General features: G+C 34.3%; 1 protein-coding gene across 4 annotated transcripts; it reads right to left on the bottom strand.

Moving 5' to 3' along the window:
• Positions 1–1651: 1651 nt before the first annotated feature.
• IL6ST (interleukin 6 cytokine family signal transducer) lies at positions 1652–47835 on the bottom strand. Of its 4 annotated transcripts, none has more exons than XM_051990863.1 (16): positions 47591–47835; positions 37458–37537; positions 33522–33827; positions 31997–32117; positions 30248–30411; positions 29653–29804; positions 28595–28754; positions 18460–18542; positions 16885–17095; positions 15403–15582; positions 13158–13259; positions 12857–13003; positions 12417–12557; positions 10313–10409; positions 9634–9715; positions 1652–8686 (listed from the first exon to the last, which is right to left on the bottom strand). In XM_051990863.1, exons 2-16 carry the CDS (start codon positions 37522–37524, stop codon positions 7940–7942), a joined length of 2760 nt encoding a protein of 919 aa, XP_051846823.1. In that variant the 5' UTR covers positions 37525–37537; positions 47591–47835; the 3' UTR covers positions 1652–7939. The 4 variants fall into 4 exon arrangements, with proteins under 4 accessions (XP_051846823.1, XP_051846815.1, XP_051846810.1 ...); XM_051990855.1 differs by having other exon boundaries at positions 15403–15585; positions 47647–47834; XM_051990850.1 differs by having other exon boundaries at positions 15403–15585; positions 47591–47834.
• Positions 47836–72089: the final 24254 nt, after the last annotated feature.

Here is a 72089-nt window from a genome sequence, read left to right on the forward strand (position 1 = left end):
GAACGTACTGCTGTATTTTGTGGGAAAGTCACTGTGAACATGTGATTAGAGATAGCTATGGCAATGGCAGAATTAGTAAAGGAAAAACATGTTTATTAAGGAATAGGTCAATTCTCCGAGAGCCTCCACAGCTGAGGATCATAGCATCTGAAGGAGTTGCAAGGCAGCCTTTGCTGACACAGGTGCTGCAGACTGGGAATGAGATAAATTGGAGGCAGAGGAAAGAGGAAAGAGGTCAGACAATAGCCTCTTAGTCAGAGAGGTCAGAGAACAGCAATTGCCTCTCAGTCAAAATCTATTCTGCAGGTCTAGGCTGGGGCTCCAGCAGCCACTATCAGATGGCTCCCATATATTCCAACAGCTACCGTGTATCACAATACATATTGGGTATAGTTTATAACAACTCTTGAGAGTTAGGATATAAAATAAAAGGAGGCAGAGAGAGTTTTAGATCAAAAACATAGTGCTAATCAATAGCATCAAGCACTTGGAAATCACACATTGATAATTAACATAGAATTTTGGATATTTGATTAATTTTTAAAAATTTGATTAGCTTTTTAAAAAGAATCTGTCTTTATACCTTAGGATTCTTAAGTGCAGTTTTTTGGCAATAATGTAACATTTGAGGCAGTTTTTATACATATTCTCTAGGTCTTAGCAAAGCTCAGTGAATTTAGCAATGGATTTGAAGTCTAGGACCTAGGTTGAAATCCTTTCTCAGCTACTTATTACTTCTGTGTGACCTTCTGCAAAATAAGGGGGTTGCACTCGATGACTGGAGATTGTATTCAACAGTTATCTCATTCATATGAGGGAAGGGGAGTAGACACACAGTGCCTCCATGATCTGGAAATTCTCATCAAATTTTTTGGCCCTCTCTTAATACCAAAAAAAAAAAAAGAAAAAAGAAAAAAAAAGGCAGAATTATGATATCAAAAGATGAAATACTGATATTACAAAATACCATACCTATTATGAGTTTGAGTTTCTAAACTTTTTCTGTGTTGTCTGTTACTCTTTGCACATCTGCAGCTTCCACAAAATTCCTCCTAAATTCCCACTTAATTTCTTATGCTAATTTGTAATATATTGAAACCGTAATGGGGAAAGTTGCAATGTGGAAGGAATAACTATATAAATCTATGTTCTTATGAGACATATACAAAGTATATGAGGGCTTCATTAAATAGCCTTTATTATAATTTTCATCACATTACTTCAAGTTATATTAGAGCAAGCCACACGGTATATTCTTGGCAATGGGATTGTTTTTGGATTTCCCATAATTAAAAATAGTATTGTAGGGAAAAGCTCTTATTATTCTAGGATTTAATGAATTATTATAGAGGGTTTATGCTTTTCCTTTCCTTTTCATTGAACTAAAATCAAGAATATAATCCAACTCTTTGTAACATTGACTTTTATATAATCATTTTAAAGTCATCTTCTGTACTTCTGTGCATGCTAGCTCATGTGTATATGCTTACATTTCAATTAATGCTTTGTTTTCCTAAACTGTCATAAAGTTTGTTTCAATAGCTAAGGACTCCCTTATGTAAGTTCTTGACCTGCTGTCTGCCTCACTGCTCCCCATTCATTTGAATACTTTTGTAGAGCATATTAATGATTTTCAAACACTTGGCCCATCCCAATGGAATAAAATACTTTATTGAAATGGGAAGCAATTAAGGCAACTTTAAAAACAAAACATGGAGAGTTTTAAAACCTGCTACTTACAGGATACATCATTGAGAAAGCACAGCAATACAGAGAAAGTAAAATTATATAACATGAAATGGTATAGAGTAGGACTCCTTCTTGACTTAATTATATCAAATGGTCAACTGGTTCAAGTTTTGGAAGTTCTACAATATGACCATTCTCTTTCTACAGTTGTGATTTTGGTTGGTTTGTGTGTATGCATGTGTAAGTGAAGTAGTGAAGGGAAAAGTTATAAGTATTTGTACTCCACTCAATTTAATCCAAATATTCAAAACTTTTTTTTTTCAGATCTTCACATTTTAATAGTACAAATGAAGAGATATAGAATGTGGATTTGCACGCCGAGTTGGTGTGGGAAGGCATGCTAGTAGTGTTTAGTTATCATTCCAGTTTTAGTGTATGTACTAAGAAAGCAAACAAGGCCCAAACTATATGAGATTCTACCTAATATGATTAATGAAAGCTTGTTATACTTTTATATACATGTCTTAATATCATAATTTTATCTTTTCTGTAGGAAGCAAGTTTTTTTTCACATCAGTTCTATAATATCTTTAATAAAGTCCTAGCAAATAATATGAAAACTATATACAAATGCACAATTAATGATTTTGCTAATTTTCATGTCATATTAACTCCCAATTCTCTATCATATACACAATTCAGCTTATTTGGCATAAATGTTGGGCATCTTCCAGCACCTAGATTAATAATTTTAAAAAGACAAAAACATTTTTTTTTACATTTTAACGAGAACTAAAAAAAAAAACTTTTATTTTTAAAATGACAATATTTAGTTAGCATGGTCTCTTTTTCCCACTAATACAGCTAGACCTTGGACACTAGTAATAACTTACTAGTAATAACTAGTAATAGTTAAAACATAATATTCCTAAAATAATGAACTAGTTTTAATTTACAATTTAAAAAAAAACTATAGATGGGCAAACATACCTCAAACTACTGAATTCACCTTCCTCCATGAAGGGGTTGTTTTCCAGATAGTGTCATTATTTTAACTTAGAATAAAGTGACCCCAAATATTTAAAGACAATAATACACGTAGCTGTTTAGAAATATAATCATTTTTCTGTAAACAAATCAGATTTGTCAAATTTAACTTACATATTCAAATTAAGTGCAAAGATAAGTATCTTTTTAAAATATCTCCCAGGATAGTAATTTAACATTAAAAAACAAGATTGTGGTATTTCTCCTCTTTGGAAAAAAAATCCAAGTGAAATATTAATACCCAAATGCATTTTTATCTTTTGGATGTCCATAATTTTATAAGTTCTTGGGAAATTTGGTAAGGAAAATGAATCTGCACAAAAAGCCAAGTTTCTATCTAAATTCTAGCATGTCTTAAAGAGTTTGGTTAATTGGATACATTCTAATATATTAAATATGTATATATGTGGCTGTGTGTGTATACATATATATAACGTGTATGTGTGTGCACGCTTGTGTGCCTCATAGTACATCTTGCTCACAAGATGCTCTCTTGAATCCACTACATCTCTAAGAACTACAAAGAAGGAAAGGGAAGGAGGAAGGAAAAAAAGGATGGACAGACATACTATTTCAGGTCAAAGGCTTCATACTATGGCTGTGCCTACAATGTCATCTAAATTGAGTAATCTCAATTAGGATAACTAACGATTAATACTTTAAAAGTATTTTTACTATTTTGGTACCATGAAGACAAAGATCATATGCTAAGTAGACATGACAAATTTCCATGCAAGCCTTAATGCTCAATGCCTCATGTTAAATGTCTTTATATGCTGTGATACATAAAATAGTCACACTATCTATTTCAATTTGAATATTCTGCTTAGAAAGATAAGAACCAGACTGTCAGTTCAAAATACAGAATTACAAAAAAAAAAAAAATTAAAAAAAATTTAAAACTACATCAGCCATGTTAAGTATTACTTTTGAAGATTTTTCCCTGAGATTTTTGAAGATTAGATAAAGAGCACCCCAAATTTATTATACACCAAAGTTTAGTCATCCAAGTCATCCCCCTTTCCATGAGACAGCTTAAACCAAATGTTAGGTACCTGTTCGCACTTTAAAATTATGCTTCCCAACTGCGTTGTTAGATGTGAAAGCAAGAATGCTTTATTTAAATGAAATTAACTATTAGAATGGGAAACTAATTAAAAGTTTTCATACCTTTTCCATCCACCAAAATTCATAGCTAAGGGTTTTTTTTGGGGGGAGGGGAGAAGAAAAAAGGGGGAAGAAACAGTAGGGAGAAAGGTTAGGGTAAGAAATTATACTTTATATAACTTTAAAGCAAATGGTGGAGGAAAATTCTGTCAGTTCTAAATAATGTAATTTTGGGCTAAGAATATTGAAACTGGTTTGCTTTACAAAGAATAATCAAATTAAGTGGATAATTCCCTATCCATTATCATAAGCATAAGAAGGAAATATAAGTTGTAAGAAAACCACTTTGGTCTGCTGCTTAAAAGAGTAGTGGTGACAGTTATAGTAGTGCAAGTCTATGGCATCTACGTAAATCTATTTCCTTTCAGTCTATCTACAAAGTCTCAGAAAATAAATGTCAGGCCATTGATATATGCTGGCTATATTCCCTTTTTTTCCCCTCCCTCTTTTTCCTCTTTTGTGCAATGCTGTGCTCTGCTAGTTCCTTTCAAGGGAAATCCTATACTTCTTTCAAAATCCAGTTCAAGATATAACTACTTCGTGAACACACCCTACTGAAAACTTTTTCCTTACTGTGAAATTCCATGGCAGCATCATCTTTATCACAATACCCTACATTTCTTTATATTCTGAATTTACATTAATTTTTTTCTAGTGTTTTTTGTCTCCTCTAGATTGATTCTATTCTGATATATATATATCAAGAGTTCACTTGATCAGTATACTTGTATTTCAGATGAATTATACAAGTAAGGCTCCATTTATGAAGTCATTATTTTACACTACCATCTAGTTAGAAGAAACATTTTATGGTTTTAATAAAACTTTGCGTTTCACCTGTTTAAAAGAAATTTTGCAAAAAAAAAAAAAGCTCAAACATTAAGACTATGGAATAGAAATTAAGTGAAATTCAAAAGTAAAGGAAATAATCAGCATCCATTCTTTTACTCTGGGATTGTTAAGAAACTAAACCAAATAAGGGAAAAAACCCCCAAACACTAAAAAAATACTTTCTCTCCAAATGAATTGTCTGTGTTTTACCAAAAGGAAATCACTAACAGAAACTCCATAACTACTCCATAAACCTGATAAAAAGTATGATTTGAGAAAAAAATGTTATGATTAAAAATAAAACATTATTACTCAATTCAATAACTATCTATTAGGCACCTACTTGTTAAAAGGCACTGTGCTATATACAAAGGACATAAGAGAATGACAATAGTTTTTGCCTACTCTCAAAGATCTTAGAATCTGATGAAAGGCACCTAACATATACTCCAATACATACAAATGGTAGAATGTGATAAAGGCCAGAGGAGCATTTTGAGGCACTCTAAAGACAATGGTGTTTTATTCAAAAAGAAACTGGAGCCATTAAACTGTATACAAGGATTCCAATGAACTGCATATTGACTTAGTTTTATAATATCGATTTTTATTGTATTTTTATTTATTTTGTTAAATATTTGCCAATTACATTTTAATTTGGTTCAGGCCACTGTTGGGAATTTTATGATACGTCTGTTGTAAGAGATAAAGGGAGATATCATTTTAAAAGAAAATAAAATTTAGATAAGTGGTATTTGTCGTAACTTGGTACTCTATAGGGTCTATATTTAAATTCCACTTTAAAAAGCAGTGACGCCACTGAAATTTTTAAATCTGAGACAAGTCATTGTTACTTGAGTCTCAGATTGTATAGTATTACAGAATTTTTGAGATCTGGTTTGAGCCTGTACCCAAAATGAGAGTACTGGAGGCTGGCATAGATCTAGGGTTTCTACCTTAGAGTTTGTGAACTTGTTTTTTAAAAGTATTTTAATATAACTGATTTTATTTTGTGCATTTAAAAACATTATTTTGAGAAAGGGTCCTATAGGTTTCACTAAACAACTATAAGGGACCATGATACCACAAAGTGAAAATCAGTGGCCTAGTTGATTCTATTTATGTGAAATGAACTCTCTTCCAGGTCTTTAATTTTATGTTTTAATAATCTTTTGTCAAGGGAAAGAAAATGGATGTCTTATTACACAGAAAGTTAGGATTGTCTATTAAATGAGACCATAAATGTAAAAATATTTTGAAAAGGAACTTTTTAGAGAATTGGGCCTATGAGTTCATTGCTGTATGAAGTTCCCCAGGGAGGAAAATCCTCCACTAAAGCAGTCCATAAGCACCTCTTCTAAATCTTGGCCTCTCAGTGCCCAAGGAAACTCTTGAAGAGATTGTAAGTGACTGACCCAGGGTCTCACAGTCAGAATATATTATACAGGAGATTTGAATCCAGGTGTTTCTGATTCTGAGGCCAGTTTCACATTCACTAGGCCATATGGCTTCTTTGATAAGTATAAAGAATTAAAATGTAAAGAAAACATACTCACAAAGCAGAACATCTAGTGTGAACAATTAAGATAATGAGAATAGAATTTTATTTCATCTTGAAATAAACACTAGTCATAATAAAGACTAGTAACCTCTAGGCAGAGCCATATCTGAAAGTCTGTCTGATTTCTGCAACTCAAATCTGATGAAAAAACAACTGCTTATCCCTTCCTTGGATAGCAAGAGTCTTACTTTGTCACTAGTGAGCTTTTTCTCATTTCAAGCTCTAACACATATTTATCTGATCTGTTTGGCCTAATACCTTGTTAAAATATGGCTGGTAGAAAATGGACTTTTAGAGGGTGATACAAATGAACATGTAAACCATAAGGTTAAGCCAGCAATATGAACCTAGGCCCCTGAAAGATAGCATATTAAAAAGGCTTCAAAACAAGTCCTTAACCATAAGACAGAATGAATGAGGCTGGGTATGCTTACTTCCCATTCTACCACTGGACTAATCTGCAGTATCTTGTTAAAAACACTCTCTTCAGTAAATAAGTAAATATAATTCTGATGACAACAATGGTTGCAATTCTAGGAAAATCAGTATTTAGAGGTTTTTTGTTTTTCACGTGGTGAATAGCAATAACTAGCATCAAATGAGTCAAGTGCTAAGAAAATAACAGTAATTTTTCAATGCTGCCACATTTAACTAAAAAGAAAAAACACAAAATATATTAAATGACAAAAATTTTAAAGTAAAATAAAAGTTTAGATAAAGTGCTCTAACATCATTTTCTAAAGCCTAATAGTCTATAATTTCAAAATATACCAACAAAGAAATGTTATAGATTTAAACATCTGCAAACTACAAATGATAGATAAAAAAATACCTAAAGCAGTTTGCAGCATTTGATCTTTCCAATGAACACTTGACATAAATGAATTTGCCTAAATGAAGCTCGTGACTGTAGTAGTAGTGGAATGCTCAGTCACTGTATGAAGTGAAGATTATATTTGGTATACAAAATGGCAAATATCTTAGCTTTTTAATTTTCTAAGACGGAGGATCAACAGTTTGAGTTCCGTGGAAACAATCAGTGGCATCATCATAATTGAAAACAAATCAATTTAGGCCTTACACTACATGATAATGAGACTGACCATTTTTGTGGCATGTAGAAATCATTCTTGTTATTTATAGTACCTTGTTCATTATTTTACAAACAAAAACATGAAAACCAAACAGGATTCTTCACTTTAAAAAAAAATCTTCCTAAGCTCAAATATCTTACTTTTACCACTCTTAGAATAACTGACCATCTTAAAAAAGCCAGTAATTTCTGAGTCAGTACAGCTATGCTGACTGCTTAAATGCCCTCTGTCTTTTCAAAAACAAAACAGAAATGAAGTTTCCTTAAAGAATTATAGATAAGTTTTTTCTTTTTAAAATGCAAACATCCTGAAGCAGCACAAATTTAACTATTCAGACAGGATGCAAAACAGTTCATGTAGTGCTTGAAGTAGAATCCCAGTTATTCTGGAAGAGAAATAACCCATTTAAGTAAAAGTATATAGTCCAGGAGGGCAAATAACCATCTTCTCTAAGTGATGTTTTTGTCTGAAATCACAGATAAAAGTATATTTAGCTTTATTTTGCACAAAAATAGTCACTGTTTAAGAGTCTTAAGAGAAAAGTTTCCCCTCACTGAGGCACATAGCCCCCTTGTCTTACAGTCTGAGGCAAATAGCTTTTAGACATTCCTTCCTCAGTTGCTGCCTCTAATCCAATTGGTTCAAACCTTTGAATTTGTGCCTCGGTACTTGCACCAAAACGATCTGCTACAGAAACGACTTCAAAATCTTTCACTTGTTCAGATGCAAAGGACTGTGATTTCTGATCTGACATCTGTTGCTGTTTAAGCCTAACAAAATCTTCCTCATTCACTGAAGAAACTTGCTTTGATCTTTCAAAATGTGATAAATCTGGACCAATTTCATCTTGATTACAGTTTTGTTTGAAATACTGCTGCCTGGGTGACGCGCCCTCACCACTTCCTCCATTCTCTACTATCTGGAGGTCTTCTGGTCGCTCCTCCGAGTCCAGTAAAGGCTGGGTAGACTCAGATCTTGAGAAGACCTGAACTGATGGAAGCTGGTGCCTATAGCCACTATGTACCACAGTAGAATACTGCACGGTGCTTGAAGTGTTTTGTCCAGATTCGCTTTCATCATTACTAGAAATGCTTGGCCTAGAAGATGACATACATGAAGAACCTCCGATACCACTGCTGTGTCCCTCTGTAGTGATTTTCTCCTTTTTGAAGAGATCCAATGACTTCAGGTCTTCTGGAAGAGGCTTTTTTTCATTTGCTTCTATTTCCACAACACTGACATCAGTGTCAGTGAAATTGCCTTCTGGGTACATTTGATCTTTGGGATGTAAATTATGCTGAGAAAGAGAGAAAACAGTCTATTTTTCAATGGTGTACATTCACGCTATTTTCTCAGGAGCAAATAATAAAACGTGTATCCTTTAAAAATTTGTGAAAGTAGGTTCAATTCTCAAATTCATGAGTTTCTCTGAAAAATTTCCAGCTTTTATCAGGTAGATAGAAATTTCACTAAATGCACAGTAATCTAGATTAGTCTATAGATAGTGAATTCACTCTGGTTCAAGAGAATGAATCAGTATAAGCTCCCTGAAGATAGGGACTATTCTGTTAATGTGTCCATATCTCTAGAACCTAACATAGTACCTTAAAAATAGTGAGGGCTTAATAAATGTATATGGAGTTGGATAAGATCATAAAAGTTGTCCAAGTCTTTTTTTTTGCTATCACTTGCAGTTGTACTGCATGAACCAAAAACCCTACAAATCAGATTCTATAAATATTAGAAAATGATTGCAAGATTTTATCTAGATAGAAACAAAGAAATCTGTATATAACAATTTGTTTGGATGGAAATCTTTGGGTACATACCGTGGAACATGTACAAATGGAGATACATATATGCATATATACATAAATATGTTTTAATCTCTTAAAGGCTAACAGGGTAATTAGGAATGACTAGAAAACTTATTCAAGAAAAGTTTATTACAAAAATAATTTAGTTATTAATACAATGGAGATTTGCTACTAAAAAAAAATAACCCCCCAATAAGCCCTTCAAATTGTTTTAACTATTAGAAAATAGTATTTCTCTTGCTTAGCAAAATGATAATAAAATATGCTATGATGGTAATATCAACCTGAAGTTTGTGAGAATTTTTTCAATTTTTACCAAACTTTTTGCTTTTGTTTAGTCAAGTTTCTCTTAAACTCAACTGAGTTTCTTTGAGGTTTAGTCTTTGTGAATGTGTGCTATTCCTATAAAACCCAGTTTGTGTCTTACCCTATTTGGTGTATGAGGTGACCACTGAGCAATGTGACTCTTTGAAGGATCTGGAACATTAGGCCAAATGTGTTTTTTAATCCTAGAAAAGGGAGGAAAACAACATATTTAAAGAAACACGTATTAATTTTTAAAACATTTAATATTTCCAAAGCAGGAATATTTAACAAGAAGTAAACAAAAATCCCCAATTCTTCTGCAACAAGTATGGAAATATTATTAAAAAAAAAACTTAAAAGACTTAGTTTACCCATAAGAAGACAACTGATGGCACAAGTAGGCATAAAAACTATGTCACTCCTAAGCATTAAAATTCCTTCTACTAGGCAATTAACAATTTAAAAAAGCTTCACAATCCACAAAATGGTAATGGATTTAAAAAATAGTTTTTTTTTTATCTTTTCATAAAACATACTAGCAGTATGAAACAATTTTTTTTAAATCATGGCTTACTTATCAAGGATTTTCAGACTTCTGTTTTTGAAATTTTAAATACTATTCTTTTGAAGCAAAAAGATAAAGAACTACACTTTAAAAAACAAGTTTTGTTATCCTGCTAAATGTACCTAGTTTAGAGAAGACTTTTACAGATTAAGAAAACTATTTCTGTATTGATTAATTTTGAACAAGTTAACAACTTTTAAGCATTAAGAACAAAAAGAACAACAAATATACTTACAAATCTAGTTTGTTAAAACAGAGCAATACTCCCAGAAGGGTGGTCAACAAGAACGCTAAGCAAACTGGCACAACTATGGCTTCAATTTCTCCTTGAGCTAAGAAAAAAAAAGTTCAGAGAAATGTAATACTGGAAAGGAGAAAGTAGGTGTGTGGGTGTGTTTGCATACCTAGATATGTGTCTCTTAAACAAACGTCCTTGAATGGTGCTCAGGCCCCATGGAGAAGCAAAATAGGGCAGAAAATAGGCTCTGACCCCAAGGAGGCTCCCAGGTTAATAGAACAACACTGCCAGGCAGTTTGTTGTAGAAGAAAAGAAAATGCAGGAATCTCACAAAGACCCTGACAGTGAAAAATATGTTGGTGAAAGTAGCTTTGGAGTCAGAAGAAAAGCTAAATCAGGTCTCGCCTCCTGTCAAGTCACTTTGCCTAGATTTCAATTTCCTCTGAAAAAATGCAGACAAGATCTGTAATCTACTTAAAGGATCGACCTAATGATCAAATGTGGGATTTATGAGTTGAAATTATTTTGTTCATTGTACTTGTTACTACAGCATAACAGAATACTGACACATGGTTATATATTCAATAAATATTTGGTTGATAGTGAGATTCTCTTCTCATTGGAAGTGTTTAAGTAAACACTAAAGCCTTAAGTAAAGCCTGGAGGATATGTGGTAAAGAGGATTCTTTTTTAGGCATAAATTGAACTAGATGCATTCTGAAATTCCTTCAAACACTGAAATTCTGTAGTTAGGTTTAAAAGCAAAAAAAAAAAAAAAAAAATCTTTAGTCCAATTAGAAAATGGTATAACAAAAACACTGTTTTCTACTTTAATTGAATAGAGTCATTGGAATAATCTGGAAGTCTGTGTTGTAAAAAAAAAAAAAAAAAAAAGTTACAAATGCCAGCTATGACCCATGCAACTCTCTTATACTATATATTCCACAGTGTAATGTTAATGCGCATTTCTATAACACTGCTAGTTAACAAAGTGCTTTCCATTTTATTTAATCCTTCTAATAAATCCATCACTTATTGTTTTACAGACAGGGAAACGGGCTCAGAGATTTTAAGTGAGTTGCTAACCATCAGTAGGAACTAGGACAAGAATCAATCTAATCCATTCCTATTTTTAGGAATTAATTTTCCCATCTGATAATGGATGTTCATCTTTCTTTATCAAAAGTTTTGGAAAATGCAAAATAAATTTATTGTTTAAGTGCTTATCTTATGTATCATTTTATATATTTTATATATACTGTGTTATTTTATATATACTCTTTTCAAGTAACAAATATCTGTGTATTCATTATTTGTAGTGAAGCAAATCTAGAAAAGTCTTCTCCAAAAATATTACTGCAATAAATAATACTCCAATATGTTATTAGAGGCTCCATACCAGAACCCTTATCTCTCCATTGACACAATCTAAAATTTTTCCACACCCAGGCAGATCAACAATTATGGAACAAATAAAAAGCAGCTAGAAGCCAACCTGCTGAGGCTGTACCTCTCCTAAATGAGCTAGGTTGCTCTCTGGGTAATATATAATGATCAACACAAGTTTTAGTGCTCCATTGGCACAGTCCTCAAGAACCTAGAATCCTTCACCATAAGGAATCACAGAAGGGCCTGAGTGGAGGCTAATGTAAAAATTACACATTGGCTATGATTTTGCTTGTGAAAAGAAACAAATTCAAAAATATTTATATACATTCTAGTACAGAGGTATAGGATGATACAATTTTGTAATTACCTCTTGCAGGATACTGGATAGATTTGATTGGCTAAAAAGAAATTGTAACTTATTTAAATTTTTTCCCTTACAATTAAATACATATATAACTATGAGCATCTAATTTTTATATATCTAGACACTTTCAGCAATAAGCAGGAAATCTCTTTTTTTTTGGGGGGGGGGGAAGGCAATCATGGTAATGATTTTCTCAAGGTCACACAGCTAATAAGTGTCAAGTATATGAACCACATTGAACCTATTGACTCCAGGGCCAGTACTCTATTTACTGCAATACCTAGCTGTCCCCAGGGAGTCCATTTTTATCTTTTTTTTTTTTCAAAGTACCAATTCATTATCTCTTACCAAATTTTGGAGTAGTAAAATTGACTTCTGGACCATCCCTGCCCCCTTCATCTGTATATGCTGCCATTCGCACCACGTACAATGTGTCACTAATCAAGGGAGAAAGTGTATATTCTGTGTGGGATGAGTTCAGATGCACAGCTGGAAGAAATAAATAAAGATACTTAGCCACAAAACCTATTTTCCTCACCTAATCTAATACCAAATCAAAAGATTTTTATCATAAGAATAATTTTCATAATCTTATTCTTTCTATTGCTGAAAAGTGTTTGTTTTCCTTACTAGGACCATGAAAATGATCACAAAGCACATTTTATATGAGACGATCAGTTACTCTGCTTCCATACTAAATGTCCATTATTAAATAGATGATATCTAGATTAACATCTTAAAAAGTTAGACAATTCTATCTTTACAGTTGATGCTTTTAGTTTCTTTACCTGTTACATTTCCATTGCTAGTTTTGTAAAATATGGTATAGTTTCTGATGAATCCATTCTGGTTATCAATAGGAAGGTGATCCCACACTAAGACAGCTTCATTTTTCCCCACTTTCTTTATTCGAACCACAGGTCCTGTAGAAGGTGCTGTCACAGAAAATATTCCTTTGCTTAATTGAAAAGTTATTAGTATCTGGCAAATACCCTTTCTATAAGAAAGGGTGAAATGTCATCATTTATAAGTGAAAAATTTTACAAAATCATTCTTTAAAACATTCAGATAAAGTGACTTTGAACTTACGAGCTTGTTTAAGATATGCCTTTACAGACTGGGGGCTTCCTGGGCCATTATTATACACTGGGATAACCGTTATCAAATAACATTTGCTCTCCGTTAAATTTCCTAAAATAAGAATGACAAATTAAACACTATTTTCTACAATGAAAGAATTCAATTAATTCTAATACTGGGTTATGAAGTATTTTATAAGTTATGAATCATGTACTTTATGATCATTTGTCAGCCTTTAAAAAAAGTATTCTATCACTTTTTTCACAATTCACAATGAATTGAAAGCCTATCAAAATTGGCTATGAATCTGAAAGTTTATTTCTGCCTGCCAATTTAATGAAATACAAAACTTAAACTAATTTAATGTTATTTTTGATTTTAACTAAAAGTTTGTATTTACCAAACTATAATAAAAAATATCTTTGGCCCCAAATTATTCTGAGTCTTAGTCTGATGGTTTCATGCTACCTTAGCATGTAACCAAATGAGGTTCCTAAAAAGTAAGGTGGCAGAGAGAAGGCATTCCTATCCTCTGTTATTACCTTAGGGAACAGATTAAGACACTTTATTCTCTTACATAGTTGGCCCTCTGGGAAAAAAAATTAGATATCAGTGTAATTTTTTTCCGGAGCCAATTGGGGTTAAAATGACTTACCCGGAGTCACACAGATAGTAAGTTTTAAATGTCTGAGGTTGGATTTGAACTTAGATCCTTCTGACTCCAAGGTTGGTGGTGCTCTATCCACTGCACCATCTAACTGCCTAGGGCAATTTTTTGGGAAACATTAAAATCTTGAAATAAAGATTGTCTAAAAAACCATTTAATTTTAAAAAATCTCATGTTTAATGTAATTATTGGTCTATGTAGAAGAAATGACTGGCAACAGCAAATTGTTTTACAGAAATTTAATGGTCATTTTAGCATAAAATATAAAATTTTTTAATTTGACAATTACATCTACTACTTTTTCTCATCTGTAAAATGGGGGGAGTTAGGCAACATGATTGCTGAGATCTCTTCTAGCTCTAAATCTATTACCTTATGTATTAAAATAAGAAAACACAAGTTTTCAATGCCATTCTAAAAAGGTCAAACAGTTTTCTACCAAGAGATAGTTTTTTACTTTCTTCTGGGTTCATGGATGTGTTCTGGAGGTATTGTTGTACTTAATTAAAAAGTCAATTTAAGTGGGATAATTTTTGTTTTCTTTTTAGAAGTTTTATCATTCTGAAAATAGCTACTAAGAATCATCAAATGTACATACATTTGAAGTTCTGTGTTATCTTATTTTTACATATTGTCTTTAATCTTTTCAAGATGCTTTTCCATTTGTTGGATGTTTTAAGAAAGTTACATTTAACTCTGGCTCTGTCATTAACTAGTTGTGTTATGCTGGGAAAATCACTTCCTTTCTCTGGACCTCAGTTTGATCAGTTCTCTGCAGATTGAATACATTATACATAGATTACTCTTTTTAAAAAAGTATAAAGATATTTTGATGTACAGAATTAAAATTCATTTAAAATATTAATTTTAAAGTACCTTGTTATGTATTTTCTCAATTAACAAATATTGATAGCATAATTACTAGACTTTTTTTGACATTTAAAAGGAGTCTTAAAATTAGATAATTATATAAAATTCCTCCTGGCTTCAAAAAATTATTTAATTCCAAGAAATGGCAGGTGATATCATGATATTACAAATGAGAATGCTTAGGCACAGTGATTTGCTTGAAGTCTATAGCCAATGGGTGGGGAATGTCAGACTAAAATTAGTTTCCCAACTCCTTATCCTGGGTTAATTTCTAGACTAGGTGTATCAAAGTTTTTCTAATAATGAGATATTCCTCTCACTTCCTCCACGTATACTGATGCACACATCCATACCTTTTCCTCCATCTTCCTACCTTGTGTCTGAATGAATTTAATTAATTATATTAAACCTCAATTACTAATTGATCAATCCAACCCTGCAAGCACATAACACCTGATGACAATTAGTAATACAATGGTGATGAAAGGCACTACCTAACCAATTAGATTTGTTCTTGAGAATTATCTGATTCAGTTATTTTCTTCCCTTCAACCATCTCAAGAAGGCCAAATCCTCAAAAAACTGAACAGTAAAACATCTGGCTGCTACTTTGCTTATGAAATACACAAGGTTATGTAACAGAACAATCTGGCCTCAGCATATGAAAAAGGATTTAACGTTAAAACAAAAATAATACATTTTCTTAGCCTGGGTTACCTTGTAAGTAGGTTAGTTTCACACTACTGTCCTCTTGCTGCCAATCGGGAGTACACGGCAAACTGTCAGAAAATACACACCACTCCAGTATATATTTATTTACAGATTCATTTGGAGGTGTCCATGCTACCCAAAGTTTCTTATCTTTAGGAAACGCTTTAAGATTTGTTACGGGGTGAGCTGCTAAAGAAAGGAACACATTTTAAGAATTTGATTTTTTAGATTTTTAGAAGATTTCACAAAACTAAGCCATTCATTCTTTTTCCAATTTTCATTTTTATATCACTACAGTAAATGTTTCCATCAGTAATGTGGAAATCTATTTTATGCATGAGGAAACTTTATTTCTTGTTATGACCAAAAACTTGTAATTTTGCTTTATTTTATTTATACTAACAACAAATTATCCTTACTTGCAGTCATACAAAATTATTCATTTCTCTCCGAAATAAAACTTATAAAAATCTCCAAGAAAGAAGAACAGTATTAAAAAATGGTCTAAGAGCATAAGTAGCAAAGTGAAGGATTTATATGACCTATTTTATTATTTAAAGCAGTTCTGAAACAGGCTATTATCTTAATAATGGATATTTTTAAAAAATATGTCCAGAAAACTGAAGAGTTATCTGTGTGATTAGGTACAGTATCTTAAGACCTTTAGGGTGGTTATCCCATATTATTACAGGGAAGAAGCAGCAAGCTACCTCTGACACTGTAAAGATGGCTTTAGAGTTATTACTGGAAACTGGGGAAAAGGTCTAATTCTGACTAGCATATAGACTAGATATGTAAGAATCTCCGAGTACAATGTATTGGCTTAGTGGGAATTTGATACAAAATTTATTTTGATGAACAAGTACCACCCCATAAGTAAACTTTGGTATGCAGCAATGTTTCAAAAAGCCATGTTGCCCAAATTTTTGTGTATTACTATCACTGAAATCAACAAGTACATAAGTCAAGAGGAGAGGGATTTTAAAATGTCCTTTAACATACACCTTTTTGTTGTTCAGTTGTTTCAGGTGTGTTTTACTCTTTCTGATCCCATGTGGAGTTTACTTGGAAAAGAGATTGGAATGATTTGCCACTTCCATTTCCAGCTCATTTTACAAATTAGGAAACTGAAGCAAAATCTAGTTAAGTGTCGTGCCCAAGGTCACACTGTTAGTCGGTGCCTGAGGGCAGATTTGAACTCAGGTCTTCCTGATCCAGGCCAAACATGTTACCTACTGCACTAACTAATTGCTTAACACAAATCATAAGAAAGAAATGCTTTGGCATTAATTTGATTTTGAGATATGCTTAACTATTAAAATACTTTCATCAGATACCTGAAAAGAAAAGTTTTAGTTTTTATAAAACTGGGGCTGAATTATTTAGTCATTAATGATCCATACATGTTAGCATCTAAAAAAAGTAAAGCAATCTTTAAAAATGATATGCTCATCAACACAGTGTCTAAGCTCTTACAGAGATACAAACCTTTAAAGTCACGGCCAGGAATAGTTAAAGTAGTTGATTCAGAGCTTCCGACTTTATTACGAGCTTTCAGACTTATGGAATAAGAATCATTTGTGACATTCAGAGTCAATTTTGTATCATTAACATATCTTGATAAATATGTTGTTTTCCCTCTCATTAGAGTGACTTCATAATCTAAGATTTTTCCATTGGCTTCAAATGGAGGCAAAGTCTGTAAAGAAAGTACCTGCAATTTATTTCATGAAGTGTAGACAGAATTAAAATTTTTCTTCACTTGTACTGTTTCTACTATTCACTTATTCTACAATTATAAGTCTTTAGATGCTTTACTGTTATATCTTCCCTTAGTACACACAGGGTGGGATACATAGAGTGATATCACACACATTGTCTCATCTGATCTTAATATCTAATTTGTTAGTTAAATAAAGCAGGTATAACAGTCCTCATTTTGTAGATGAGGAAGCTGAGACTCAGAGTGGTCAAGTAATTTCCTAACAGTCACAATCTTAGCAAATGAAAGAGACAGAACTTAAAATCTATTTCTTCTGGTATCTAAAACAATCTTTGCTTCATTATGTCACATTACCCAGCATAAGATACTTGGGCAGAATTATAAAGACCTAGCATGCAAGCAAAGGACAGAAGCAAAGCTAAGCTAAAATGGTGGGCACTGTGGCAGGGAAATAAAATATACTTTAAACACTAAGTCTTTCAAGCACTGATCATAACTGTTTTAAAACAAAGACAACTATTTATTTTCATGGTGCTCTAGGATTTGCAAAGCACTTTACATATATTTTGTCATCTGGTCTTTATGGCACCCTTGTAAAGTTGGTATTTTTATTCCCAATTTCATAGATGATAAAACTGGAGCTGAGAGAAGTAAAATCACTAACCCAGTGTCACACAGGTAATAATATGAGGCAGGGTTTGAATTTATGTTTTCCTGATTTCAAGTTTAGCATTCTATCCACTATACTAAAATAAACATGTTTATATTACATACATACATACACACAACAGGACAAAAGGAAACAGAAAGCTCTCTAGCACTATTAACTCTGACAAGGCCAAGAAGACAAACTCTCTCTGTCTATAATCCAATAACACTGAGAACTGAGAGTATTTGACCTCAGGAGGAAAAGACTTAATAAAGTTCTTTACTCCTATATCTTTGAATGGATATCATATAAAAGAGGGATTATACTTTGTTCATTTGGCCTGAGAGTGCAGAAGTTGTATACATACGTTAAAGAAGCAGGTTTTGATCAAATATCAGGAAAAATCTCCTTCAAAAAGAGCTGTTTAAGACTGGATTGGGTTGCTTGGGTGGATTTTACATTGCTGGAGGTCTTGAAGAAGCTGGATGATTATTTGTCAGAACTGTTACAAATTCTAAGCAGCACAATATAGTGGATAGAATGTAGAACTTGGATTCAAACCCTACTTCAGACACTTGAAAGTAATTCATGGTCAACCAAAAGGCTAAAAAGGTTTTTAAATTACCAAGCTTCTAAAATGTCCAATATAAACATTATACATGAAACAAAATAATCAAAGAGGATCTTTTACCTTCCATTTTAGGTGTACTTGTCTATATCCATGATCTTGAGAAGGATCAATCGTATACCACAAACTTGGTGCATTTGATGGTTCTAAAAGAGGGGGGGGAGAAGTCTTTTTTAAAGGATAGGAAAAAAGAATAATAATCTAGAATCCTTTTTGCTCTATTCTATCACTACAGTTGTGCCTATTTCAATCCATATAATGGTAACACTCTCCAATCCCAAATCTTCTCCCTGAGCAAAAAGACATAAAGAGACACCTCAATGTTTTTAGATGAAAAGAGATCTGCGATCTTGAGTAAAAATGCGGGGCTAGAAACAAATCCAAAAGCACAACTTTATGCGTTGTTATATCACTGCTCAATAAATCACAACTTCTCCACATCTTGATATGTAAAAAATTGTAAAGCTGCTAAAGTTAAAAAAGTCAACAAATTCTTTGTTAAATTCATCCCTTGCCCTATTTATTTTTATGTCACCTTTAAATGTAATGATAAAACTAAAAATTAAACAAATAAAAATTATGGTAAAGCATAATTATAGAAGAATAAGAAAAATAAATGAATCAAAGTAAAATTGTTTCTTGTTTTAAAAAATGACATCATTACATGTACAAGTCCTCCTAAATCCCACAGAATTGAGATTTTAAAACTACCAAACTTATAAAATAACAATCTATAATTGCAACTGCCACTTTATTACCCATTGAACTCTTTAATCCCAGATCATCTGACCAAATATAATGCTGTGGGGAAACAAAAAATAAGACAAAATCTCTTCCCTGGTGAAGAACCTGGATCCAGCTGGGGACACTGCTAGGCACTAAATATGTAAAGATATATAGATATAGATATACGAGTATATCTATATCTATAAATATAGTTATATCTATCTCTGTCTCTGAACAGATCTTATTCTCATAGTGCTTACAATCTAAAGAGAGATGAAGGAGACAAGCACAGAAATAATTATGTTCTGAGTGAGATGACACAATGAGAAACTTGAGGAAGAAAAGATCATTTTCATCAGGGGAGCTCAGGGAAGGCTTAAATGGAGGCACCTGAGTTGTTTCTTGAACAGGATGGCATGAAATAAACCTTCAAGATATCTATTATAGGTAGAAGGGGGTTCATTACACTGGGGACAGAAATAATAAAGTGTGTATACAATTACTATAATACAGTTAGAATATAAAAGCACAATAAAAGATCTCTTTCAGTTTAAGTAGTTAGCTGAACAGCCAAATTAAAAAGGACATCAAATAGCATTATCAAAAGTAGCAGTAGAAGATGGATATTTTAAGAGAAATCAGTAGTGTTTGTTCTGAAGAAGCAGTTTTCATATGACACAAAAGGAAAAATCAGTAGCTATAGGAAGCACATATTACTTTAAATATATGTACTAAAAGAGTGGGTTAGCATAACTGAGTAGGAAACAAATACAATAAAATGGCAAGTTAAACAATATTTGTATGGGGACATTTTAGGGGCATGAAGAAGAGTCTATTTCTTCAAATCCAGAATGAATGCCTAGTCAAAGAAACATAGGTGAGGGCCAGATAATGATTATACCAGAATTGCTACTTTGGTTGCTGAGATGATAATGATGATGGGAACAAGTATTGTGGAGAAGACCAAAAAGCACATGATGATTTTCAATCACATTTGTGCTTAGCTATTCCCTAACCAAGAAGCATTTATTTTATTTTCAATTCTTCCCTACTACAAAAAGTATAGTTACAAATATTTTTGTGTATTTAGGGCCTTTTTCATCACTGCTTTCCTTAGAGTTATGGTCGTAACCACTTTTTTTTTTTTTTTTTTTTTTCTTTCTAGAATGACTGGACCAATTGATAGCTCTACCAAACAGTACAATAGGCAACTAGAGGAATTATAAAAAATAAGTATACTATCTCCTCATATTCTGTCAAATTTGCCAAATTTGATGGTTATGAGACAAAACCTCTAAGCTATGTTGTTTTCCTTATTTTTAGTGAACTGGAATATTTTTTCACATTTGTGGATAATTTACAAATATTCTCAAATATTGAGAACTACTTGTTCATATACTTTGGCCTATTTATTGAGGAATGACTTTTTCTTATGTAGTTCTTCTAGCTGACTATATTTTGAATAATAGGCCATTATTAGAGCCATATTCAATAATACAAAGATTTTTTTCCAGTTTTTTCTTATAATTGTATTAATTTTGTTCATGAAAAATCTTTTTAACTTCATGCCATCAAAACAGTTTATTTTTATAATCATCTCCATCCATTATTTGGTAAAGAATTCATTCCCTAGCCATAGCGATTAAAAGTTATTTGATTTGGTTCTCCTAAAATTTTCTAAAGTACTATCTTTAGCAATCAGGTTAAATTTCCATCCATTTTGAATCTACTTTGGCATACTGTATTAAGTGTTTCAAAGCTATATTTGGGCAGTTTACTTTCCAATTTTCCTCAGTAATTCCCAGTAATTCCTCAATAACTGTTAATCTGCTTATATTTTAGATTTTACCCCCCTTTTTAAAAAATTATAGCTTTTTATTTAAAAACATATGCATGGGTAATTTTTCAACACTGACTCTTGCAAAACCTTCTGTTCCAAATTCTCCCCTCTTTCCCCCCACTTCTTCCCCTAGATGGCAGGTATTCTATTACGTCTTAAAATATATGTTAAATCCAATATATGTATACACATTCATACAGTTATCTTGCTGCACAAGAAAAATTGGATCAAGAAAGGAAAAAAAAAACCTGAGAAGGAAAACAAAACTGTAAGCAAACAAAACAATAGAAAGGGTAAAAATGCTATGTTGTGGTCCACACTCAGTTTCCACAGTCCTCTCTCTGGGTGTAGATGGTTTTCTTCATTACTGAATAATTGGAACTTCTGAATCAATTCATCGTTGAAAAGAGCCACATCCATCAGAACTGATCAGCGTATAATCTTGTTGTTGCCATGTATAATGATCTCCTGTTTCTGCTTGTTTCACTTAGCATCAGTTCATGGAAGTCTCATCAGGTCTCTCTGAAATCATCCTATTGGTCATTTTTTATAGAACAATAATATTCCATAAGATTCATATGCCATAATTTGTTCAGCCATTCTCCAATTGATGAGCATCCACTCAGTTTCCAGTTTCTAGCTACTATGAAAAGAGCTGCCACAAATATTTTTGCACATGTGGATCCCTTTCCCTCCTTTAAGATCTCTTTGGATATAAGCCCAGTAGTAACACTGCTGGATCAAAGGGTATGTACAGTTTGATAGCTTTTTGAGCATAGTTCCAAATCGCTCTCCAGAATGGTTGGCTTCATTCACAGTTCCACCAATAATGTATCAGTGTCCCAGTTTTCTGACATCCCCTCCAATAGTCATCATTATCTTTTCCTGTCCTCTCAGCCAATCTGAGAGATATGTAGTGGTGTCTCAGAGTTGTCCTAATTTGCATTTCCTGATCAATAGTGATTTGGAGCACCTTTTCACATGATTAGAAATAGTTTACATTATCCTATTTTTAAAAGTGAAAATAAACTACTAATTTTAGCAATTCAGTGGCAATGAAAACTTGTATCTCCAGTGAAGGAACAAACAAGAACATGGTTGGTTAAAAGCAAAAAAGCAAGAGCAAGAAGAAACACTCACTTGGCCTAGCATCCTTGCAAGTTATCATGTGAAGCTTTTCTTTTAAACATTTGGGGCTTTTACTTTCTCTATTCTCATTCTTTGTAAACTCATAACAATTGGCTTCCATTGTCAGCACTCAAATAACAATTCCCTCTATTCTAAGTTACCCCATGATTCCTTAGTTGCAAATCTGATGGTTCTTTCTCAGTCCTAATCCTTCTTGATTGTTCTGGAACACCAAACACAGTTTTTTTTTTTTTTTTTAATTTTTGTTTTCACGAGTTATATATATATATATATAAATATATATAAACACATTATTTTTGGGTTATACATGTACATTCAGTTTTTTCCATATTATGAATTATGTTGTAAATTAAAATAAATAAATAAAACTAAATAAAAAAAATTGTTGTAAAAGAAAAAATAAGAACAAAAGGGACAAGCCATGATAGAAAAAAAAACAGAAAAGAAAAAGAAAAAAAGTGAACATAGCATATGTTGATTTATATTCAGTCACTGTGGTTCTCTTTCTGGATGCAAATGACGTTTTCCTTCTAAAGTTTTTTGGGACTGCCTTGGATCACTAAACTGTTGAGAACCAAGTCTCAACATAGCTGATCATCGCACAATCTGGGTTTTACTGTGTAAAATTTTTCCTGATTCTGCTTGTTTCGTTCAGCATCCATTCAAGTGAATTTTTCCAGGCCTTTCTCAAATCAGCCTATTCATCATTTTTTAGAACAATAATATTCCATTACTTTCTATACCATAATTTATTCAGTCATTCCCCAATTCATGGACATTTACTCATTTTTCAAATTCTTTGCCACCACAAAAAGAGCTGTTACATCCTCCTTTATGATTTTCTTGAGATAAAGACCCAGTAGTGGCACTGCTGGATCACAGCTTTAAAGGCCTGTTGAACATAGTTCCAAATTACTCTCCAGAATGGTTGGATCACTTTATAATGCTAACAGCAATGCACTAGTTTTCCCACATCCTCTCCAATATTTATCATTATCTTTTCCTGTCATCTTAGTCAACCTGGAAGGTGTGAGGTGATACTTCAGTCATTTTAAATTGCATTTTTCTAATCAATGGTGATTTAGAACATTTTTTCATATGGCTATAGATAGCTTTAATTTCTTCATCTGAAAATTGTCTGTTCATATCCTTTAATCCTTTATCAATTGGGGAATGACTTATATTCTTATAAATTTGATTCAGTTTTTTACATTTTTTAGAAATAAGGTCTTTATTAGAAACAGTGGCTGTAAAAATTTTTCCCAGCTTCCCTTCTAATCTTGATTGAATTGGTTTTGTTTGTACAAAATTTTAAAAATTTAATGTGATGAATGTAAAGTAATCCATTTTATATTTTATGTTTTCTAGTTCTTCTTTGGCTAAAATTCCTCAGGACTCCAAAGATCTGATAGGTAAACTACCCATTGTTTTCCTAATCTGCTTATAGTATTACCTTTTATGCCTAAATCACCTAGTCACTTTGACCTTATTTTAGTATGGGGTATGAGATATAGGTCTATACCATGTTTCTGATATATTATTTTCCAGTTTTCCCAGAAATTTTTGTCAGTGAGTTCTTATCCCTGTAACTGGAGTTTTGGGGTTTATCAAACAGTAGATTACTCTAATCACTGACTGCTGTGTCATGTGTATCGTTAGATTCCTATTCCACTGACCCACCACTCTGTTTTTTAGCCAGTGACAAACTGTTTTGTTGATTACTAGTTTCTAGTAAGAGTTTTAGATCTGGTACCACTAGGCCACTGTCCTTTGTATTTTTTTTTTTTTAATTAATTCCCTTGATAGTCTCGATCTTTTGTTCTTTCAGATGAATTATTTTCTTTTAGCTCTATAAATATTTTTTGGCAGTTTGATTGGTATGGCACTGAATAGACTAATTTAGATAGAATTGCCATTTTTAATATATTAGCTTAGTCAACCCATAAGCAACTGATATTTTTCCAATTGTTTAAATCTGACTTTAGTTGTGTAAAACGTGTTTTGTAATTATGTTCACATCATAGTCCCTGGGTTTGTCTTGGCAGGTAGATATCCAAATATCTTGTACTGTCTACATTTATTTTAAATAGAATTTCTCTTTTTTCTCTTTCTGCTGGGCTTCATTAGTAACATATACAAATGTTGATGATTCCTGTGGATTTATTTTATATCCTTCAACTTTACTAACGCTGGTAATTGTTTCATGCAGGTTTTTGGAGGATTTGCTAGGATTCTCTAATTATACCATCATATCATCTGCAAAGAGTGATAGTTTTATTTCCTCATTGCCTACTCTAACTACTTTTTTTTTTTTCATAGTTAAAGCCAACATTTCAAGTACAATATTGAATCACCAATAGTGGTGATAATGGGCATCTTTGTTTCACTCCTTATCTTACTGGTAATACATCTAGCTTTTCCCCATTACAAATAATGCTTGCTGATGTTTTTAGATAGATGCTGCTTATCATTTAAGGAAAATTCCTTTGTACTTGAGCATATAGTTGGGCAAAATAGCTCCAAATTATTGCTTTAATTTCTTCTTTGTTGGTGGTCATTTTTCATTTTTTATCCTAACTTGTGTTCTTTCCCCTTTTCCTTTTTCTAATCAAATTAACCAAAGGTTTATTTTTTTTCATAAAACAAACTCTTAGTTTTATTAATTAGTTTAGTACTTTCCCCCCTATTTTATTAATCTCTTCTTTTATTTTAAGAATTTCTAATGTGGCATGAGGGTTTTAAATTTTTTCTAGCTTTTTTTAGTTGCACACCTAATTTTGAGCTCCTCTTTTATTTTATTCATGTAATTATTTAAAGATATAAAATTTTCCTTAAGAACTTGTTTTAGCTGCATTCCATAGGTTTTGATATGCTGTCTCATTATCATTAATTCTCTTGAATAAAATTGATTGTTTCTATGATTTGATGTTTGATCACTCATTCTTTAGAATTAGATTAATTTCCAATTGATTTTTAGTTTATCTTTTCCTAACCCTTGAATATAATTTTTATTGCATTGTGATCTGAAAAAGAAGCATTTACTATTTCTGCCTTTCTGCATTTGATTGTGAAGTTTTTATGTCCTGAATCTGAGGTCAATTTCTGGGTAAGTGCCATATATTGCTGAGAAAAAGGTATATTCCTTTGTATCCCTATTCAGTTTTCTCCAGCGATCTATGTATCTAAGTTTTCTAAGAATCTATTAATCTCCCCAGTTTCTTTCTTATTTATTTTATGATTAGATTTATGTAATTCTGAAAAGGGGAGGTTGAGGTCCCTCCTTAGTATAGTTTTGTTATTTATTTCTTCCTGTAACTAGCTTAATTTCTTTTCTAAGAATTTGGATGATGCACCAATTGGTACCACTTCATTGCCTCTGATACCTTTTAAAAAAAATGCAGTTTATTTCCTTATTATCTTTTAATTAGATATCCTTTTTACTTTTGCTTTGTGTGGGATCAGAATTGCTACCCCTGCTTTTTTTTTTTTGCTTCAGCTGAGACATAATAAATTCTGCTCCAACCTTTTATTCTTACATTATATGTATATCTGTTTCAAATGTTTCTTGTAAACAACATACTGTAAAATATTGGTTTTCAATCTACTCTGCTATCTGCTTCCATTTTATGGGACAGTTCACCCCATTCACAATCAGTTATGATTACCAGTTGTATATTTCCCTCCATCCTATTTTCTCCCCTCTATATACTCTTTTTTTCTCTCTACCCTGTTGCTCCTTATGTTTTGTTTCTAACGCCTCCTCCAATTTGCTCTCCTTCTATCACTCCTCCTCTCTTCTCTTACTTCTTTCTCTCCCTTCTATCCAGCTTCTCCCTTTTCTTTTCTCTTTCTCCTCCTATTTCCCTATAGGGTAAGATAAATTTCTATGCCCAAGTGAGTGAATATTATTCCCTCTTTGAAATTAAAAACTGATGAAATTAAGCTTCAGATAATGCTCATTCTCTTCCTTCTTTCCCTCTGGTGTATAGGCCTTTTGTGCCTCTTTATGTGATCTAATTTATTCTATTTTACACTCCCCTTTCCTCTTTTCTCAATATAATCCTTTTTTCCTATAATCATCTTTTTCTTTAATATCACCATATCAGAGTCAATTTATACCCACACTTTCTATATATGCTCCTTCTAACTGCCTTAATAAAAGATATAATCCTCAAGAGTTAGAAGTATCATTGTCCCATCTAGGAATATAAACAGTTTAACCTTAAAATAATATTTGTTTGTTTTCTTTCCTGTTAACATTTTTATGAGTCCTGTATTTGTAGATCAAATTTTCTTGTTTAGTTCTGGTCCTTTCAAAGGAACGTTTGAAATTTCTCCTACTTCATTCAAGATCCATCTCTTCCCCTGAAAGATAATGCTCAGTCTTGCAGGGTAGTTGATTCTTGGTTGTAATTCCAGGTCCTTTGCCTTTTGGAATATGGTATTCCAAGCTCTCTAATCCTTTATGATAGAAGCTACCAGATCCTGGATAATCCTGACTGTGGCTCCTTGACACTTGCATTGTTTTTACCTGGCATTTTGCAGTATTTTTTCCTTAAGAGTATAGTTCTGAAATTTTGCAACAATGTTTCTTGGGGTTTTCCTTGTGGGATTTCTTTTTTGGAAGGATAGATTATATTCTTTTAATGGTTATTTTACCTTTGGTTCTAGTCAGGATAATTTTTCTTATTGCTCTCTTGAAGAATGCTATCCGGGCTCTTTTTTTGGTCATTGTCTTCAGGTAGACCAATAATTTTTAACTTGTCTCTCCTGGATCTATTTAACAGGTTGGCTATTTTTCCAATGAGGCATTTTATATTTTCTTCTATTTTTTCATTCTTTTTAGTTTGATTTTTGATGTCTCATAGTTCATTAGCTATCATTTGCTTGGTTCTAGTTTTTAATATATATTCTTCAGTTAACCTTTGTATTTCTTTTCTCATTTGATTAATTCTACTTTTCAAGGTACTGTTTTCTTCAGTGTATTTTTTCATGGAATTGTTTTCTTCAGTCAATTTTTGTCCTTCCTTTTCTAAGATGTTGACTCTGTCTTGCATATCTGATTTTGTTTCCCAATTTTTCTTCTACCTCTCTTATTTGCCTTTTAAAATTCTTTAAGAGTGCTTCTAAGAAGCCTCTTTGGACTTGAGACCAATTTATATCACTCTTTGAGATTTACTCTGTGGGTATTTTGTCTTTGTCTGAGTTGGTGGTTTGGGCTTCCCTGTCACCATAGTAACTTTTTCTGGATAAGGTTCTTTTTGTTTCTTGCTCATTTTCTTTTTTTTTCCCCTATTTTTTGACTTTTAAGGTTGGGCTTTGCTCGTGGGGCACAGGGGATGCTGTCCCATAGAGCTATACAGCTCTGAATCTTGGCTTTGAGCACAGGGCCCCCTTGCATTTAATGTCTTGCTCACAGCAGGGAGTAGCCCTAACCTGCTCTCTCCAGCCTGAGAGTCTGGTTTTCCAGCCTGGCAATTTGTTTTCTGTACTGAGGCTGGAGGCTGCCCCACTGGTCTGCTCTACTACTAAGCCAGAACTGAGGGTCTTCAGTGCTGATTTGCTGTGATTAAGACCCTCTCACCAGTTTCCCAAACTCTGTCTGAGCTGGGCTGAACACCCTTTTCACCCTAATGAGGCTAACCTTTCTAGAAGCTTTTCCAGTCTGTCTTTAGCTGGAGAATGGTTTCATTCCATCAGACACTGTTTAGAGGCTTGGTTTCATATGGCACTTGAGGGAAACTGCTTGAGCACCTTCCCGACTTCACTCCCATTTTGGCTCTGCCCTGGAGCTCCCCAGATCTTGCTCAGAGTTATCTCTTCTTGGCTATTTTTTCCTCTCTTAGTCTCTGTGATTCTGTCCTCTGGTGATTTTCTTCCTACCTATCTATCAAGTTCCCTTCCTTTTCTTCTCAGAAGGCAGAATTAGCATCTGTTACTTTCAATTAGGTAGGGAAGGAAGGGAAGGCAAGGAAGGCAGCCTTCCTTAGGAGTCCCTCACTGAGGGCTGCAGAATGCCTTTTTAGGTTACTTTCTCCCCCATCTCAGGTTACTCAAATGTCTACTGGTTGCAGCATACCTGAGAGGCAGGCCCAAGGCTGGCTGGACTAGCAGAGAATGCTATAATGAGTCCCAGGCACAGACTTACAAGCCAGATAATGTTTCTTCTTTGGGAGTATGGAAGTATGCTGAATGATAGTTTTAAGAATTCCAGTTCTCATGTATTAATTCACAAGGATTTTATCTCGCTGTGCTTTTCTTTTATTTGTTCTGTAGACTCAGCTGCAATTGCTCTATCTCTATAGCACAATAGCTTTTTGGGAAGGTCTGTGGAAAATGACTAATTTGATTTTCTTCCTGGTCATAGAACCAGAAATACAAAATGGGACTTTTATGAAACATTCTAACTTTACCATTTAAAAACTGAAGCTGATAATTTACACTAAGAATTCAAGTAGGTAAGTGTGAAAGACTTTTACTTACGAGCTTCATATGTGATTCCACTTGCTTCTGCACTCCAATTACTCCAGAATCCCCTACCATCTTTGTTCATACAACGAATTGAAAACATATATTCTGTAAAAGGTTTGAGCTCCTGAACAGTAAATGAATTTCGGGTTGAAGCTGTGTCTTCAGGAGGAATCTAAAAAGAAACACAGTTATTTTAATAAAGGATTTTAAAATTACATAATATTACACATCAGAATATATTGCACCAAGATAATAGAAAATGAGTTGTCTCAAAAACTGTGTCCATGTGGAGGAGCCAAGAAGTGAACTTAGGTGCTCTAAGTCCAGCATTCTTAACACAACCTCTTAATCAACAGGGCTATTTTCTTTGAATATTATGAAGCACAAATCTAATAAAATGTTATGACTTTCACACATTGTAGTCAAAGAGATGAATACAACTGCACTAATGAGGACAACAAACTAGGAATTTGAGTCCTCTTTGAACCAATTCAGTATATATGAAGAAAAATCAAAAGCCGAAAAATCTCTAAAAATTCTGTTTCAAAATTAAGCCACAAGGTTTGCCAATCAAAGCAGTAATCTCACAAAATCCATGATGTCTTCCACTTGTGGTGGGAAGGAGATAACTCTGTGCTATTTGCTGTCACAGTGATAAAATTAACTGGGAAGCTTTTAGGTTATTGATGACTGATGTGTCAGATTCTTTTTTGGCCACAAAAAGTAAAGAAAAGTCCTACTCAAGACTCTCTTTTTTTCCCTCACAGTTCTATATTAATCTCTTCCACTACACTTAGAAGCACTGTTTCTCTTTGTTCTATTCTTCTGGCTTCTTTCCTATTCAAAAAGCCCTTCTTTCCATATTGCTTTTACTTCAAAGTTGTTCTATGCTTTGCTTGCTCTTCTTCATATACCTTCTGAATTTAAGATCCTAGGAGAAAGCAAGGGGTGTTGTTTTTAGTCTTCAGCACAGTCTGTGCTACGTGAAACAATGTTTTTTAGAATGATTATGAATTTTCAATGGGTCTTTAGAAAAGAATATTTTAACAAATAACTTTCAGGTTACCTACATGTGTCCAATTTGAAGCACCTCTGGCACGATACCGAATGTTATATTTCAGTTTCTCAAAAGGCTTAGTAGGGTTGATCCAGGACAGTTTTAAGATACTGGATATTTCCTTAGACTTGGTGACTGATAAATTATGTGGAGGAAGCAGTTTCACTAAAGAACAAAATAAAATCCCAGTAATCACTATTTTTTACTTTCATAATTTACAACAACCTTATTTTTATAGAGCTTACTTTTTTCTATTCCATCCATTTATTATTTCCATATTAATAACAATAAAAGCTTACATTTATATAGAGTTCTGAGGTTTGCAAAGAGCTTTATGAACATTATCTCATTTTTTTCTCACAACTACTCAGAAGTTGGTACTATTATTATTCTCATTTTACAGATAAGGAAATAGAGGCAACAGAAGTTAAGTGACTTGCCCAGTGTCATGAGAGATAAGTGTCTAAAGTCATGATTTTGAACTTGGGTCTTCCTGGAAAAAGGCTTCCAAAGTCATAAAACATTTCAACTAGTTTACTTGATAAATTATGATTTTTACATCAGAAATTAAAATCAAATTATTTCCTAATATTTAAGTTTATAATTACCAAAATCGATGGGATCAAAATTGATACGATCAGATGAAACACTTCCAAGGGCATTTGTAGCTACTACCCATATATCCATATTGACAAAAACCACAACCATCTCAATTGTGCATGAATTATTTACACCAGTTGGTGGAATGCAATCTGCCAGCTGCTGTAGTGGCCTAAATATAAAAGACAGAAACATTAATTAAAAGCAGATTTTTAAGATAAAAGCACTTCAATACAAAAACATACCTGAAAATTAAAACAATTATGATAAACTAATCAACAAAATCACAACTAATAAAAATTTACCCAAAAAGCTCTCCAAAATTAATCTGCATTTAGAAATGAGAAAATACATATATATTATTTTACTTTCTAAAATTTTACTTGATAATACCCTTCTCATTTTTATAAAAAATTAGAGGGTTTTCCTACACACTTACATTAATTTTTTTCCCTAATTCCTGTGCTGAAACATAAAACATATTAAATAAGATCCCTTTAAGCAAGATTAAGGTATATTAGGAGTATAAAAGATCATTAAATTCATTTTGATCATTTTCTAAACCACATTTTGTTCTTGGCTAAGTGGGACAAAAAAACTACATGAAAAGAATATCTCAAATCCTTCTATTGGCTGGGATGGATGGAGGGAAAAAGAAAAAAAGAATTAGCATTCTTTCCTTTATGCCTTCAAAGTTACCTCTTATTTTATTTCTATTTTCTTTCTTCTTTCTTTGAACTTTGGAATTCTTCAACATATCTTATATAAATTTTTTGGGACTTCTTTCTCTGGAATCACAGCTATTAATACCCTAAATCAGAAATGTGGATGCATATGAAATCCTAACTATAAAACCACTGCCACTATGTCTATAATCATAGACTTTTAATCTGAGATCTGTGAACTTAAAATAATTTTTTTTTTGGATAGCTTTATTGCAACATATTTTCAATTTGATTTCTTTTTTGTAATTCTATATATGGTATCTTATACACTTAAAAACATTCTGAGAAAAGATACAGATTTTACTAGACTGATAAAGGGGTCTATCACACACAAAAAAGTTAAGAACCACTGAAATGTCATTTAAACCTCTTTGGGTCTCACTTTCCTGTTTGTAAAAATAGGATGTTGAAATAATGGCTGATAAAATCCCTATCTAGTGCTAAAATTGCACAATTTTTTTCAACTGCTTTTAAAATATGCCCATTTTTCTACAAAGAAAAAAACTTTATTTTGCATTTTTTGTTTAGCTGAAACAATTACTGAAGAAGAGATCCGAAGAGATTTAAAACTGACTTAACTTTAACAGTGAAAGTATCACTGTTTCTTTAGAAAGACAGAGTGTGTGAATCTTTCAAAAATCTCTGGTTGGATAGCTTTGATGGTTACTTCTGTCTATGATCCATTTTATGAAACCTATTTAAAATGCCTTATTAAAAAAATTAGGAAGAAATTCAGTGAGTAAAAATAACATAAGTTGGGCTTCTAACTAATTACATTTTCCAAATAAATTAGAAATGAGCATAGAAACTGAAAAAATATACCTTTACCTGTTTTTCCTGAAATGGAAAAAAAAAAAGAACAAGTTATCTTCATGCATGAAAATACAAAAAAACCCTAAAAATTCAAGGCAAAGTCTATTTAAATTTTCATGTTGACATTATTGCTCCCTAACAATAACAAAAAACCCCCAAATTTTCTATCAGAATTTTTTTACATAGCTAACATCCCAATCATTTCACAAAGCGACTTACCATTTTGACTTTAAAACATATGTTGTATCCAAATGTGTTTCCCTTCCAGGATCCCACTGGCATTTCATATTACTTTGACCATTCACAATGCAACTCAATTCTTTTGGTTTCTCTGGAAGAACTACATAAAAAATAGCATTAAGACAAATGCTTCATTGAACACTGAATTAAGTACTGACATTTTCACCTGAATTGCTTAAATTAGAAAAGTTATATTCAAAGAAAGGTTGTGGCAAAAGTTAACAACAAAGAAAGAATTATGATTATAAAGTTGTATTTTTAAAGGATCAGACTTCTCAGTATAATTTCACTTACTATAGTTTATTTCTTAATGTATTTCAACATAACTTTCATTTCTAATTAAGGGCTAAAGAGTAGGAATAACATGAACAGGATTTATTTTATACATCAGTATCAGTCTTTATTTTTTAAAGTTAAAATAAACTGTAATTATTTAGTAATTTAGTGGCAATGTTGACTTGTATCATTAGTAAAAGAAAAAATCAAACGGTAAAATAGTTAAAAGTAAAAGATCAAGAGGAAAAGAAATAGCTGCAGTTGGGAAAGTGTTAAAAGGCTACCATAACCCACAAATCTTATCATTAAGTTCAGGGATGCTATGCCTGATTATGTTTATTTGAATGAACCTGAAGTACTTCTTCAAACACTTTATGGAAACACTTATGCACCAAGATAAATATATAAATATATAAATACATATTGGATTTAACATATATTTTAACATATTTAACATGTAGTGGACTCCTGCCATCTAGGGAAGGAGGTGGGGAGAAGGGGAAAATTTGGAACAAAAAGTTTTGCAAGAGTCAATGTTGAAAAATTATCAATGCATGTTTTGTAAATACAAAGTTTTAATAAAAAAAGTTTGGGCTCTAGAAATCAAGAAAACAATAACTCAAATCCTGATTTGTAAAGTTTGCCAGTTTTTAGGTGTAAATGGTCACACTTAAAATTGAATTATAATTGGCTCTCCTGAACTAATCTAATTCCAGCAGACCTCTATGATCTTGTTACTTAATAGTTATGGATTCATAAGTCACTTTCTTCTTGTGTCTATGTGTCGGCTACAAAATAAGATCTTTAAAATCCTCTATTTCTAAGTTATGACAACATCTGTTGGACAACATAGCAATGATACCTCATTTTGGCAGAGGGGCGATTCTAGATTCTCAAAAGTTGAAGTCAGATACTGGCAGTTATTACCAAGCCAAAAAGGTTTCTGATATGGACCCATTTGTGGGCTGCTTGTCCATGCTATGAAGACAGACTGCTACCTTGGTTCTCATCACCCATATGTATGATTTGATACTTGGCCTGCACCTGCTGCTGCCTGGCACAATTTACTAAAGACTGTATTTACCAGCATAGTCTTGAAAAACTCAGCCATCTCTGTATCATGAGAAGGAAGAAGGTTTCAGTGGTTAATATTCACCAAAAAAAAAAAAAGGAAAAAAATTAGCATTAATAAAATTAGTTAAGTCTTAAAAGATATAGGTATACTTACAGCCTACGTTGATTTGGATTCCATAAACAGTCTGTTCAATCTGTCCATATTGTAAAATGTTGCATGTTAGTAGAATACTTAATGAAGATACATCTTTTATTGTAACACTGGCAGCTGTACTATTTATGACAGTGTAGTGTTCTTTAGGAACATAGTTGTTTTTTATTTTCCAGAGAATATGACTAGCATTAAAGTGGTGCTCCTTTGCACAATCTTCATATAAAACACAAGTCGCTGTGAAAGTAGTATTAAATGCTATAACTGGAGATTCTGGTTCTATGCGACCACATAGTTTTATAATTTCACCTAAAAGGAAACAAAATAGAATATATTATGAACCAAACATTCTGTAGAAAATAATAATATAATTTTCAGTTTGAGGAAAACCTTTCTATATGTATGAAATAGGGCAGGCTCAATAATGATGACCAGTACTAGGACAACTTGCTTTGATCATTAGATCCAATAATTGAATATTCCTTGTTTTGTTGTCCTAAGTATCTTGTCCTTATTTTTCTTGGGAGTCTTCTCAGGGAGAGAACCTTATGTATGTATTTGTTTCTTAAAACCACCATTATCCAAATAACCACTAATTATCCTTTCTCTCACATAGCTCCTATGTATCCATTCTCCTTAACCAGATGTTCCACACAGGATCTCTATTCAGCATTAGTAAAAGCTTGTAGAGGGCTGGGCCCAAAGCTAAGTGCTCTCTGAGGTGAATGTTAGATTCATCTTAACCTAAACAGAAGGGCCTCTGTTCTGAGGACTAAGTTAGGAGGTCATCTCTAAGTAACATGATCTCCACTCTCCCTTCCTTTTACTATTTTGAAACAAGCTCTTCAATTAGAATGAAAAGAATGTTCACTAGGCTGAAGGGAGATATGAGATCACCTTGGCTGGGCTGCTCCTAAGACAACTTGGCTGCTCAACTCTTCCCTGGCTTCTCTAAGAGAAGGGGCTGCATCAATCAATCAAGAAGTAACCACCTATGATGTGCCATGCATTGTGTCATTCCCTTTACAATTTGGGGCCACCATCACTATTAGATGTTACTCCTGACTATTATTGCTACTCAGTACATGCCCTATAATGTTGGATTTAATTTCTTAAGCTTTCTTATCATAAGCTAAGGCAAATTAAAGCTAAACACTTTGTCTTACTGAGGAGCCTCAGTAGGAGGCACTTTGACTGAAAAAAGAAACTTCCTACTGTAGTACTATAGTCAGGCTCACCAGCCCTATCTTTACTCCTTTTAACCATTCCTGACATCAAGAAATGTGTTTTAAAAAAAAAAAAGTTGAAGAAGATATTCAGGACTGAAAGAAGATTATGGATTAGTTACATTAAAAAGGATGAGACCGATACACATTCTGTAACTTCAGGGTTACAAGGTATTAACACAAGAGTAACTTTAAGAATAGGGTGGATCCTTTATGGAAGACATAAAATATAAGTAAAAACTGTATGGGATGAAAAGTCCTTGAGGAGTTGAGGTTGCAAACTGAGAAAGTGGAGGGGAACATGGATGAAATAATGTATTTGTATAACAAAGTATCTTAATAGATGATTAAATGAGCTAAAATCTATAAAGCCTTTAGCATAGTGTTTGGCACAGTTTGAGTTATATAAATGCTAGCTATTATTATGGGGCAGCCACACAGGACCTAGAGTTAGGAAGACCTGAATTCAAGTTAGCTCCTTAGACACTTAGTAGCTACGTGACCCTGGACATGTCATTTAGTCTCTTTTTGCCTCAGTTTCATCTGTAAAATGGGGATAATAATAACACCAACCTCACATGGTTGTTGTGAGGATCAAATGAGGTAATATTTATAAAAGCACTTAGCACAGTACCTGACACACAGTAAGTATGTTATATAAATCTTAACTATTATTATTATTATTATTATTATAGATGTTATCCAGTGTTCTTGGGCTCCTTTAGGTCTTATTCCCCTAAGGATATATATAGATTACTTCTTTGGGAAGCAGGTATCCAAAATGGACTGAAATATTTTTCTTTATGTACCAGCCATATGCTGAGTCTAGGGAAAATGTCTTTTTCAATGTCACTAGATTTCACCTTTAGTTTGATTATAATCACAATCCTGTTCCTTAACAGAGTAAGACTTACTCTATCTATGAAATGTTCAGTTTCTTCTCACTTGTGTTCCGCTTCATTAGCTGTGAACATAACCCTATCTATAGACTCGAGACTTTCTCTCCTGAGACAACTTTACTGTTCTTCTCCCTACTTAGGCAGCTATATGCCAGCAGATATGTAACTACTAGAGGCTTTTCTTTTTCTTTTTCAATTACCCTTGCCATTATTTCTTTGCTTAACATTTCAAAGCCCAGAGAGTATATTTGCAATAGTCATTATTAACAGAAAAGTATATGCTTTTTATCATTATTATTATTATTCTAGAAATAGTGACCAATTCACACTAACAAGGATTGGAAGTCTCTTTCATGGTAAATGGTTCCAGAAGCACATATAAGATACACATTTAGAATTTTAGAACTGAAATGCTTTAAAAAAAAAAAAAAAAACACTGCATATTAGAAGCAGAACATATTAAAATGACAAGCTGATATCAGAAGATAATAGAAGCATAAAACAAAGAGAACTATAAAACCACAAAAATTTGGAACTATTTGGTATATAGCTATTCAGGGAATCATTGTATAACTTTGTTCATGATGACATTATGTCATCAAAAAATTTTAAGTTATAATTTATGAAGGGAAGGAAGTATATACTATTTCCACTGAAATAACTGCAATTTTAAAAAATTTTGGAATTTAAAGGAGTAGGCTTCCATTATCTTAAAATTTATTCATGTGGAATAACTCATTTTGAATAAGAAGGGCTCTTCATCCTCAAGTCAATTTTAACTTTTTTTTTTTAAACTGAGTATCTTTTTCCCCCTTTAATCCTCTTTCCCATTCTTATTAAGTTAAGAGTAACTGAGACCTCATATAACTTTGAACACTTCTACCTTAACAACCATTCCCTCTGGCCTGGTCAATCAGTCTCTATTCCTCAGATATATTAACTACCAATGTTTCTGGGGAGGCATACTACTATCAATCACAATGGTACCAATCAGAAGTTCCTAAACCACAAATAAAAAGCTGGGTGTGTTTTTAATTTTCTAACTCTTTCCTTTCTTTTGCTCCTAACCATTGCTCTACTTGACACCTTCCTTTTTTCCCTTTTTCATCTTTTCTTCTTTTTTCCCTATTTAGGGTCATCACAAACTGTTGATTGCTTTAGATCTATAAAGGTGTAGATCCCTGCTTTGCAGGGTCAATATGACTCCTAATACAAAGGCATTCTTTCCTCTGTGTTCAGCAACAATTTCAGTTCTTCTACACAGAAACATAAAAATAAAGTGAGATTTTTCCTACTAATACTCAGCAAAATAATTCTTAAATTTCAGATAAATATTCAGTAAGATATCTGGACAATGATTTAGTTTTTATGATACAAACCCATTAAGCAAATCTATTAAGATATGTAAAAGTTGTCAAAGAACGTCCTTTTCATTGGTAACTGCCACTAAAAATGGTCATTAATAAAGCACTTTATTAATATTGCCTGAATTTGGCTAAGCTGAAGTACTACTTACTATGTAAAATGATTCCTGATTTTTTAACTGATAGGGTCCTTTCCCTCTCGAAATTATTATATTTTAAATTTACTTATTATTTATTGTAGTATTCCTAGTAATGTCAACTTCTTGTGGGCAGGGACTATATCATTAGTCAATGTAACCCCAGAGCCTACTAGAGTGCTTTTTGCACATAGAATGTACTTAATTTTGTAAATAAAGTTATCTATACTTAAAAGGCAATACTATAATCATAACGCCCTGAAGATTGGCTATAACAATTAATTGCACAATGTTTTTAAACTATGATTCTTACCTTCCACTGAATCAATGGTGAGGAAAATAAACAAAGTTGCCACTATCCAAGTCCATCTAGCCAACATTTTGCATAAATTCCTGTAAGAAACATGCAAATGCTATATTAAAATTTCATTTTTATAAGCAGTCATTTTAAAAACAAATTCTACTTTTCTGCTGATAACTACTGTTAAAATAAAATCAAAAACCTCCAACACATGAAAAATGTAAAGCAGAGCGTTAAGGCTTGAAGAATATGTTACTTTTCACCCCATTTCCCACTCCCTTATCCCTAAAGTTATGGCAAAATTATCAAATATTCAGATCACTAGGGTGCTCAAGTAGATACAGCACTGGGCCTGGAGTATGGAAGACTTGAGTTCAAATGTCACTTCAAGATACTTACTAGTGGTGTGACCCTAGACAAATCATTAATCTCTGTTTGCCTCAGTTTCCTCGTCTATAAAATAAAGATAATAATGGCATTAACCTTGCTAGGTTATTGAGAGGATCAAATAAAGTAATATTTATAAAGCATTTAGCACAGTGCCTCATATATAATAGGCACTATATAAAGTCAAATTATTATTATTGTTATTGTTGTTTTTGTTCTAGATTTGCAGAATGAAAACTCTGTGGTTAAGGGGAAAATCAAGGTACACATACATATTTACACACTACATGTAGTACATGAACTTAAAATAAAAAAATTGAGTAAAGAAACTGACACATATATAGGAATTAACTCCATAAAGGTATGCATCTTACATTGAAACATCCTTCTGCCTGATTACTAAATATATGACTTAGTTGGATTAAGTGCTATTACTAGCTTAATCTACTCAATTGAATCTTAAAACAATGAAATATACTATCATAGAAAGTGTATTTGACTTGGCAAAGCTAAAGCTATAGCTCATTCTATTTTAACACTTTAAGATGAGGATGGGGGAGAGGGATTAGAAAATGCTCAACATATCTACAAAAAACAGGTAGTATGAGTTTACCAGGGTACCACAAATTAAACACTATGGTCCTTGTCTCCCATATACACACACAATAGATTGGGTCAAACAATTCAAGGATCCCATAAGATAACTAGAAATAGAACAAAGTAAAAAAAAAAAAATTGAAAAATTTAAAAAAATGATTATGGGATAATGTAAGGTATCTGTATTATAAAAACAATGGATATAGAAAACAAAATGAAAATGCCTAATTTAGGAACTGGGCCTGTCATTCTGAAAAGTAATATAGAACTATGCTATAAAACTCACTAAATTGTTTTTATTCTTTGTCTATCATTACTAGGCTTATATCCCAAAAAGACCAAAGAAAGAAAAGTACCTGAATATGTGTATAAATATATTGATAGCAGTTTTTTTTCCCACAATACCCTTAAACTGGAAATAAGGGGAAGGGGTGTATGCCCACTTACTCGGGAATAGTTAAATATATAATAGCATATAACTGCAATGGATTACTATGGTATAAGAAATTACAAAATCCATTGTTTTCAAGGGAATTGGGAAGACCACTATAAATTAATGCTGAATGAAGTGACCTAACCTAGGAAATTAATTTATATAATACCAACATAAAGAAAAATAACTGTAAAAGACTTTAACATTCTATAATAATGGGTGAGAAAACAGTGAATCTAGAGGACTGATGATGAAATACATTACTCACTTCCTTCCAAGAGGTGACAGACTCAAAATACTGAATGAGACATATTTTTAGATACAAGCAAAGTGGGAATTTATTTTTCTGGACTATAAGTATCTACTTAGGATTTTCATTATCTTTTTTTGTTGTTGTTTAAATGGGAAGAGAAGAATCGAAAGATAAGATAAATACTTGTAAAAATTGATCAATAAATAATTTTTAAAAAACAAATCATTGAATTACCTGAAATCATGATTAGAGAAAAACCTAAACAATAGATTTTAAGAAATTTTAAGGGATAACTGACTAGATCCCTTAGAACCAAAGGCAAAGTGAAAATATAAAGGACACACTTCCTGAAAGGCACTCTAAGCTGAAGAACTTGGAAATATCATAGCCAAAATATAGAACAGCCAGGTCAAGAAAAAATACAGCAAACAGCCAGAAAAGAAAGAGTTCAAGCATTACAAACTTTATTCCCTTGCTAAGCAGGGAGCAAGAATAGCTAACGAAAGCTTTTTTGAATGTAATTCATTTGTAAAACACACTGGAGAACAACAGAAGATTATAAGTAGTATTACCTTTCAAAATAGTAAAAAGTAAGAAGAGAAAATGAATTTACAGAAAGTTTTTCTTAAGAGCCAACTAAGATCATCTTAAAAGCACTTACAGAAGAAAATGGAAGAAGTGGGAAGGAAAAAAGGAGAAAATATATGCTAGCATTTTTGTAGCCACCTAGTTTCATCACTGATGAAAATCGAACACAACTAGACTTCAACAACTCAGAAAATGGTGAATTTCATAAAACGGAAATTTAAGATTGGATGAGCCAAAACAGGTTTTTTCAGAAGAGGTCCTTGCTGAAGGCAAATGGATCTGCAATACATGGATAGGACTGATTCTCAAGACGTGTGGAAAAAAGAGAAGATGCCAGATGATAGAAAAAATCATGGATAAGATTATTACTGCCCCAAAAGGGAATAAATTTAGGTGACAATTTTTTTTATAATATCCATTTTCTCATGTTTATAATATCTTTAAGAATGCTCTTTAGTGAGACAGAGAAACAAAAGGATCCACCCAAACCTAACACTCAATACTAGGCCCTCAAAAATTTTAAGAAACATGCCATATAAAGAAAAAATACAAAAATATAAAAGTAATTTAAAAAATTCCTATAAGCTTACCAACTAGCCTTCACCCTAAACTAAGGGGCTCTGTGATAAGGGTTATAATTAGAAGCTTACATCCTCAAAGGAGGAGGGAATATTTATTTTACCTTTTAAATACCTTAAAATTTTAAGGTTAAGGGAAGAAACAAAGTATAAGAGAAGCCCAGATTTGTATTTCTACCACCCCCACACATGCCCCCAAATAGAAAAAGAATATATTAGGAGTAGAGAGAAAGGAACAAAGAGAAGAAAATTGTTCCAATAGGAAATTGGAGGAGTGAGTATCCCATTGCCTTTATACTTTTTCTATCTATGGCAAGGGACTATTTTTTTAAAAAGAAAACCTAGTTGTAGTAATAAAATTAACAGAAAATAAGGCCCAGACAAAGAGGGTATAAAATAGGAAATGGCATAGATACAAACTATAACTATATAATGCTGGTTAAGAAAGTGGGGGAGCAAAAGGGGATGGGGAGTGGGAAGAAGAATAATTAAAACAGTCAACGATTTGGATTGTTTGATTCTTCTGAACAATACAAATACAGACACTTTGTTCTGATTACACTTCTCAGTATCCCCCAACTTTATTTTTTCTTCTAATAAGGGAGTAGTAAAGTATGAAGGGGAAGAAAACAGGACATGGAAAGAAAAAAAAATTCTAACAATCATAATGATGAATGGGATGAACTCACTCATAAATGGAAGAGAGCCAAGGAATTATAACTTTTGAGTTGGAAGATATCTTTACAGATGAGAAAATAAAGGCTCACAGAGGTTGTGTCTTGTCCAAGATCATGCAGTAAATATAGTAGAGTCGAAACTTAAACCAATTTCTTTTGACTCCAAATCCAGCACCTTTTAGGCTGGACTACAATGTTCAGGAAAAGGATCAGAAAACAAATCCAGTAATTTGTTTGTATGTATACTTAAAAATCTGATTCCTATTGGGCAACAATGTAGATGTAAAATAAAACTTACACCTTAACCAAATTAAAAAAAACAAAAACAAACCAGGAATAAGTAATAAACATTTTAGACAAGAGAAAAATAGTTATGATCAAAAGAAATAAGCTAGGGGTTTACATAATGTTTAAAGGCATCACAGATAATAAAATATCACTATTAAATAAATACACACATTGAATGGCATAGCACCTAAGTACATAAATAGCTAATCACACTATGGGAAAATCAAGATGATAGAACAAGTGTTTAAGCCTTCAACATGCCTCCATCAGGCATAGAGAAATTTAACAAAGATAGACAAGAAAGAAGCTAAGATCTATAGAAACTATTAGAAAAATTAAATGATAGAACTTGAATGGGGATCTTCAGGAATATATATTTTTTAGTATTGCTTTATTTTACAAAAAAACAAACATATGTTGGGAATAAAGAATTCACAGATAAAGAAATGCAGAAATAGTAAATAAATTCTTTATAAACTAGCAAAAATCATATGTAATAATGCATATTTGAAGAGAGGATTTAGAATTAAATTAAGTAATGTAAACCTAAAAAATAACTTGTTTTAAAGAATATATCAGAAACATAAATTACTGTATTAAAGAAGCAATGTAAATGTTGTAGGAGATATATAAACAGGCTGTACAAGATGATTTATATCTTTAAGCATATCATCACAACAAAGAATGAAAAAATTAATTAATTAAACATTTACATAAACAGACTAAGAAAATAACAAATCAATAACTCCCAAACAAGCATAAAAGTAAAAATCCTAAAACTCAGAGGTAAGCGTAGAAAATAAAAAGATAATGATAAAAGTTGTTTTTTTTAAAAAATGCAACAGATAAACAATTAGATTTTTTAAATTATCAAAATAAATAAGAGTTCACAATGTAACAACTAATTTGAAATTACTGTAAATTAAATTTAAAGTAAAGTAAATTATCAGAAACTATTATAGCTAATTATATACTTAAAAACCATCAGTCACGCCAATTGTCTAACGGGAAATTCACTTTACATACCTTCATTTACTTCAAAGTCAACATATTTAAGAAGTTACCAAGAAATCTTTATATGTTTTTCCAAACACTCAAAGATTATTTAGTCCAACAACTATCTGGAACAAGGATCTCTATACTTGCACCCTACACCTCTTTTTCTCCACAGGTTACTATTTAGCTTTTACTAGAACATGTCCAATGAGAAGTTCCACTAGGGGACAGCTTTAATTGTTAAAACTATTCTTTATATCAAAACATTATTTGTTTTTCTCTAACTTCTACCTATTGGTCCTAGCTTTTCCTTCTGGGCCAAATAAAATTAATCTAACCTCTCTTACTACATGACAATCCATTAAATAGATGAATATTGTTATTATTATCATTCCTTCACGCTTTCTTTTATTCAAGCTAAAAATTCCATATCTTTAACCATTTTTCAATATGTCATAGTTTCAAGTCATTTTTACCATCCTGATTGCCTTTCTCTGAACTTGCTCTGGTTTGGCGATGCTCTTCCTAAAATGTAATGCAGCAAATTAGAAACAGTATGTCCAAATATGGTCTAATCATGGCAAGGTACTACAAATTATTACTATTCACATTCTAGACACTACTGTTCTATTAATGTACTTAAAAGAACATGGTTATAAGGTTAGATCTTGATCATGAGAATGGATCATCCTGTCAGAGTAGAGAAGTTCTGAGTGACACTGAGGTGTTGAGGCTAAAATTTGAGCATGGTTTTCAGGCTTGAGTACAGGTTGGGGATATTTGTAGGAGCAGAATCAGAGACTTGTCTAATCCCTGCTGACAGAGTTTTGGGATACCTGGGTATATTAATCAGTAGAAATGATTTTTCATATAGTTTTCAGTTAATGGTTATATGAACTCAGGCACATGATAACTTAGAAATATAATGGTAGAAACTATGTCTTAGTAATAAACTCCTCTGGAAAAGGCAATAAACAAAAAAAAAATCTTTTCTAAGTGACATATTTTAAAAAGATACTAATTTAGATACATTTTTCAGTGTGTGATTTCTGACAAATGGATGAGAGTAGCATATATACATATACACTTCTAAATGGTTAAGAGGTAAGCAGCTTGAGAGCTGGCTCTGTCTTATCTCTGTATTTACAGAATCTAATAGAGTACAGCATTCATTTAATACATTTTTGTTGACTATATGATCTAGTTTTACAATCTGAGCACTCCTAACAATGCCAGGAATTTCTAAATATGGATTTTATGTAAGAGAATATCTAAAATAATTGCTGAAATGTTAAGTTAATTTCCAATTTTCTTTTAGAATCAGATTCTAAAAGTATAAAGTATCAGTAGACATTATCTTCATTTATTTGTTTTACCTAACAAACTAACAGATTTAAAATTTGCATTTTCAGTGTCCTTATGCTCATCAAAAATAAATAAATAAAGAAATAAAAATAAATCCCTGTACATACTGAGAAGAAGGGAGCTAGGTGGTTCAATGGATAGAGGGCCAGCCTGGAGTTAGGCAGACTCCTCTTTTTGAGTTGAAATAAACACGTATTAATTGTGTGACCCTGGACACCTAACCCTGTTTGCTTCAGTTCCTATCTATAAAATGAACTAGAGAAAGAAATGGCAAACCATTCTGATGTCTTAAATAAAGTCATGAATATCTGGACATGACTGAAAGAACTGAACCCAACTGTGAGAAAACAGTGAATTCTTTAAGAACTGGAAGAGACCTTGAAGTTAACCATTCATTTTCAAGACGAAGACAGAGCCTATAAAGATAAAAGCCTTGCTCAAATTTCTTTGGTAGCATGAGAGGCAGGGCTGGATAAAATATTTCTTGACAACTAATCTGGTGTTCTTTCATAATAAGATATGAAAACATTTATTCAGTGTTCATTGTTGCAATTAACATTGCAATTCAAGATCAGGCTATCAAATGTGCTTTAATACAATTGCAGTTCTCCATCAATTGGAGAATGGCTGGGTAAATTGTGGTATATGAATGTTATGGAATATTATTGTTCTGTAAGAAATGACCAGCAAGATGAATACAGAGAGGCTTGGCGAGACTTATATGAACTGATGCTAAGTGAAATGAGCAGAACCAGGAGATCATTATACACTTCGACAACGATATTGTATGAGGACATATTCTGATGGAAGGGGATTTCTTTGACAAAGAGACCTAACTGAGTTTCGATGGATAAATGATGGACAGAAGCAGCTACACCCAAAGAAAGAACACTGGGAAATGAATGTAAACTATTTGCATTTTTGTTTTTCTTCCCGGGTTATTTTGACCTTCTGAATTCAATTCTCCCTGTGCAACAAGAGAACTGTTCGGTTCTGCAAACATATATTGTATCTAGGATATACTGCAACATATCTAACATATATAAAACTGCTTGCCATCTAGGGGAGGGGGTGGAGGGAGGGAGGGGAAAAATCGGAACAGAAACGAGTGCAAGGGATAATGTTGTAAAAAAAATTACCCTGGCATGGATTCTGTCAATATAAAGTAATTATTAAATAAAATTAAAAAAAAAATACAATTGCAGTTTGCACAGGAATTGTGTGTCTAAACTAGCTTTTCAGAGTGTTCCTTAGAATCATAGGTTTAGAATGGGAAGGAACCTGACAGATTCCAGAGGCTAACTCTCAAGTTACAGATAAGAAAACCAAAGCTCAAAAAGGTTGTGTGCAGTTCTACTATGTGAGTCTGCACCTTAAAACTTAATTCTATATTACTTTTAAGAAAAAAAATCATTATAACATTATACTGATAGTAATAGAGATACAAATATTTTAGCTGATCTGAAGGGGAAGAAACCTACCCCAGAAATGGGTATTTTTCACTCCCCTGCTAGCAGTCAACAATCATCTATTAAGTACCTACAATATGTCAAGCACTTAACAATTCCTGCTGTCAAGAAGCTAAGAGTCTAATGAGATTACATGAGGTACTAGGTAATATTAAGAGGCCCCAAGAAACGCTTATTGCAGAAGGCAGGACTTTACCCAGGTCTTGAAGGAAGACAAGGAAGTCAGGATGCAAAGCAGAGAACTTTCTAGGCATGAAAGATAGAAAATAGAAAGGGCAGAGCGGGGAAATAGTGTTTTGTGAGAGACAGCACACAGCCAGTGTTAGTAGATCATGAAGAACAAGGCAGAAGGTAATTTTAACAAGACTGAAAGATAGGAAGGTGGTAGGCTATGCAAAGCCAAACAAAGGATTTTATGTTTGATTCTAGAGGGGAGCCACTGGAGTTGATGGAAAAGGGGGGGGGGGGCGTATAGGATATGTTCAAACTTAGACGTCAGAAAGATCAAATAGACACCTGAATGGAAGGCAGACCAGAGTAGGGAGAGAGATCTGAGGTTAGAAGATCAGTCTGCAGACTATAACAACAGTGCATGTGTGAGGTGATAAGGATCTGCCACCAGTGTGGCATCAGTGTCAGAGGAGAGTAGTATATAGGAAAGATTTTTATATATATATATATATATATATATATATATATATATATATATATATATATATATATATAAATAAAATTTATACATATGAATGTGTCAGTCTTCAGCAAATTTTTAGGAATCCGCAAAATTTTATAGCACAAAGGTTCCTTTTGTGATGAGGTTGTACTAAATGGTCACTTAAGTCTCTTCCAATTCTACAATTCTTCAGTTCTTTTGTATTAAAGCCAACATGTTAAAAAAATACTCCTTTTCCAGAGTTCTATTCTTTTTACTATAAGCTCCTGATCTCTCTTTTATTCATTGAGAACTTTATCATAGAGATAGCAGGGAAGAGAAGCAGTCTAGTAAGCTTTGAAAATTATTTTAGGTTGGAAAATACTATTATATAGTTCATTTTTCTTTGTCATTTCTAAAACTTAGATAAAACATTCAGAATTATCTTAATGGAATTGTAAGACTCAAAATAAAGAATTCTTCATTTTGTATTTTAACTCAATGATCAATTTGCTTTGTTAGATTTCCAATTTGCAATTAAAATAAGTAGAAGGTACAACAATTTTATATAATTAAAATAACTGTGATCCTTCCACATACTAATTTTTGGACAATAAGATTCTCATAGGTGTTGGTATAATTTTAAGTTGTCAGTCACAGCGGACTACATAAAAACTCAAACCTTCTCTGTAGGATTTGTTCTGACTTAATAATTAGCCATTACAAAAAGGGTTAACTTAAAAGGCTTGAGGTTATTAAAAATGATTCTTTGACTGAATTCCATTTCTACTCCTTAAAAGAAAGGACAGAGCTCAAGAGAAAGAGTATTGCAAAACTGCAAAGTATACTTTCAGACCCTAGTATTTTTCAAATGAAAAAAAACTCCAAAATGAGAGTAAAACATTTTTCAAAGCCTCATGTAGAGGCTAAAACAGCAAGCCCCTTCTCCTCTTAATAACAGTGTCTTGATGTTTATAATAACCTTTAAATATTGGGTCTCACCATTAACTAGGGAATAAACCGTATTTAATGCTGAACAGTGGATGCTGCAGCTTTCAGAGGGGTATGTAAGTGAGATTATTTGGTAATTATGTAGATGAACTTTGAAATGGGAAGGAGAATGGAAGGGTAATGTGAACTTGGGTGCATCTAGTTATAGTGGAGATTAAAGAGCTAAACATAATCCTATGTAAATAAAAATGTTGGAGGGTAAGTTAAGTAGAAAACCTAAAAAGAAAATTAATCCTTCAGAATAAAGTGGTGAATTAGATAATAGTGAAGAATTTAACGAGGAGAAACTGAGATGTGTAAAGCTCTAGGGTAGGAAGAGACTGAGGGATACTGATCAAAATTTCTACTGGGGAGGAAACAAATTTGGGGAAATAGAAGAGATAGAGACTTGGAAGTAAAGGAATGTAGGGGTTTTCCAAGCTGGGAAATCAGAGACTTTTTTTTTTTAAAGTGAAAAGTCTTAAGTCACTCACGAAGCCCGCTCCCTCAGTCAATTCAGATCCGCCCCTACTCTCCTCACACCCCAGTCCAGCAAAACCCAATCACCTCCTCCTCTCTCCCAAATCTCTCATTTTGATCAGCTCCTAGTCTCCTCTCCCAGTCCGTCATACAGATTGGAGTTGCCCCTATTTCCCATAGTTTTCCTCGGATCCCCGCCCCCCCTTCCCAAAGGATCTACCCAACCTCGGCACCTACTCCAGTCTCTCCAGTTTTCCCCCTCTCCAGGACCGACCCCCTTCCCAAGCGCCTCGAATTTTTCCCTCCTCAGATGCTCCTTTCTGGTCCTCTCGTAGTTTCCATTCCACTCCGAATCCCACCCACCCCCAGCTCCTCTCGGACCCCGTCCTCACCACCGCCTCGGCGCTTTACTTCGGCTTCGAGACCTGGCGATGTCTTCTAAACCCACCCGTTCCAATTCGGCGGCAGGCCTGGGCCTGCCCTAGCTCCCGCGCGCACTGTCGTTCACTGCGCCGAGGAAGGGCTTCACGGGTACCTGGTCGCCTCCGGGCCTGGCCGATGTGGCCTCCGCTCCGTCCCCGGGGCGGGTAACCACTCCCGTTTCCACCCCAGGCCCAATTAACGGCCCCTCCCAGGCTCACTCTAGCCCCTAACCTTAGGCCCGGAGCTGGGCGGTCTCTTATTGGCTCTAGCGCTACCGGACGGACGCGAGCATTGGCCCGGAGGGCGAGGAGGCGGGGTGCTGAGGGGAGTCTATTCCCGTAACGCCGCTCCTGCAGTCCCGGATTCCAGCGGCGCGTCTGGACTGACAGCAGCTCCCACACAGTCAGTGAGCCGCCCCGCCTCCCAGAGCTGAGATATCGGAATGTTCCATTATTAATGGAATAACGGGGTATAGACTCTGAACGGAAGCTTGGGAATTCCCGGAGTTACCTTCTTCCCCCCCAAGCCGTTCTCTACTTGGCCTTTCCCTTCGCAGCTCCGCAGAGGGACACGTGTGCCAGCCTGCTTGCGTGCAAGTAAAAGACCTGGGCAAGAATCTGAGGAAAGTAAAATCTTGTGGGAGAGTGGTGCCTGGTTTTGGCCAGACCCTCCCAAGATAAGAGACTTATTATCTAACAATGGATCGTTTTCTTTTAAACTAGCAAACCCACAACCCACCATTTACAAGAGAGTTTAGGAAAATGATTCACCAAGCCTTCTGATGACTAGTTGATGAAACTAAGAGGCATGGGGTTCCCAACCCCTGGACAAAATGCCAGATAAAGGGCTTAATAGCCTAATATTTTAAACTCTTCTGTCTTTATTTTTAATTTTATTTTTTCTTAACATCTCAAACGACTCAATACACGATATCAATAGACTGCTGTTGTCCAACAGAACTCCAGATCTCAGAATAATCCGGAAATTTAGGTGGTTGAAATATTGGTATAGCAAAGAAAAGCCCCCAAAACATTCTGAATGCAATATTGATGAGAGGAAATTAATTTTTTTCCACATGCAAAATGGAACAAAAAAGGAAGAAATGTGAAAATGGGAACCCTCAAATACAGCTTGCAATTTTAAAAATACACACAGTAAATTCAACATGTTACTTTCAAAGTTGTCCTGCTTATGTGTTTCCTTCTGAGCTTTCTTGTTTTTTTTCTGTTCATTTAAAAAATTGCTTCAATGACTCTTTTCTTTTTTAATATATTCTCCTCCTCCTTTTCATCCTTTTTTTTTTTCCTGTTAACACTATCTGTGTTGTTTCCTTCTTTTAAAAAATATGATCGTTCTCTGTGAGCAGATTTCTTGGGGAGCTTTTGGAGGTAGCCTTCGTTTCAGTTCAGAGTAATAATCACCTCAAACGCAGCCAGGAGTTAAAATCCAGTCCTTTATTGTCTCTTCCAAAATAGCTAGGTAAGCTTTCCTTGGTTCCCAGAGCTCTTGTTGCTAGTCCTTTGTCTCTTCCAGCTTCAGCTTCAGCCCCCGGCTCCCTCTGAATCCTGGCTCTGAATCTCTCCCCAACTGACTCCTCCCCTGACTTCTCGCTGAGGCTCCAAGAGCTTCTTATATATGATCTCTTAAAGGTGTGAACCCAAAGGTTGATTCCTCCTCTGAGAGAGTGGGATTGTGGGTTCCTGGCTTGTGAATCTCCTGGACTTGTGAACTTTAATGTGTGAGCTAATGTGTGAACTCTTAAAGGTGTAAACTTAAGCATTGTTTCTATCAATTCCAGTGAGTTAACACTTTGTAAGGATTCTAACAACTATTACTAACTCTCCTCAAATACTCTGACCTTAAGTTAAAAAAAGAAAAAGAAAAAGAAAAACACAATCCTTTAACAAATAAACATTGTAGGGCAAAATAAATCCATATAGGGATGTGTGTTTCATTCTCTTCCTTGAGTCCATGACCTCTCTATGAGGAGGTAAAGAAAATGCTTTGAATCTAGTCATTTAGAAAAGATCTCATATCCTCTTCTTGAAGAAAATATTCAAAATTAGTAGTCATGAGACTTCTGAGTGTTTTATAAACCTTTAGTCTCTTGTTTCTTAATATCTAATATTTGTTTCTTCCTTCCCTCCTCCAACCTTCCAAGAACACTTTAAAGTCACCAAGTGTCAATTATATTTTAAATTTCTTTGGAGGATCTTTCTGAGTTCTTCATATAATTTATTCACCTCTTTATTTTCTGCAAGAAATACTAACAGAATATATGATTCTTTTCATGATAATTTTATTGGTTATGTTCATCATGAGCCCTGCCGAGTGAGATAATAAAGTATATTATGTTTTTTGTCATTCTGGAGTACACAATGAAATCCACACCTTTATTTGCCTCCACAAAGAAAACTTGTCTTCTATTTAACTGCATCTTCCTGTTGACTTTGGGTTTCATTTTTTAGCAAGAATATCAGTGATTTTATAGTTGGTTTCATCTAGCCATATGTCCACTAGTTGTTTATTGGCTAATAATCTCACAATTGTATTTGTTAATAGTCTAAGACTGAAATTGTTTGGATTTTCTGTCCCCTTTTTCTACTTCATTGCCATTATCATTAAAGAAGAGGAAGGATGCTGCATGAGACGAATGACTATTTTGTAATTTTCTTTGTTTCATGGGTTGTCATAGTCATAGAATTCTTTCTCTATATCTAACTAACTGGTGATGAAAGCTGGGCTGGTTTTTGGACAGTAAATACAGTCTGTCATTAGAATTATATTAGAAACCTATATAGTTTGTTAGAACTTGGTAGAAGTCACTATCTATTGCCTTTGAGAACTCTGGATCACCTCTGTCATAGTAAGGCATTAGAATGAGATTTTGTGGAGTTTATTGAATTCTTTCTCCCTCAATTCCTTAGTAATGGCCTTTTAATAGCAACTGTATCTCAGTTCAATTCGAAGAAGTTAGGTTTGTTAATTGAAGTCTAAACTCAGAGAGTAAGGAAGGAGATTCAAATTTCCCTGTTTTAATGAAGTCTAATAAGCCAATTGAATTTCCCCACTGGCCAGTAATTGTGAACTTTAGAGGTGTATACAGGAAAGCAAAGGGAATTCAAAGGTATCCTTAAAGCAAAAAAAGAGGCAAAAGGGAAAATCAGTATCTCAGGGGTCATCAAGACCAGGAAATAAAATTTTGGTGGACAAAGAACTCTTTGACCAAGAGATTTCATCCAGAATAATATGGGATGAGAGCAAAAGAATTCAATTTAAGTAGTTTAGTTCAACACAATTTCTTTAAATGTGAAATATTTTAAAGATGCCTACCACTTAAAATTGTGGAGATTCAGCTTTGGGCTAGAAGAGTTTAAGAGATCTCTGACATTATTCTTGCTTTGTATTTATGTTTCATCCTTGATTTGTATTTATATTGTTTTATATTTGTTTTTCCTTCAGAGACATTTTTCTGGCAAGGTCTAATTAAGAATTTCCAGCCCTTTCTGTGGTCCCCTTGAGTCTCTTTGAGTTTTCTGGAAGCACTGAGAAATAGTTTGAGGCAATGAATGAATGGAATAGTTACAAAGGGAAGAAGTTACACTTTCACTTCTGTGCATTTGGAGGAAAGAATTGTGATAGGAAAAACAAAAAAGAAACCTCACCCATGTTTTATTCTAGGTAGAAATTGTGGTTTTATCAATGTTTCAAATATGTATGATACAAATGTCATTATATATGACATTTTAAGACTGGACTTTGACAAGTAAAAAAAAGTAGGAGAAAATGAAAGGAATTTATAAGTTGTCAGTTATGGTAGTTCTTACAATAGAATAAAAAAGGAATGTATAGGTATGGGAAGGATTGAAATTTGATGAAAGGTATATTCCAGAGAGATGTGAAACTTCAAACTGGGAAAGAAAGGTCCTGATCACAGAGAATAAAATAAAACTCAATCCTACCTTTCTTCAAGTTCTATTTTCTAAATAACCCCATACTTCACTATTTTTAAAATATTATTTGCATTAACTTTATATTTATGCTGCACGATATTTTATATATATTTATTATCTCTCCTGTTAGAATGAAAGTTCATTGTGAGTCGGGATTGTTTTATTCCCTAGCATCTTTCATAATGTCTACACATAGTAGATGCTAAGTAAATCATTGTTAATTCATGATTGATTGCCAGATAGATCAGCTAAAGAAGGGTAAGGCCTTGGCTTATTTGAACTTTGTCCAGTATTCTTCCTATACTAGACATTATGAAAACACTTACCAAGCTGAATTGAATTGACTCACTCCCCATCATCTACAAGGCAAATTAAAACATTTAAAGATATTATAGTTTTATTCTACAAAACTGCTGATCTATGAGATTAATACAGATTTAACTAGTGATTTGAGCTTAAGAAAATCTCTTGATTCTTGTTAATAGCTTATGGAAACTAGTTTTCTCTGGTTGGTCACTACATATATATATGTACTGCAGAAGATGATAGCAATAGCTTCATCAGTTGTACTGTGAGTTCTACTCAACAGGAAATGAATTTGATCATCTTGTAACAAGCTTTGTTAAACCTATTTCCTTTGAACTCCATGCATGATCATAACTGAATTTGCATATCTGAGCAGGAAATAATTTTCTCAACTGCAATAAACCAAAACAGAATTGTGATTTTTCTATTTAGGCTGAGTTTCTTAGAAACTATTTTATTATTTCACCACAATTTCACAGATATAAATTGTATGTACATGAAAAATGAAACAAAACAAGAGTTTTTTTTTTTTTTTTTTTAAATCTGGGGTAACTTCTATGAGTTAAATGTAAGTGAAGAATGAGTATTGATTATCTGCTCCTAGCCTCAAAGAATGTCTGGATGGTCCTAATATAGAGCATAAGATATAGATACCATTTCTTACTGTCAAGCATAGCAATATTTAGCTCCAGATAGGGTGGCTTACCTCAGAGTAGTGAGGAAACCAGCAAGAATAGGCTGATACCTGACTCACACAATAGGATGGGGAAGCAAATTACTTGAAATATCTTTGAATATCATAACAGACTGAGTTTAGAGCTCTTACCTAACTAGTCTTCACTAAAATAGCTTTTAAGTAAGAGAAATAATTACTTTTCTGTTATATTAACAATCAATGATTAAATGAGGATTGTGGTTTTTTCCTTTCTATTTCCTCAATTCAGGGATCAGTCCTTGCAGGTCATTTACTCAGTCTCTGAGGGATATTGCTAATATGTAGGATTGTCCAAATCCTCCAGTTGGTGCTACTTGCTCTTGGACAAAACCCCAATCACCTAGAGGACCTTACTTCTGTTTAAAGTACCAACAAAATCCAATGTAGGCAAATTTTTGCCCCAAGGAAATAAGCACCTCTCCTTGGAACCCTCCATTAGAATTTAGGGTGATCTGGCTTATGAAGAAGATCAACCTGAGATAGAAAGGGATCTCTTTATCCAGATTGCTGGAGGCAGCTGAGTTTCATGATCAAGTTATGTTTTCAGCAGAAGAAACTGAAGACTTTTAGCCTATCTCCTCATCAATATTTACCTCCTTATTAAGTGTTCTTCAATTCATCTTTCAGGGACACTTCCTTTTCCAAAGATATGTAAGCATTCAAAAACCATGGTTTTATCTTTGGTTACCAAGAGAGACCACTGACCATAATTTGTTACCAGCAAGCATAATTAATAAATTGATTATTAATTATACAGAAACTCAGGCTTTTCATTCATTTCATAGAGGAATTTACATGAGTCTCGTATTTGTTCATTTTTTGATATAACCAATAAAGGAACCGATTTTGAAACTTGTTCAACTAAGTTTATCATATACAAAAGGTATTTTATAGATCTTCATAGAAAGACCATTCTCTCCTGAGGCCTGAGTACACTCAAAGCCTCTAAATGATGAAAAACTCTTTGTCTGAAAAAATTGCTACATGAACATTTCTTGATTTTATTTTATGAGTTAATAGACTTAAATCATGGTGGTCTCCTCTGTATATATAATAATTATTTGTTCAAGCAGTGATTTAGCCAGTATCTATTTTGGACAGATATCAGAGCCTGATGAAAGTTAAAATATAATGAATATGCTTTCTTTGAGAATGTCTAGAATCCATTAACAATTCATCTTCTAAGTTCTAAATAGACAACTATCTGGTGAACAATACGTCAGTGTGAAGAAGTCCTATTGTCAGTTCCTTGAGGACAGGCACTGTCTCATGTATGGAAAAGAGGAGATTGGGTTTCTGTTCCTTCCCTCCCAAGTTCAGTTGACTTAATCCTGATGTAATCATATATGTATAGGAGACAAGGAATAAAGGCTGGATCTATGATTTCATTGATAGAAGGAACTCCCAAGTGAGGAAAGTTCCTCTAACAATGCAATTAGACACCTCTGAAGCATAGTTTTAGTATATTGCTTAGAGCACTGAGTTAGGTGACTTGTTCAGGATCTTCATACAGGCAGTATGTGTCAGAAGTGGGAATAAAACAGGTTTTGCTGCCTTGAGATTAGTTCTCTATCTTCTACCCCAGATTATCTCTCATAATCACAGATGACAAGATATACATCTGTTAATAAGCTTTTAAGTCCTAATGGATCTTTTACAATGTATGAACACCTTTCTCTTGTCAGAAAGGAGAAATACTATTGAATGAACTACGTATAATGAACAGAATTTAATAGTTAGAAGGGACCTAAGTAGCTTTCTAGTTCATTTTATAAATGAAAGGAACCTCCATTCTAACATACCTAATAAGTGGTCATCCAGCCTTTGAAGACATCCAAGGTGGGAGGCAACCCACTGCCTCTCTAGGTGAATGCAAATGAACAACAAAAAGAATGAGAATGTTATGTTATGATCCACCTTCAGTTCCCACAGCCCTCTCTCTGGGTGCAGATGGCTCTCTTCATCACAAGATCATTGGAACTAGCATCAACAATCTCATTTTTGAAGACAGCCATGTCCATCAGAATTGATCATCATATAGTCTTGTTACTGCCACGTACAATGATCTCCTGGTTCTGCTCATTTCACTCAGCATCAATTCATGTAAGTCTCTCTTAGGCCTCTGTGAAATCATCCTGCTGAGTGCTACTACTGGGCTTATACCCCAAAGAGATACTAAAGAAGGGAAAAGGACCTGTATGTACCAAAATGTTTGTGGCAGCCCTGTTTGTAGTGGCTAGAAATTGGAAAATGAATGGATGCCCATCAATTGGAGAATGGTTGAGTAAATTGTGGTATACGAACATTATGGAATATTATTGTTCTGTAAGGAATGACCAGCGGGATGAATACAGAGAGGATTGGTGAGACTTACATGAACTGATGCTAAGTGAAATGAGCAGAACCAGAAGATCATTATATATTTACTTCAACAACGATACTGTATGAGGATGTATTCTGATGGAAGTGGATTTCTTTGACAAAGAGAAAATCTAATTCAGTTTCAATTGATCAATGATGGACAGAAGCAGCTACACCCAAAGAAAGAAAATTGGGAAATGAATGCAAACTGCATTTTTGTTTTTCTTCCTGGGTTATGTTTACCTTCTGGGTCCAATTCTTCCTGTGCAACAAGAGAACTATTCGGTTCTGTACACACATATTGTATCTAGGATATACTGTGACATATTTAACATGTATAGGACTGCTTGCTATCTGGGGGAGGGATGGAGGGAGGGAGGGGAAAAATCGGAACAGAAGTGAGTGCAAGGGATAATGTTGTAAAAAATTACCCAGGCATGGGTTCTCTTTTCAGGGTATAGATGGCTGTTTTGATTGCAAGACCTTTGGATCTGGTCTGAAACATCTCATTGTTGAAGAGAACCACATCCATCAGAATTGATCATTGTATAGTCTTTTTGTTGCCATGTACAAGGATCTCCTGGTTCTGCTCATTTCACTTAGCATCAGTTCATGCAAGTTACTCCATGAAATTATCTTGCTTATCATTTCTCATAGGACAATAATATTCCATAGCATTCATATACCATAATTTATTCAACATTCTTCAACTGATGGACATTCATTCAGTTTCCAGTTTTTTGCCACTGCAAAAAGGGCTCCCACATTTTTACACATGTGGGTCCTTTCCCTCCTTTAAAATCTCTTTGAGATACAATCCCAATAGAAACACTTCTGGGTTAAACGATATGCACAGTTTGATAACTCTTGTAAGCATAGTAGCAAATTGCTCTGTAGAATGGTTGGTCCACTCACAATTCTACCAACAATGTATCAGTGTCCCAGTTTTCCCATCCCCTGCAACATTCATCATTATCTTTTCTTGTCATCTTAGACATTCTGAGAGGTGTGTAGTGGTATCTCAGAGTTGTCTTAATTTGCATTTCTCTGATCAATAATGATTTAGAGAACCTTTTCATATGACTGGAGATGAGTACCAGAAATTTTCATCCATGGTCAAAATATCAAATTATTTTGCCTAATTGTATCAAGTTATTTTACTTAATTGTACCTAGTTGTTGGGTGCCGCTATATGACTTAATAACAACAGTGCCAAGTTTGGCGTCAGGAAGACTGAGTTTAAAGTCAATGTCATACATTATCTGTATGATTCTGGATAAATTGCTTAACTCTGTTTTGCCTCAGTTTCTTCATTTGTGAAAATGAGTTGGAGAAGGAGAGGATAAACCATTCCAGTCTCTTTGCTAAGAAAAGCCCAAATGGGATGATAAAGAGACAACTGAACAAAAACCTAGTTTTTACAAGGGACAGGTATGTCAGAGATGTTGGATGGGGAGGGGTGGTGGTGGTAAAGTCACTGGGAAATAAAAGTAATATTTTTTGTAAAGCCAAAAGCATGAATAAAAATTAATTTTTAAAAAGTCACAAAATCAATAGAGAATCCCTGCCATGTAGACTGAATTAATTTTTTCTTAAAGTCAGGGAAGCTGTTCCAGAGACCTTAGGACTCAAGCTACTAAAATGACTTCCTGGTGAATTAGGATGTAAAAAAGGGCAACCCAGGAGTAGTCAGTACCCTTCAGATTTGAGAAACATACTTCTGTAATTGTCATGGGCTTGAAATTCTTGAGTCAATGCACTGAGGTCAGGATAGCTGAGCATTTAATTACTTACCCTTGATTGGAGAATACTCTATTAGCATATGCTTAGAAAAGGGTCCTTCCCACTATCCTGTGCTGGCTCGATGATTGGTATATAGAGAGGATTGTAGGAGGGACTAGGGGGTGGAATAAGGAGAGCCAGAGTCACTCTTTGCTGTAGACAAGGGAGAAGGTGGTCATGGAGATCCTGCATCCATCCAATTCAATCCTATCTCTAAAGACCAAGAATAAAGACTAAGGACTTTTGTTTATCCTGACTCTCACTGACTCTTAGGTATCCAGGATGCTAACCTCAGTCTTCACATTTGGTGCCCAACATGTGGACCAAGGATCCTAATTTCACTGAATAAATCCCCAGTGACCAGGAAATAGGATGAGTATTTTAATAGACAGACAGGGAACTTACTTTGTAAAGGGCTAAACTAGTAACCTTTTCTAGCTGAAATAGGGCAGATATTAGGAAAAGATTCTCCCCAGCCCCATGCCCACCCCTGCCCAAGAGGGTGCTATAGAAAGCATGCTTAAGTTGATCAAGGGACAAGGCTTAATTATAACTTGGTTGCAGATCGCTAGACTCTTGGGTACATTAGAATGCACGTCCCCTTGGTTCTTAAAGGAAGAAGAGATAGGGCTAGATAATTGGAAGCCAGTAGGAGAGCAATTATGTGAATACTACAATGATAAAGGTCCTCATTCAATTTCCAAGGAAACATTCTATACATACAACATAATACAATTTGCCTTAAAGAATCCTGCAAGTTATAGAAAAAAGAAAAATTCTAAGAACAGCCAGATGAGGAAGTGTGAGGAAAAAGGGAAAGACAATGAATGGATTAATGGCAATATCACCAGAGGGCATGGGGAGTTAAATAAGATGAAAAGCATGTTGAAGGGCATGGTGAAGGGTGTGGTGACTCAATCCTGCCTAAACTGGAACTGGTTTTTGACACCCCCCCATCAACTTCACCTTCCGGGATAGAGGGAGAAGGAGTAGTGGGAGGGGCAGTGACACCACCAGCACCTCCCTCCAGTAATCACCCCCCTCCTATGACTAGATTACAAAAATCAGTACTTAAAGCCACAGAAGAAGGGCAGAATTTAGGTGATCTGAAACTAGGTATGTATCCTGTGATTCAACAGTTTAAATCTTCAGGTCAAGAAAGTAGAGGATACACTCCTTTTGATAGAGAAATCCTCAAAGACCTGAAAAAGGCTTGTACTCTTTATAGGGCTACATCAGCTTATATTAAGATATTATTACAAAATTTGGCTTATGAAGTAGAGACTGAAAATCTATAGCAAGTACATGTTTAGAACCTGGACAAAACTTGTTGTGACTTTCTGATACAAGCCCAACAAAATAGACATAGTGGAGTTAATCCTCCCAGCACCTATGACCAATGAACAGGTGTAGGTTCTTATACAGAAATTTCAGCACAGATTAATTACTCCTTAGCAGCATATGAGCAAATTGCTGCTGCTATCAAAGCATGGGCTTCTCTCCCCAATGAAGATGACAAGGGTGAAGCCTTCACAAAAATTGCAAAAGGGCCAAATGAATCCTTTGCTGGTTTTATGGAATGTTTGCAGACAGCTATCATATGAACTAATGGTGAAAATGCAGTAATAGACATTATGATAAGGCAACTTGCTAAAGAAAATGCTAATGAGGTTTGTAGAAGAATTATACTAGGACTATGCAAGGATGCTCTTTTAGAGGAGATCATAAGACACTGTGCCACAGTGGGCAGAAATGCCTTTTATGCCCAGGTTATGATGCAGACTTCTCAAGATCCTAACTAACATGGGAAGACAGGGAAGAAAGGTAAGGGATTTCCAGAAATACTCGTCAATGCTTTCAATGTGGTAAAATAGGGCTTCTGAAAGTTCAATGTTGGCATAGAGACAGAGTGAGAAAACAGAGTGGGAGAACAAGTCCCAATACCCCATGTCCAAAATGCAACAGAGGCTTCCATTGGGCCTCAGAATGTAGACTGATTCAGGGAAATGGGATGAGGGGCCCAGGTCCAGGGCCTTAGGCAAAAAATACTTGGGGCATAATGGCAGTTAATGTTACACCCAGAGAGTGCCTAGAAGTCCAGTACCCAGATATGACCAATCAGCCAGGAAGCCATCTGATGGGAGAAAGGGATTACAATTGGGGAGAATAGAGTTGTATGCAGCTGGGACAACTGAGTTACCACCTGGAGAGGTGAAATCTGTTCATCTCCAGCCTATGAATCCCTTGCCTTCAGGCTTGACCATTTCATCCCCTGAGAGTGCTTACAAAACAGTGTACATCCATACACTGATGTGGGAAACTGGGGAATGTGTAGTAGGTAATACCCTAGTCACTAATACAGGTAGACAATGTGTGACTTATCACCCAGGAGAAGTAGTAGTATCAGGTTTACTGATACAGACTCCTGATAAGCAATCTGGTGATAGTTGCCCAGATTCTGACTCCAAACCATAAAATCTAGGAATATACTAAGCAGCAGCTGTGACAGCTGACCGACCTATGCTCACTATCTATGTAAATGGCATACCATTAGAAGGATTGGTAGACACTGGTGCAGATCGTACAGTCATTAGAGGTGCCAACTGGCCCAGTCATTGGCCAAAGATTAAGGCAGACACCTACATGTCTGACGTAGGAGGATCAATAGCAACTGAAGTTAGTGCTACCTCTTTGAGATAGATATTTGAAGGTGAAACAGGTGTTTTTACGCCTTTTATAGTTGAAAGAATCCCCATCAATCTGTAGGGAAGAAACATTTTACAACAATTAGGATTAAAAATGAGCACTTCAGTTTTTTAGGCAGGGCTGCTGTTGAAGGCCTGCCAACACTTTCACCTGTTCCCATCCAATGGAAAACTGATACACCAGTGTGGATAGGACAGTGGCCCTTAGATAGCAATAAAATTCAGGCCTTATTAGATATAGTATGGGAACAACTTGACCAAGGACACTTACAACCTTCTCTAAGTTCTTGGAATTCCCCAGTATTTGTTGTAAGAAAGAAATCTGGAAAATGGAGGATGTTGAGTGATTTAAGAAAGGTAAATGAACAAATTGAAATGATGGGAACTCTTTAGCCTGGGCTTCCATCTCCTACTCAGTTGCCTAGAGAATGGTCTCTTTGGGTTATAGACATTAAGGATTGTTTCTATTCTATCCCTCCGGATAAGGAGGATATGAAAAGATTTGCCTTTTTAGTGCCCAGCATTAACTTAGCTGCGCCTTATAAAAGATATAAATGGATAGTTTTGCCATAGTGTATGAAAAACAGCCCTACTATGTGTCAAAATATATGTTGCTACTGCTCTTACTCCAGTAAGAAAAGCATTTCCAAAAGTTATGTTATTACATGACATGGATGATATATTGGGATGTGCACCTGAGGAACAAATGTTAGAAGCATGTCTACAAAAGACCATAGAAACACTAAGATACTATAAATTGCACATAGCTCCAGAAAAAATTCAAAGACATGCTTCTTTTTAATATTTAGAATATGACATATACCTTAAGGTGCTTATAGTACAAAAACTTTCCTTAAGAATAGAGAAGCTAAACACCTTAAATGACTTTCAGAAATTGATAGGAGATATCCAATGGATGTTTCCAGTCTTGGCTTCACTATTACTTACGACTATTATATAACATTTTAAGGGAAGACAGTGCTTTAAACTCACCACGCCAGCTTACAAAAGAAGCTCAAAAGGCTTTGAGAGAAATTGAACTGGCTTTATCCAATGTGGTTGAAAGAGTCACTCAAAAACCCTTGGAAATATCAGTTTTTTCTACACAAGAAGCAATCACAGCAGTCCTTCATCAAGGAGACAGTGTGATAAAGTGGGTGAACCTCCCAGCACAACCAGAACAAAGCCTTACTCCTTACCCAGTACTTGTGGCTAAAATTTTATTAAAGGCCATTAAGCGAGCAGTACTTATCTTATCTGTGATGAGACCTGACAAGATATACATCTTTTATACTAATGCATAAATTAATTTATGCTGTGAAACTAACCAGAGTGGCAAATTTTACTGGCCATGGCTCCAAATTTTACACATGGGTCTCCATTAAAGATAACCAGACTATTACATAATTGGCAATGGAATCTTGAAGAAAAGATTTCTAAAATTCCTCTTAAAGGATCAACTATCTTTACAGATGCATTCAAACATAATATTTGCACTGTATACTCTCATGACTTAACTATAACGAGAGTAGTCAGAACTCCTTTTCAGTCCACTCAGCAGAATGAATTGTATGCAATCATTTTAGCTCTTACTTATTATCCAGGAGATATAAATATAATATATGATTTGGCCTATTCAGTAAGTGTGGTACAAAGAATTGCCACAGCCCAAATAAAATTTGTAGCCTCTAATATACAGCCTCTAATATATATCAGCTCTTTAAGGAACTTCAAGAGCAAGTGAGAAAGCATCCAGATAAGATTTATATCTTGCATGTCCACTCTCATAGTAGACTTCCAGGTCCAATTTTTGATGGTAATTCAAAGGCAGATAGACTTCTAACTATGTTGGCCAATATTCCTTTATTTCAGGAAGCCCAAGAATCTCATTCTAAATATCATCAGGCTGCTCAAGCTTTTATTTATTCCAAATTGTAAAAACAAGAGAGGAAGCTAGGAGTATAGTAAAAGCCTGTACAGCTTGACTTCCTTTCCATGCTCCTACACTGCCTCCAGGGAAGATCCCTCATGGTTTCATGTGGTGTTCTCTTCTTTAAAATATAATGGTTCTCTATGGGAGCAGGTTTCTTGGGGAGGTGTTCTGGAGGCAACCTTAGTTTCAGCTCAGAGTAATAATCACTTCAAATGCAGCCAGATGTTAAAAGTTCAGATCTTTTATTGCTTCCTCTAAAATAGCCCAGTTAGTTTTCTTAGAGACCTATCTCTCTCTGCTTGGTTCCAAGAGCTCTTGCTGCTAATCTTTTGCCTCTGCCAGCTTTGGCTTCTCTTCTTCCAAAGGTCTCCAGTTAGCACCAAGGTGAAAGTTGGAATGAATCTGTCTTGCCTCCGAGAGAGGGCTTCTGGCTCTCAATCTCCCAGAGTGTTCTGTGTCTGTCCCAGAATGTCTCTGTGTCTGTCCAGAGTGCCCCTGTGTCTGTCCCAGAGTGCCCTTGTGTCTGTCCCAGAGTGCTCCCCTCTCTGTCAATCTTCCAAATTAACTCCTCTGAAGCTCTAAGAGCTTCTTTATATATCATCTCCCAAAGGTTGACTCCTCCTCTAAGGGAGGGATTAAGGAAGGTATTAATTCACAAAGTTACAAAGTTAACTTTGTGAATCTCCTATACTTGTGAACTCCAATGAGTACTTAAATACATTAGTGAGTTAGAAAATTTGCTAAGTACCATGCTAAATTAGATATTTATTGTCTCTATCAACTCTAATGATTAACACTTTGTAAGGATTCCAATATCTCTCCCTTTCTTTTGATTTAGAACATAGATGGTCATGACCTCTCTGACTTCTCAAGGAGGTGAGAACCCCAAAAAGAAGGTGATCACGCCTTCCCTGACTGCTCAAAAAAGAAGTGAAAACACCATAAAAAGAAGGTAGTCACACCCTCCCTGACATCTCAGGGAGAGAGATGAAAACACCAAAGGAAATGGGAAATCAAATCAGATTAGTGGGTTTCTGAAGGGGCTCACTTGAAACAGGTATATATAAATCCATCAATATGGGAGGTATTACACATAATTACATAGATTACATAAGCACATAGCAATATAACACGGGCTAGTAGTAATGTAACAAATAACATGAATCAACATGAGAATTTATACATGTCCTTAAGTCCAAAAGGAATCCATTAGTTCATATGCCAGGAATCCAATAATTCCTGTAAGCTCTGAAGTACTGCAATAATCTCATCAACAATTTTTCATCTCAAGGAATCCAATGATTCTTGCTGGTTTTCAAGAAGTTGAAACAGTCTCATCTTGTGTTAAGGAATCCAGTGATTCCTGAAGATTTCAAAGCTCCTTCAACAGTCTCATTGTCAGCCATGCTCTTTCAGGATCAGATGTTTCTTAAATCTTCTCCTTTGTTTTGAAGTTTTTCTGCTTTTCTGTTTCTCTCTGATGGACAAGGCGAATACAGGTTGTTGGCACCCATCTGATTCCTTCTCCATCTGTAGGAACACAAGAAAACCCTCTCTCCCAGGCAGTTAACCTATCTAATTCCCTTCTACTTACCATTTTTGGGATTTCTCATCATCATCTGACAATTGCATTGGAGCTATTTGCACCGGACACTGCCCTGTTGGGTTAAAAAGCCTGTATTCTCCCCAACTGTAATCCTGATTGCTTTTCTGTTGATTAATGACATAAGAGTCCTGAATTTCTAAAGACTCTCTGATTGTAACCTCAGCTGCTATCATTCTCCACCTATCTTTTGATTGATATCTTGGAGCTGGGCCCTGCCTCTTACTTCTCTGGGTCAATCTATAGTCTGAGGCCCAGTGGCATTTTGGACATGGGGTTTTGGGTTTTCTCTCACCCTGTCTTCTCACTCTATCTCCATATCTACAATGAGCTCTCAAATGTCCAACTTTTTCATACTGAAAACATTGATGATTTTCTCTATTAGTCCCTTGCCAAGAGGGACCCTGTCTTCCCATATTCATCATAGTCTGGGTATAATAAGCATCTGTGCCCACTGTGGCACAGTGCCTTATGATCTCCTCCAAAGGAGCATCTTTGTTTAGTCCCCATATAATTCTTTTGCAAACCTCATTGGCAATTTCCTTAGCCAGATGTCTGGTCATTATTTCTGTGGCAGTATTATCTCCAATGGTTCTTATTACAGCTGTTTGCAAACATCCCACAAAATCTGCAAAAGGTTCATTGGGACCTTGCTCTATTTTTGTGAATGCTTCCCCTCGATCTTTTTGTCCTGGGAGGAAACCCCAAGCTTTTATTGCAGCCTTAGAAATTTGCTCATACACTGTTATGGGATAATAAAACTGTTCTGAATTCTTTCCATACTGACCTTCACCAGCTAATTGGTCAAAAGTGATTTGTCCAATAGCTCCTGTTTGCCTATTGCATTGGGCTTGAATCCTACATAATTCATGAAACTCCGAAAGCCACAATAAATTTTGTCCAGGTTCTAAACATGTCTTTGCTATGGATTTCCAATCATTCAGGGTTAAGATTTCATAAGACAAATTATCTAGTAACAGCTTAACATAAGAGGATGTAGCCCCATAAAGAGTGTAACCCTTTTTCAAATCTTTAATTTTTTCCAAATTAAAAGGAGTCTATTTTCTCTCTTTTTGAACTGAAGAGTCAAGCTTTTCAATCACAGGATGTGCATTTATAAAATCAGATATATCTTCCTCCTTCATTTTTTGCCTTAATTAAGGCCTCTTCTAATCTTGTCATATTCTGCTTCACAGGAGATGATTGTGTTTCTGCCTCTCTTCCTCCTCTTTCTCCCTCCATCCATGAAGGATTATTTGAGGGAGGAGGGTCATGAGATGTGGAATGATCTAATTTCTCCTGCTGTGAAGTATCACACTCAAAATTGTACTTAACTCCATTCTTATCTGATTCTTCCTGCTTTTCACTTAGTTTAGTTGGCACTTTCTTGCTCTTTCTTCTTTTTCCTTCTTTTAACACTTATAAAATTTCCTAAAGTCAATTGTATTAAATTATATGTATTAAGTATGTATTTGGAAATTGAGTCAGGTCCATTTTAATTGTAGAATTGACAAAGATCCTCTCCTACTAATTTCCACTCCTCTAGATTCAATTCTTTTTCCATAGAGAAACAAGGACATATGTGCTTTACAGTTTCTAAAAGTTCAGTGATCTGCTGCAAAATTATAATCAAACCTTGGCTTCTCATAACTTTGACAATGCTCTGTAAACATTTTCCTTGAACAGAAACAGGCTGTTTTCTAAACATCTGTCCCATCTTAGATGAAATTCTACTTTAACTCTTTTAACAAAATTTCTTTGTTGTACTCACTCTAATTTCTGGATCAAGAAGACTTTTTCCACTGGATTCAGGATCAGAGGCTTTTCCACTGAAATCAGTATCAGAGGCTTTTCCACTAAAATTCACTGAGGGGCCTGTCAGTCCCACGTTCAGAACGTCAAAATGTGGTGTTCTCTTCTTTAAAATATAATGGTTTTTTCTAGGAGCAGGTTTCTTGGGGAGGTGTTCTGGAGGCAGCCTTAGTTTCAGCTCAGAGTAATAATCACTCCAAATGCAGCCAGGTGTTAAAAGTTCAGATCTTTTATTGCTTCCTCCAAAATAGCCCAGTTAGTTTTCTTAGAGACCTATCTCTCTGCTTGGTTCCAAGAGCTCCTGCTGCTAATCTTTTGCCTCTGCCAGCTTTGGCTTCCCTTCTTCCAAAGGTCTTCAGTCAGTACTAAGGTGAAAGTTGGAATGAATCTGTCTTGCTTCCAAGAGAGGGCTTCTGGCTCTCAATCTCCCAGAGTGCTCTGTGTCTGTCCCAGAGTGCCTCTGTGTCTGTCTAATTTTACATTTCACATTGAGAAAACCAGGTCAAAAAGTCTCATAACTAGTAAGTGCCTGAAGTCAGATTCAGTTCAGGTTCCTTCTGACTCTGGGCCCAATACTCTGTCCATTTCACTATCTACCTGCCCAGGTAGTAGTAGTAGTAGTAGTAGTAGTAGTAAGAGGAGGAGTAATGGTAACAGTAGTAGTAGTAGTAGTAGTAGTAGTGGTAATAGTAGTAGGTGGCTTTATGGAAGCATTATAGCTTCTGTACCATTCCTGCCCCACACAGGATAGCTTTCTCCCTTATACCCACCTTCCTTATCATGAGGTACAGATAGAGAAGCACTTGGGGAAAAATCAGTTTGGCACTGTAGGAGATAAAAGATGGAAGAAGATATTATAGCATAGTCTCATAAAACTCTTCTGCAGAGCCTGACATCAGAGCCCTGAAGAAGTACAATCTGCTTCTGTGGATTATTTCTTAGTTTTTGTTGAAATTCTCACTTGCAAGAAATCCAATTCTTTTTAGGTTTGGCATAATACTTGCCATACTCTGAATTGATGTACCCTCTCTCATTTTTGGTTTATCAAAAATAGAAGAGTTAGGATATGTGTTATAAATTAGTAGTAGACCTTGTACCAAACCAAATATTTACTCTTGAAGTAAAAACTGAGTGCCAAACTTCTATTTATGCATTTCTTACATAAGGTAATGCTTTGTCATTAGAGACAGCTTCTTGAAATTACATTAAACAATTTTATGTGATTATTTCATAAGCTTTCTGACATTCTTGAATAGAAGATGCCCACAAAGAGAGGCAATTAATTTGTACTTTGTGCCTGCAGATGATTTTCCATTTTGTATGATGTCTCTAAAGTTTTCAGTGATATAGTAAGAGTGAAAGTTATAAGATGTAACTTACAAGAAGCATGTCCAAGCAGCACAAACCAAGGCTCTAAATTAAATTTTGTGGTCCATGACATGAAAATAAAATGAGAAGTAATTACTAGAAATTCAAATGATTGAGAAGAGGAATTAACAATACATAGCTGATAGCTTCCTATTTTAAATAATTACTCTTGTGAAGTGCTGATTTGATACTGGAAAAGGACAGTTTTTGTACATTCTAAATTTTAATTCCCTGAGACCAAGCCTTAGTCATTCCCCTTTCTCTCTTTCCCATTTACTCTACTTTAATTACACTCTGCAATTATCCAGTGGGGATGGAATTTAACTAAAATATGTCTGTGCTCTGGTCTTGTTAGAGAAGGGAGTACATAGTAATAGTAACTGGTTAATCAAGAAGTACCCAAATTAATATCTTTCACATACATTCAGAATTTTGAAAGATCTATGATTTCATTAATGCGATCACTCCTACTAGCACAGATCATTGCCCCTTCCTACCTCCTCAAGCTGTCAGGTGATTTATTTTTCTACCAAATCCATTCTCTCTTCCAAATTGCCTTGATTCAGGCTCTCAACACTTCTGACCTGGAAAGTGGTCACAATCTCCTAACTGATTTTTCCACTTTAGCCATCCTACATACTGTTGCCAAAGAAATTTTCCTTAAGTGCAGCTTGACCATGTAACTCCTCTACTCAACTAACTCACTGACTTCCTATTGCTTTTTAGATCAAATATAAATTCCTCTATTTAGATTTTAAAGCCCTTCCTAACCTGGCCTCAGCCAATTTTTTCATAGACATTGGATAGCATTTTTCCTTTCTCTCTCTCTCCCACTAGCCTAACTGGCCTTTTCTTTGTCCATTTTCTGTTTCTATCCTTTTTATCCTCTCCTATCTGGAATCGTAATCCTCTTAGAGTCCATTTCTTCCTTTAAGATGCAACCCAAGCACTATTTACTGCAAGAAGACTTGATTGTTCTCCCAATTGCCAGAACTCCCCCTCCAAAATTAACTTGTATTTAACTATTTTCCATTCATTTGTTTTTATTAACTTTATATTTGTGCTGTATATATTTATATATATTTTTCTTGTCTCCCCCATGAGAATGTAAGTTCTTTGCCAGTAGGGAGCATTTCATTTTTTATACTTGCATCCCAACACTTGGCACAGTGCCTGCCACATAGGAGAGGTGCTTAAAAAATATTTGTTGATTGCTGGATTATGAGATAACCGAAGTTTGAGTAGAAATGGGAGCAGAGATCTGAAGTGATAGGAAGAGTCTGATTACATAGAAACCTGTTTAAGGTCAGATCATCTTTCCTCTCTCTTGGGAAATATGGCCATACATTTATGGTTACATATATATATATATATAAACACACACACACACACACACATATATTATGTAGAAAATGTTAAACCAAAGAGAGACAAAAATGTTTTTGCTAGAAATTCTGTCATTGGGTTGGAAAGATCTTATATGTGTTTAGAGACTTAACTAGAAGTTTTGGTGTCTTTGGCAAGCTTCATAAAATATGCCTTAAGCAAATAACATGAAACATCCCCTCAAATTCAGTTGAGGGGCTTTAGGGACATAGGAACAATGCCCCTTGGGAGGAGGAGAATCTGAGATGTTTGGAGAATGTTTTTTTGTGATCACAGACCCTGGAATACTGAGCTTTTTGTGAGGAGGGTATTGACAGTTGGAAGGAGGGGAAGAAGAAATGTTGGAGAATATGTGGAACGGTACCAAGCTAAGGAGGCGTTTACCTCAGCCCCTGAGGAAGAAGCTGATCATAGTCCAGGGGTCCTCAAACTTTTTAAATAGGGGGCCAGTTCACTGTCCCTCAGACTGTTGGAGGGCCGGACTATAGTAAAAACAAAAACTTTGTTTTGTGGGCCTTTAAATAAAGAAACTTCATAGCCCTGGGTAAGGAGGATAATTGTTCTCAGCTGCTGCATCTGGCCTGCAGGCCCTAGTTTGAGGATCCCTGCCGGGTGTAGATGCTATTTTAATGAATTCTTCTTAAGCAGATGCTAAGTACTCTTGTTTATAGCTGCTAGGGAAGGGTAAGTGTTGTGAGTGCCCTCTAAAATTTAATTCTCTAGGGCCAAGCTCCAGTGGTCCTACTCTAGTTATGCCTCTGTGTATAGAGAGCTTCTATTTTTATTATTTTTTTCCAGAAAAATTTCAGCTACATAAGTTTCTTGCTGAGAAAGTAGAGATGTGATGACTTAAATGGTGAAGTCATACAATCATAGGATCATAGAACAGGAAAATACCTTAAAATTTATCTATTTTATCCTTCTCATTTTATAGATGAAGAATAGAGATTTAGAGAGTCACCATGATTTATTTGTCAAACACAGGTAGCAAATGTCAGAGCCACAATTTGAAGTCCTATCACTGATTCAAATAAGATAATGGATATAAAGCACTTTGTGATCCATAAAGCACTCTATAAATGCCAGTTGTTATTATTAGCATCTGGTTCCAAGGCTACTGTAGCCTAGTGATGACTTCATTCCCAAACATTTTTTATTACACTCCTTCTGAGGTCAAGCAATGTTTATAGAGTAATATGGAAGTGTGCTAGTCAATGTTTTACAATCAGGTTGTTTAGGAAAAAAAAAGTAAATATATTCACATACTTTTAATCTGTATTATTATCACCTTAAAAATAATCTGTATTATTATTGCTTTTTTAAATCTAAATAATCAACAAAACAATAATCAAGCCCTAATTTGTAGCATTTGCCAATTTCTGAGGTATAAATGCTCTCACTAAAAACTGACAAATTTTAAAGTTTTTAATTTATCTTTTATTGGATATGACTAATGTGGGAGCTAGGTGGCATGATGGACATAGAATCAGGAAGACCTGACTTCAAATCTGGCCTCAAACATTTATTAGCTACATGACCCTGGGCAAGTCACTTAATCCTATTTCTCTCAGTTTCCTCATTTATTAAACGAGTTGGAGAAAAAAAGATACCCTTCCAGTATCTTTGCTAAGAAAGTCCCAGATGGGATCTTGAAGAGTTAAACATAACTGAAATGACTAAACAATAGCAAAATATGGGAATTTATTTTGCATGACTATGCATGTTTTTAATGGGTTTTAATTTTCTTGTTTTCTCTTTGAGGGGGTAAAGGGGAAAGGGGAGGGAGAGAATTCAGAACTAAAAATGAAATAAACAAATTGAAAAATTGAAAAAGAAAAGAAAATTTAACATTCAGTTTGCAAACCAATTAGAATTGGCTCTAGTATACCCTTGAAGCATGACATTATGGATCCTGTGGCATAGAGAACAAGCTTTTGTATGTAGCTTCAATAGTTACTTTTTCTCTCATTCTCCCACCCTTTTCTTTGTAATTTTACTCCTACCAGACATTTCTCCCTTCATTTTAGCTACCTGGTTAGTGGTAACATGATGGAGATGAGAGAGAGTTTGATGGTGAGTCAGCCATTAATGGACATTTTGTTCCTCTGAGAGTGCGCCCACTTACCCTCTTTCATGCAATTCTAGAGTGTCATGGGATAACAAGAACATGTATCTCAAACAGGAGCTCATTATCTGGGCTAGGGATCCTTAGAAGGAGGTCTGTAGATAGATTTCAGAGAGTCTGTTAACTTAAATGGGAAAAAAATATTGTTTTCATTAATATTTAGTTTTCTTTGCAATTCTAAAGGCTTTATTTTATTTCTTTTAAAACATTATCCTGAGAAAGGGTCCATAGGCTTCTTCAGATTGATGAAGGGGTCTGTGAAATAAACAAAAAAAGGTAAGAACTTCTGATTTTCCAGAGTTAGAAAGGACCATTTAGTCCAATACTCTTATTTTTACAAATAAGAAAACTCAGAGGAAGATTAAATAAATTACCTAATGTCCCACTTATGTATCTCTCAAGTAAGAAGTGTATTGTGTGTCAGAAGTGGGATATGAACTGCTGCCTCTGTGTAAAGACCAGAATCCCCATGCAGGCAAGGAAGGGCAAGCTTGAGAGTTTGGTGCCTTAGATCATTTAAGCTCCTGATTGACAAGTTTTAGTCATCAGCCATTCCTCATCCATCATAAACATGTCGTAACATTTCTCATACTATGATGAATTTTTACTGACATATATTGAGTCTATTGCATTATACTCACATAGTTATAGTATCTTATTAAGACAATCTGACAATACTTTTTGCTTCTGCTTTTAAATTTGATTATACCATTACATTTTTTAATCAAAATGAAATGTGTTTAAAACTTTGAATGAAGTAATGAAAATATTTTAACCTAACAATTTTTGATTGCCTAGTATTTTTGGCTTAGTCAGAACTAAATATTTTTATTTAAAATTAACCACATTTGGCAGACAAAATAAGAGATTGTAATTTCTGGCAAAGAAGGGAAAATCGGGAAAAAAAAACCTTCTGTGTTTCTTCCTTAATCCAGATTATTTTTCTTGGCATTTTCCACTTAAAAAGGTATATAGAGACAGATTCTTTGAAAATGATTTTACCCACTAATTACTTCCAACGTTACTTTCTCCCACCCCTGTTCTCCACATACTTATCTTCCTTCAGATTCAGTATCTTACCATCTCTTAAGGAAGGATAATCTAGGAAGTATTTTGGAGTCAGTTCAAGAATTTACTTACAAAAAAAAAAAAAATTAAGCAATAATCCAGATGGGGGAGAGGGCTTTTTGTAAAAACAGGAATTTTGAGGAAACTCCAGTTAAACCAAAATTATTTGAACTTTGTTTTTCAAAATTTCTTTTACTGGAATTCCCTTGTGAAAGCCAAAATAATCACATATGACCCCCCTTCCCCCCTTGCTTTTGGATAAGGAAAAGATGGTCACAAATTCAGCACAGTATCAGCATTTTCTTTAGGACTGAAATTGGAGACAAATTGAAATTGCCAAATTGGAGGAATTGGGGGTATTTAAGGAGACTGTAGGTATAGCCTGGCACATAAACCTAGAATTATTTAGAAACTTCAGATAAAGTTTATTTGTTTTGATTAAAAGAACAAATTATTTATAAAAAAGATCAAATTCAGAATGTACCAACCAGAATTTTCTAGAAGTGTGATTTTATAAGCTATGATTACTTAGATATATATATCAAGGAGACCTCAGTTCTGTTACAGATGGATCTGAAAAAGTAGTCAGTTCTTCTCATACCTGGAATGTGATTAACATAGAAGAACTACATGAATTAATGTAAAAATTATAATTTTTTTAAATAAACATTTTCATCTTATCTATTTTCTTTGCCTTGTGAAAAAGATAAAAATGTATTTCATCAAATGACAGTTTGGTCCTTTGAAATATTCTTAAATCCTGATTCTTCTAGATTAAAAATATAAAATGAAACACAAATTTGTGATACCTCAAATACTGAATTATGTTCAAAAATAATTGTTGCACTTTTTGTAGTAGCAAAGAATTTGGAACAAAGTAAAGGCCCATTAACTGGGGAGAGGCTAAATAAGTACTTACTGTGCTATAAGAAACACTGAAAATGAAAAATACAAAGAAGCATGGGAAAACTTTGATGAAATATGAAGTATGCATGACCAGAAAAATACTATATATGATGATTAACAATATAAATGAAAATTACAACAACACAACAATTGAAAGTAAACACTATGATATTATAATGGGCAAGCTTTTCCCCAGAGAAAAGATATTTTCTCCATTTCTAAGCAGAAGTATGGGATACTGTCAATAATGTTAATTATTTTTGATGTGTTGGTTTTGCTGAATAGTTCCCTTTTCCTCTTATATTCTGTGTTTTCTGAGACGGGCAATCCAGAGAAGGAAATATTGGAAAATGTCAGTGACATAAGAACAAAAGATATCAAAAAAAATTTTTTTAAAAAAGAGAACTAGACTTAGCATGATATAACTAATTTAGCTTTGGAAATA

This window comes from Antechinus flavipes, chromosome 1 (assembly GCF_016432865.1).
Source record: "Antechinus flavipes isolate AdamAnt ecotype Samford, QLD, Australia chromosome 1, AdamAnt_v2, whole genome shotgun sequence".
Taxonomy (NCBI): domain Eukaryota; kingdom Metazoa; phylum Chordata; class Mammalia; order Dasyuromorphia; family Dasyuridae; genus Antechinus; species Antechinus flavipes.

Excerpts from the sequence above, each read along its gene's own strand:
- IL6ST (XM_051990855.1), bottom strand. The coding sequence starts at position 37,524 with ATGTTGGCTAGATGGACTTGGATAGTGGCAACTTTGTTTATTTTCCTC. Across the intron at positions 15,586-16,884 it reads TCCTGGCCGTGACTTTAAAG|CAGCTCACCCCGTAACAAAT; the intron begins GTTTGTATCTCT and ends TCCTTTCTTTAG. Across the intron at positions 13,004-13,157 it reads GGCATATCTTAAACAAGCTC|CACCTTCTACAGGACCTGTG; the intron begins GTAAGTTCAAAG and ends TTTCTGTGACAG.